Source organism: Musca vetustissima, unplaced genomic scaffold, assembly GCF_032173495.1.
Source record: "Musca vetustissima isolate MV318-11 ecotype Yass unplaced genomic scaffold, APGP_CSIRO_Mvet_v1 utg53715, whole genome shotgun sequence".
NCBI lineage: Eukaryota > Metazoa > Arthropoda > Insecta > Diptera > Muscidae > Musca > Musca vetustissima.
In genome coordinates, this window is record NW_026889038.1 from 30634 (window position 1) to 102722 (window position 72089).

Below are 72089 nucleotides of genomic sequence, written 5' to 3' on the forward strand. Positions count from 1 at the left end.
ATATTTAGGGGATGAAATGGACCAAAAACTAAATTTTTGTCTGATTTTCTGGTCGCTCTAGAGGCCGCAATTATGGCCCAAACACCGCGAATTTCTACATGGAGAAGGGGATTGGGCCAAAGAATAAGCATGCCTGTTTTGATAAAGATCGATCAATATTTAGCGGGTCAAATGGACCCTAACTTTTGTGTGAAAAATTACAAAATTTGTATTCTATAGCGCATATATTTACTCCTGAATGACATAGAGCCGAGAAGTTCATATTATTTCCAAGAGGAGTGGTTGACCTTTAAATTGATACCAATTATATTGTCGTATGTACTCGGATGTGGGAGTTACACGTAAATATTTACAGGTGCTTACGTACTCAGATATTATTTAGTAACACATTACCACACTGGAGGCGGAAATACAGCACGGTTCGCTTTGAAAATTTCCATGAGGATCCAGGAATGGTCAAGGATAACGCCTATAATTTTCGATGATGATCAGATAATAATATTGGGATGAGGTGGACCGAAAACTTAATTTTTTTGTGTTTTTTCTAGTCCATGTATAGTCCACAATTGAAAGTCGAACATCATAACACAATCCACCGTGAAGGGAATCTGGACAAGTAATTAGAAGGGATTTACTGAATATTAGTAATATTTGTTGACCTCTAGTCGGTCAAGAGGGTGTAAATATAGCGAAATATTTTCCATGCTCAGAATATATAACCACAGAAAGTTAGATTTTCGTGGAAGTTGTGTAGGGTATCATATGGTCGGCCCCGTCCGACTATACTGCTCCGCTCACTGGTTTAGTGCTAACCTTGCTTTCCAAAATACTACAGACACAGTAGTCCAACGAATTGGTATCCGGAGATTTTGCTGGTCATTGTGCGCTGGAAATGAAGCGCGCGGAACCTCATTTTTTAACCATTCTTGGGTGGCGGGTGCTGAGTGCAATGGTGCTGAGTCCTATTGGAATGTCCAAGGTTGGCGGACAACATGCTTGCCTGCCCAAGGCTTTAATACACCCTCTAGAATATTTTCGCGATAATATTCGGAATGTATTCTAATGCCACGGTCGATTAATACAATCGGAGAGGTATCATCGGCTGTTATGGCGGCCCACACCATCAGCATGGCCGACACATGGGTTCTGGTGGCCAACCGAAGACGCAAATTTACGATTTTTATGCCTTTTTAGGGCGTAGGATCATTCATGTAAATGTTTTTTTTTATTAATTTCTCTTTCGAGATGAGCTACATGATCGAAGTTGCAATGAATGGGAAAGCCAGAGAGATACTACATTCCCACCATTAAGTGACGCGTTTCGCCGTTGGTTAAGGCACATTGACCAGGCATATTGGTCAATGTGCCTTACAAATGCCGTTACTTGATAAGTTGTATTTATATCGAATATTGTTGCGAAAATGCATCTAGGAATTAAATTCAACCATGCGAAGATTCGGACATGTGGCATCGCACCAGAACATTCCTTTTCAGAGCAGATTTTTCTTATAGTGACGGACTATTTTTCCATACAGACTACAATATTGTTCTTCAATGGTATTGGAACTGCATATTGTGCAACCTTAGGAAGATAAGGAGGTGGCATGGAACGCTAAGACTCCGGACAATAATCAACATATGCCATTTCAGCTGACCTCTTTGGAAAACACGATCATTTTGTTTGTTTACAAACTGCTAGACAACGAATGTTTTTTTGCATCGGAGAAAATCAATTTCGGCCGTTTACCACTTTCGGCCAAGCGAAGCAACTCTTTAGCTCTTTTGAGTCTATTTTCTTTCTGTTGCGGTGTAAGTTGATGCACTTTTTGGAATTTCAATGGCTTTACCCCCAGCTCATTTTTCAATATTTGCCGAAAGGAATATTGCGATATGTTCAGCTCACGAGCCATTTTTTCGGCCACTGCGACGCGGGTTTCGATCAAGTCGCTTCTTTATTTTTCGAACAATTTCTGCTGATGTTGCTGTTCTCTTCTTCTCTCTTCTTTCTTCACGTCGGGCTACGCTACCAGGGCTCACGGTAACGAGCGATGGTACGAGACACAAAAGATTTATTCACATTTAAATGTTCCAACGATAGCCAGCCAAATATAAAGAAATCACACTATCACGCTTGAATTCCATCACGAATAACTTCTTTTCTGGAAAATTCCTACCAAAATGCTTTTGTATGCTTGCAATCAATATAATGTGCTGTCACTGGAATAATTTTAACAGCTGTCGGACGAGTGGCTTAGAAATGACAGCAGGGTGAGATGAAAAAACTGGTTGCAGTTTTATTCATCTCACCCTGTATGTCATTGTTCGTGTATAGATGTTATAGCTCGAAGTTCATTCGACGACGATAATCACCGTCAACACAGATCGACCCGTAGATCTTTCGGAGAATTTTTCTCTCAAACACTCCAAGAGTTGCCTCCTCTAGTTGTCGTTCATTCGACGATGATATTCACCGTCGACGCCGATCGCCCCGTAAATCTTTCGGAGTGTTTCTCTCTCAAACACTCCAATATCTGCCTCCTCTGCATGCGCAAATGCCCATTCCTCAGACCCATACATCAGTGTGTAGAGTGTGAGTTTGGTCTGGCGAGAGAGTTGGTCTTGTTTCTAAATTGCTTACTCAGACCATAGAAGTATCTGTTGGTCAAAACTATCCTTGTCCGAATTTCAATTAAATGAAATCTCATGTAAATGAAATCTCTGACTACCTCAAAGCTGTAGTTTTCAAGTTCCACAGTTGATTCGAGTCTACTGGACGTCTTGCGCGTTGATACCATCAGCTTGGTCTTTTCTTGTCAGACCATTTTGATAGAATCCTTTTAAATTTGTTCAAATGTTCGACCAATTATGTCGATATCTTCGGCTTAGGCGAGTAACATATGCTGTTTGATGTACAGAGTGCTATTTCTGTTTACCTTTGCCTCTCATATGACCTTTTCCAGCAAGATGTTAAAAAGGTAACACGACAAACTATCACCTTGTCTGAATCCTCGTTCGGTATTGAAGGGATCTGAAAGAACCTTTCCGACTTTAACTGTTGACCTTGTACCAGGTCAAGTTGTACCTGCGTAGTCGTATGAATTCTGCAGGAATGCCAAACGCAGACATGGCTTTAAACACCTCTGAATGGATAGGGCTATCTTATGCGGTTTTATATTCGATGAATAGATGAAATATGTCGATGTGTTTCTCGTAAGTCTTTTCCAGGATTTGGCGCAGAGTGAAAATCTAGTCAATGGTGGATTTGCCAGGTCTGAAGCCGCATTGGTATGGTACAATAATGCCATTGACCATTGGCTTCAATCGTTCACACAGCACACGGGATAGCACTTCGTATGTAATGGGAAGAATACAAATTCCTCTATAGTTGGCATATATCGCCTTGTCTTCTTTTTTGTGAACGAGACACAGGATGCTGAGGTTCCAATTATTGGGCATGCATTCCTCTAGCCAAATTATAGTAATCAGCTGGTACATGCTCCTGAACAGCATCTGGTCATTGGTCTTGAATAGTTCGGTTGGTTTTCCATCGGCACCAGCTTCATTATTATTTTTCAGCCGGCCAATTAATTGCTATTCTGACCTCATCTTTGTTAGGTGGTTTATAATCTATGCCGTTATCTCTTATTGGTTCTGGGGTATCTTCTTCACCGTTACTATTTGATACCAGAAGCTTTGCGTAATGCTCCTTCCAGATCTTCAGCACCTGCATCTGACACCAGTTTTCCTTCTTCAGCTCTACAGGAGGACGTGCCTGCACCAAACTCTTCGGTTTGGTGTTTTACTTGTTGGTAAAATTTTTGGACTTGATTCTGACTCCTGTACATCTCGATTGCTCACGCTCACGTTTTTCTTGTTCTTCTTTTTCTGAATGTACGTTTCTCCTGTCTTCTTTTCTCCAGATAATTCTCTCTCGCATTACGTGTTGTTACTGTCTGCAGGGTTGCCCTATACGCTGCGTTTTTCCCATCAGTAGCATTACGACACTCCTGATCGTACCATGGGTTTCTTGGTGGTGGTTTTTGGTACCCAAGTGTTGCTGTTGCTGCAGTTTGTAAGGAGTGGGCAATTCTTTGCCATTGTGCATATATACTATTATCGGGACAAAAAGTGTTTTCGTGAAGCAGGTGTGCAAGTTGAGTTTTGAGTTGTGTTTGCAGCTTTTCGACGTTGAGTTTTCGTGTTATATTAGATCACACCTTTGTTGCAACATTAAGACGAGTTCGAACCTTGGCTGCTACAAAGTAGTGGTTCGAATCGATATTCGCTCCTCGGATCGATCGAACGTCTAATACATTGGATAAATGCCTTCCGTCTATCACAACATGATCAATTTGATTTCTCGTTGCTTGATCAGGAGAAATCCAGGTGGTCTTGTGTATATCGAGATGCTTGAATCTGGTGCTGCTAACTACCATGTTTTTTGCTGCCGCGAAGTCAATCATCCTCATGCCGTTGTCGAAATTTTCTTCATGATGGCTAAATTTTCCGACGGTGGGGCCAAAGATATTCTCCCTTCTGATTTATGCATTAAAATCTCCTAGCAGAATTTTAATGTCATGGCCAGGGCAGCGGTGATATGCTGTTTCTAGGCGCTCGTAAAATATGTCCTTGATCTGCTCATCTTTGTCTTCGGTCGGAGCATGGCCGCAAAAAAGACTGAACTTCGCTTCTATGCGGATTATAGCAATTCGCTCATCTACTGGAGTGAATCTGGAGACGAGGTCTTATTCTCTTCCTTACCATAAATCCGCAGCCAAATTCATGTCTCGTTTCATTGCAGCTATAATACAGAGCGTAATCGTCTAGTTTACTTACGCCTGTCCCTTTCCATCGCATTTCCTGTAAGGCAATAATATCGGCGTTGTACTTCTTGAGAACATCCGCCAAAGCGAAAACTGCGCTTGTTCTGTACACATTCCAAGTGCAGATTCGCGGATCGTGGTCCTTTATACGGTTTGGTTTTCTTTTTCTTTGCCTTTTCATACTAGAGGGGGTTTTCCGAGTGTGGGCAACTAACCCGACGCCTCAACCCATGTTTTTATAGTTCCTATGGGTGAACTCGCGGCACATATTAGCTCACTATTTCAACGGGTGATGAAAATAGCTACCCTAGGTGGCACCGCGGGGAGGTAAGCGTCTACAATTGAGATGTAAGAGGGACCAAGATAAGCCTGGACTTCGCCATGTTAAAGCCAATCAGAGCCGTTGCTTGGTATCTATTATGCCCTACGCCACCCAGTTAATACGACTACTTAATTTAACACTAACATTTCTCTGAAAATCTGCTTTCCTACAGTAACTATTTCCAACTTCTCACCATGCATTCCATTGAATTGCAATACCTCATATCCTTTCCTCCCATCTGCTTGATGCAACAATAACTACCTTTATTTACCAACCCGATCACTCATGGGGAACTAAAATTTATGCATCATCAAAAATTATAAATTCAAGTTTTTGGCCTGTTAGGTTGGCCTCAATGTGTGGTCTCAGCAACTCAACTGGACATAGTCAGGGGGCTAGATGAATGGATAGATTAAAAACCTAACACCGTGTATATATGTGAATGCAACTACTTACCTCCCGCCCCCAGTATATATCGATAGCAACATCGAAAGGGGAACATTTTCAACCGAACTTTAAAAATACCCAGAATATTGTGGAGGACAACCAAACCAAAAAAATGTAAAGCAGCCCTGGGCAAAGCTTATACACGTGTGTAGTCGCTACAAAATAGCCATTTGCCAAAGATGAAAATTCCAAGCAAATATTGCTACAACTTTAGAGTTATGGACCAAAAACGACAAATATATATATATGGCGATGTGAGTCCTGGCATTTAGTTTGAACTGGTGAGCTGGGGAAAGAGTTCGGCTCATTTGCATATTTACATTTTCCTTTTCTGTGTAGCCAAACTATACAATGCTATGTAATGTAGCTTATTAATAGAAAATTTTGCGCTTCGTTAATCCCAACAACAGCTGTCATTTGCTTACCTTGCGCATGGTAAATTTAAACAGCGAAGAGAGCTAGGTAGGGGAAAACTTTTACCCGTCCGAACCATAACCTGTAAATGACAAACAATGCTAATTACTAGCAAACGTTTAATGTGGGAGGCCACATGAAGTTTGATTTGTGGTTGAGGCTAACGTAGGTAAAATTCGCCATAATGTCATCGTTTGGAACCCAGCAATGTGCAGACACATGAGTGATTTGACTTGTGTGTTTTCGTTAGACCATGGCCATGAGGTCAATGGAAGAATCAAACACACAAAATGTTGATTAAAATCCATTGAAGTGTAACAGCACCAAACGATTTTTTGTGGTTCAATTGGAGCTTAAAGTTTTTCGAAGTTGCTATTAATAAAGGACATTTTACAGACCTGATATAGGTCTTTAAAATTGCAGGCAAATCTAAGCCTCTATATGTTGGTTTTGTGTTGAGAGCTAATATCTTTAAATAACATTAATATGTTTTTTTTACAGAAAATATATTTAAAAAAAGTGATCGTATGAGTTTTACAAAAAATCCTAAGGGAAAAAATTATGTCTTCAGAATGAAACGAAGAAAAAAACAAACTAAAAATAATTAACTGATAGGCGATACTTTGTGGAGTAGGATAATTCCGGCACGAACTAGTTCATTGGAATTATTCCGAGAATGGGATTGTTGGAACTAGGCCGAGCTCGTTGGTTCATATAGTTCATTTAGTCCATCCTTTTATAAAGCTTGTCTCATTTTCTGATCTGGTGTATTCATTCGGATATTTTTCGTTCATTTGTCAAATGCCGATGCATTGTTAAATAAATGAATTATTTTCTATTCCCAGAATTGAATTATCGGAATAAGGCCGAGCTCGTTTGTTCATGTTCATTTAGTCTATCTATAGCTTGCCCCATTTTCTGATCTGGTTTCTAAATTCCAATATTCTATTTCGTAACCTCCAACATATCAAGGAGGAATTATCGGTATTATTTGATCGAAAAAAAAAAATTATGAAAGACAGATTCAAATGAACTATGAAGGAGTAGGAACTACATGGAACGAGTAAACTAGTTCCTTTCTAGAAAAAGAAAAAAAGTAAGCTTGTTCTGTGAACTGGAGTGTTAAACCCTACTCTTTTGCCACAAAATGTTAATGCCTGTGGTATACCCAAAAATACCTCCAAAATATGGCTTTAATTATTGGAAATTCAAAACAAAAATATTTAAACAAAATAACTTTGCTTCATTTGAAAATTAGATCGTTTGAGTTTTACAAAAAAAATCTATACCCCATTTCTAAATTTTCCGTTTAGAAATTTGAATATTACCAAAATTATCCAGTAGCCGAACTAAACGTCCATTTAGTCTCATAAGACCTACATCATCCAGAAAGGGGTTTAAGGATAAAATCGAACTTTTTGAATTTAATGGCCTATTGTTAGATAATAACATAGCCATAATACGATTTTTGAGCCAAAACAATAAGCCTTACTTTCACATTTTTTAGTTCGGATCTCGAAGGAGCTTATCCTTGATATGACTCGTAAAGCCTTATCTAACGACGAAAATGATCTAAAACATCAACGAAATTTTCGAAGTATGAAAAGTGACTTTTAATTGCACGAATTTCTACATCCGTATCAAGAGCGGACATGTCGCGCAACCTCCATTCAGAACTTTTTAAACGGAGTCAATGTGGTCCGTGCCAACAAATTTGAGTAAAAGCCAATTCAGCGGGCGTATGTCCGCGACTTCCCAACTCAGCACGATTATATTCGCAAGATACATGATGCCAAACATTTTGAGCAACGTTGTCCTGTATTCTGGAGACCCTATTCGCAACAAGAGTTGACCATGTGGAAGGAATTTTCTTCAATCAAGATAGAAAGATCGTAGAATCGGTCCGAAAGTATGTTTTCGAATATTGTATATCAATCTCAGCGGTAATGGCCTTCAAGAGTTCTGAGGCCAACTCTAGACCTAGAAGAGAAATAAAGTTGATAGGAGCTACATTACTTTTATATGGCAATAAGTGAGTAGAAATGCCACCATTGTAGGCAATAATACGAATGTATACCACCCCCGCATATGCCTACTCTGAGGCATCAAAAGAAAATATGAAGTTCTGCGGAGCGATCAGGAAAATGAACCCATCGAGGAATTTTAATATAATTGGCGTCCTGGTACGTCTCAACGAATTTCTGCCCAAAAACCTCCGTCGTAGACTGAAGAGAATCATTAAATCGATGTGATCTAACCAAATACGTTGCATTATAATTATTAGCTACAATTAAAATTGGGCCTAACCACCCAATAGGATCAAACAATTTGTCAGTAGTGGAAAGCGCATCCCGTTTAGTATAGGTGGATTTTTTTAGTTATTAGTTTTACATTTACATGAATGCCGAGTGGCTTTGAACTGCTGGCTTCAACAAAATCGAGAAGATTAGTGTCGAAGACATTCTAGTATAGAACGATCATTAGAAATTCATTTCCGCAACTCAAATTTAGCTGAAGATAGGACACGTATTAATTGGTCTCTAGAGAGATGTGCTGTCTCTAAATTCTGATACCAAGTTAGTACGTCGTCAATATACATGGATTTACGCCGGATATGTGCTGCAAGAGGAAATTTGTCATCTGCTAAGTGCAACAAAGTACGGATAGCCAGATATGGCGCACAGTTGACACCAAAAGTCACCGTCTTCAGATCAAAATCTTGAATTGGTTTGTCGGGAGAATCCCGGAAAAGAATACGCTAAAGTGGTGTGTGAGCTGAATCTACTAAAATTTGTCGATACTTTTGAGTAATATCACAATTGAATAAATATTTGAGCACTCTCCATCTCAGAATGAGTAGAATTAAATCCAATTGGAGAGTCGGACCGACATAGAGTACATCATACAAGCTATTACCATTTGAAGTTTTATTTGAGGCATTCAAAACCACCCTTGGCAAATAACAAACCGTAGAGTTTGCAGAAGGAACATTTACTGATCTCATATGATGTAAGTCTAAATATTCCCTCATCACACCATCATTAATATGCTTAATATTTGGTTTTTTGAGCAGAGAAGCCTCATTACGAATGAATTGTCGTAGATAATTTGCTCTGAAATGGCGGAGGTTAGGTTAGTCAAAGAACTCTGTTTTAATTGATAGAGTGACAATATATCTGCCATTGGAGTCCCTAGTAGTAGTTTTTTTTATAATTTTCCTCACAATATTTGTCAGCAGGATTCAATATAATGCGCTTTGGAACCTCTTCTAGTTCCCAAAATCGAAGAAGTGTCTTATTAAGATCATCTTCGGCAGGATATGCTACATTAATAGAAAATACTCTGATGTTGCTAGCAGAAATGGGACCAGTAATGATCCAGCCAAACACATTAGATTGCATTCCCTGTAAGAGAAATTTAAATATCAGCACCTATTAAACATTTCAACTGGTCGACAGTCAAATAATTGAGTGTCAACCAAGCGTAGATTTGGCAATATAGAAGATAATTCACGACTAACCATAAATGATGGAAGATTTCCAGAAATAATAGGAACTACCAACGCTGTAATTTCCATGAACGGTAAAGAATCTAAAGACGATACAATTCCAAAAACCACAATTTCTTAGACACAGTTTGATTAACACCAGAAATGGGTGGAAGTTGTACTGGCTTGGCTTGGGTGGAAAATTTTATCGTTTCTTAAAAATACATATTTTCAAAAATGTACTGTAGGAAATTTAAAATGAAATGTTTTGAGACAAAAACGAAGTTCTCTTCGCTAGCAAATTAGATCGTTTGAGTTTTACAAAAAATGGATGTTTGAAGAACATTTTTTTATTAGAGGGGTTTCTATAGAAGAATATTGTAATATTTTTTGAAGTATAAACTTTGATTTCTTAACAAGAACTTTCATTTTAAAGAATTAAATCAGCAGCAATTCTGTCGTTGGCCTCTGGATCATTTTCTCCTTGTGATTTGTTATTTTATAAAAAAAACATTTAATTGTTTTTTTTTTCAAATAATTTTTTTATTTAAGTATTCGTTTTTTTCATTTCAATTATTTTTGTTTTAACTTACATTTAAAAATTCACACATAATTTAATAAACGACTCAAACGACTCCATAATCAATTAAGATACAAATTTCAATAATCACTTGAGTCTATTCAAATAATAATATATAACTTATCCTAAAAATAATACAAATAATAATAACAAAAAATTATACAGTGCAGCTTAAACGAATAACAAAAAAATAAATATTTACAAAAAAAAAAAAAAAATAAAAAATAATAATAATAATAAATAGTATACAGTTTCAGCACATTTTTTTTACAATTAATTACAAGAAAATGAGTATCTAGGAAAGAAGGGAATTTTTTTTTACTTCTCATAGGATTTATCTATATTTACATAAGTTTTTTTTCCTTTTTCAAATTGCGTTCTAATTTATGCTACTTCTAAATCCGATTCATCACCATCACTATAATTGGGATCTGGTTTTATATGCAATTGCGTTACAAAATCTTCAGGGCTACACTTGAGATTGACAACACCATTTGGATTGGCGTTGTTCACAGTGGCAGGATTTTGCGTTACACCATTACATTGTTCCTCTTGCAGTTTGCGTATGCGCTCCTGTTCCTCGCGTTTTTGTTTACGCCATTTGGCACGGCGATTTTTAAACCATACCTAAAATGAAAAAGAAAGAAAAATAATTTTTTATTAGTATTGATTTTAATGATTGATTTTTTGAGTAAAAAAATAAAGTAAAAAAAATCAGCAAAAAAGGAAGTACCGAAAAATTAGATCGTTTGAGTTTTACAAAAAAAAAATGTACGAAGGCTTTGGTGCAGGCACATCTTCCTGTAGAGATGAAGAAGGGAACCTGGTGACAGATACATACAGCGTGTTGAGGATCTGAAAGGAGCATTTCGAAAAGCTTCTGGTATCAAACAGTAACGATGAAGAAGATACAACAGAACCAATAAGAGATGACGGTATAGAGTGTATACCAACCTAGCCAAGATGAGGTCAGAACAGCAATCAATCGGCTGAAGAGTAATAAAGCAGCAGGAGCCGATGGGTTACCAGCCGAAATATTCAAGACTGGCGGTCAGATGCTGGTAAGGAGCATGCACCAGCTGATTAGTACAATTTGGCTAGAGGTATGCATGCCAATGATTGGAACCTTAGCATCCTGTGCTCCGTGCACAGAAAAGGAGACAAGACTATAAGTGCCAACTATAGAGGAATTAGTCTTCTTCCCATCGCATTTAAAGTTCTATCCAGCGTGCTGCGTGAACGAGAGAAACCAATGATCAATTACATTATTGGGCCATACCAATGCGGCTTCATACCTGGCAAATCTACCATTGTCCAGATTTTTATTCTGCTCCAAATGCGGCTTCATAGTCGCAGCCCTATCCATTCAGAGATAAATAATGCCCTGTCTGCGTTCGACATTCCTGCAAAATTAATACGGCTATGCAGGATAAGTTAAAGTGGCCCAAGGTCAGTAGTTAAGTCGGAAAGGACCTATTGGAACCCTTCAATAACGAACGAGGATTTAGACAAGGTGATAGTTTGTCATGTGATCTTTTTAATATCCTGCTGAAAAACTTCATTGGAGATGCAAATGTGAACACAAATGGGACTCTTTACACCAAACAACACATGTTACTCGCCTACGCCGATGACAACGACATAATGGGTCGAAGATTGAGAGCAGTATTAGCCATCTTTGAACGACTTGACTGGCAGTAAATGGCGAAAAGACCAAGCTGATGGTATCAACGCGCAAGACGTCCAGTAGACTCGGACCTACTGTGGAACTTGAAAACTGCAGCTTCGAGAGGTAGTGAACGATTTTATATATTCCTTGGTACCACCATAAATAAAACTAATGACATCAGTTTTGAAATTCGTAGAACGATGGTATTGGCCAAAATATGCTACTATGGTCTAAATAAGCAGTTTAGAAACAAGACCACCTCCCGCCAGAACAAACATGAGCTATACCATCTGTTCTCGGACGTATTGAGCTGCAGCGTGTACGTTGGCTATGTCATGTTGTGAGAATGGATGAGGATTCCCCCACTCAAAAGCCATATAAAAACGAGCCAACAGAAGGGGAAGGCCAAGAATTTGATAGAAATTGGAGTAGATGTGCACAAGAGCGACGGAAAATCTTTAGAAATCTTTTTTAAGCTCGGCTTATAGAACAACCGCTAAGTAACAAGCCAGCTAAGTAAAGTAAGTAAGCATTAATTTTTTTTTCATTTCGGATAGGTTTTTCTGTCTCTATTTGCCGCATGTAAAATGTCACACATACATATTAAATGAGATTATAATAACACTAATACAAACAAAGTGCGCATATTATGCATCACCACACATACATACGTATTTTTAATACGTAATATTTTATTAAAGTATATATGTATGTATATATGTACTCATGTTTATATATATAAACATGAGTTTGTGGTTGTGTATATGTACGTTGATATGTTTGCTAATTTATAACCAATATAACGCGGATTTTGGGTCTTAATTATATAAATATTTTTCCGCATTTTTAATTATGAACAAACAGCAACAATAAATAATAAAATCGGAAATTTTCCATCATCATATTTGGTTTTTGTTATTATTACCCGAAACGTCAAAGTCGTTATTATAGTTTGGCCATTGTTCATAATAACATAACTAATGGGATATATATTTTAATATTAAATATTTAATTATATTAAATATTTTAATTAAATATCGAATATTTAGGGAGGAGGGTATTTAAAATTATATGGCCACTTTTTCCTTCTAGAGAATATTAGGCGTTTGGACCTTCTAAGAAAATGGTGCATCGAGGTAATATTTTATTAAATAATTTTTAAAAAATAATTTCTAAATTATTTTGGGTTTCAATATTTTGAGATTTCAATTTTGGTTTCACTTGAAATGCCCTATTCCTCCCTTTACAAAAAAAATATATATATATATATATATTACCCATGGAAAAAACGTGTGATAATTGACACTCCCAACATTCTAACACACACACACACACACTCACACCAATGTTCATGTATGCGTGTGTTTGTGCACTTTTGTGACTGTGTTCATAAAAAATTAAATTTTAATCAACATTTAGTTAACAAAACGCTAAATGCTGTAAAACAACAACACCAAAAGGCTTTTCAGCAAAAAAACACACACACATACACACAAAATTGAATCCTATGATTTTGAATTTTTGGTATTAGCTGCGTAGTTGTAACAAAAAAATTCTAATCCCATAAATTTTACACACATACTTGGAAAATATCGAGGTCTTTTTTTCGATGTTGGCTTAAAGGCAAATTTTAAAGGCCATCGTCAGCATTGGTTGACTGACAGACTGACGCCTTTGTTGTTTTAGAACCGTTAAATTGTTATAAAATTTGGTTTTGGTTCCAGGGGGTATTTCGGGGTTTTTTGCACACTTTTCATTATTGTTGCATGCATAGAATAAACATGGAACCATGCACACGCACACACATACAAACTCAGTGAGGCACACTCACGTGCAGAAGATTTGGAAAAATGTTACAAAAAATCAGAATCAGGCAAAAGGTTTGACATTTAAAGGGTCCTATCAAAAATGAGTAAATTTGGTCCGACTTTAAGGACGTCGTCAATATAGAGGTACCTGCCAAATATTGGTATATGGAGGAGCTTGGGCACGTTTTTAAGCGGAATTGGCTGTAATTTGGTATTTGGTAGAAAATCTCCCTACCAAAAATTATTAATATTGGTCAAGTCTTGATGGTAGCCCCCATGTGAAGGTACCTCCCGAATTTCGATATTTTTGGTTATTTGATCATGCTTTAAAATAGAATTGGCTGAAATTTAGTAATTTGGGTTCTCATCGTGTAGCAAATCTCCGTACCAAAAATGATCAATATTGGTCAGCTATTAAGGATAGCTCCCATATAACGGTATCCATGATTTTGCGGTACTATGCGGTGCTTGGGCACGTTTTTCAACTAAAATGGCGGTAATTTGTTATTTTGAGTTCTCATTTGGTGGAAAATTTCCATACCAAAAATGATCAATATTGGTCCACCTTTTAGGGAAGTCTTCGTGTATAGATAGCTCCCGAATTTCGATATTTTGGGAGCTTGGGCACGTATTTTACCCGAATTGACTTTAATTTGGTATTTTGAGTTTTTATTGAGAAGCAAATCTTCCTACCAAAAATTATCCATATTTATCTACAATTTAGGGTAGTCCCCACATAAGGGTATCATCCGATTTTCGGTATTTCGAGGAGCTTGGGCAAGTTTTTCAACCGAAATAGATGTAATTTGGTATTTTTGATTCTCATTGGATAGGGAATTTTCATATCAAAAATTATAAATTTTGATCCACAATTAAGGGTAGTTTCCATATACCGGCACCCTCGATTTTGCGGTACTTTGGGGAGCTTGAGCACATTTTTGAAATGAAGCGGCTGTTATTTGGTATTTTGAATTATTATTGGATATAAAATCTCCATACCAATAATTATCAATAATGACCTACTCTTTAAGGTAGTCCCAATATAACGGTACCCCCGATTTTGCGGGACTTTGGGGAGCTTGGGCACGTTTTTCAACCAATATGGCTGTAATTTGGCAATTTGAATTATTATTGGATATAAAATCTCCGTAACAAAAATTATCAATATTGCTCCACTTTTTAGGGTAGTCCCCACATAAGGGTACCCTCCGATTTTCGGTATTTAAGAGACTTTGGTGGACGTTTTTCAACGGAAATGGCTGTAAATTGGTATTTTGGATTATCATTGGGTAGGAAACCTCTGTACCAAAAATTATCTATATTGGTCAGCTATTAAGGGTAGCTCCCATATAACGGTACCCATGATTTTGCGGTACTATGGGGTGCTTGGGCACGTTTTTCAATGGAATTGGCTGTAAATTGGTATTTTGAATAATTATTGAATATAAAATCTCCGTACCAAAAATTATCAATAATGATCTACATATTAGGGGAGTCCCCACATAAGGGTATCATTCGATTTTCGGTATTTCGAGGAGCTTGGGCATGTTTTTCAACCAAAATGGCTGTAATGAGGTACATTGGGTTCTCATTGAGTAGGAAGTTTTCTTACCAAAAATTATCAACATTGGTCAATTTTTCAGGATAACCTCCATATAAGAGTTTCTCCCAAATTTCGATATTTTGCGGAGCTTGGGTACATTTTTCGACCGAAAAGGCTGTAATTTGGTATTTTGGGTTCTCATTAGATAAGGAATCAACATACAAAAAATTGTCAATATTCGTTGAAGTTTCGGGGTGGACCCCATATAAGGGATCCTTCCAAATATGGGAATTTTTGGGATTATAGACCTTTCTTATTCAAAAAAAAATACTCTAATTTTATATTTTGGTTATCATAATTTACCATGACGTAGTGCGCATGTAGAAGTTCCAATCGATTTTATGTATTTTGAAGTCCCACCTCATATTAGAGGCTACTAAAAGTTCGGTCCGACAGAACTTAATTAAATCTCCCTTTAAATTTCTTTTTATTTAAAATCATTCTAAAAAATATTCAAAATTGTCCAAAGTTTCTGTCACCTTGAAAAATCTATGAATTTTCCCGCAGAGTTTTTCTTTGTTTTCCCATTTTCTTTATTGGTACACAGGGTTTTGTAATAATTTTTTAAGTAAAAAATCCATCCCGATCTCTTTTTTTTTTTGTTGTTTACACATATGACAAGGTGCTGATGTGTGAGTTTGTGTGTGTGTTTGTTTGTTTCATATATATACATATGAATATATATAGCCAGATTGTGAAAATTGGTTTTTCAACATTTGACCTCTTCGTTTTTTTTCGATCTGTGTGTTCTGGTTGTGGCTACCCTCCGCCCTTGGGCAGATATTTTTGTTTACAATTTGGCAAAAATTACTCAATAAAGGTAGGCGGCAGTGTGTATGTGAGTGTTGTGCGTGCGTGTGAAAGAGGGTGGTTAAGAGAGAGGCTATGTGTGTCCAATTGTTTGCTTACATATTGTTGTTGTGGATGCTTTTTTTCCTTGTCAAGGATAACCCAGATGAGTGAGATTGGGTTATAAAGCTTATAAAACGCTGATGTATATTTGCTTTGGTTTGTTTTTTGGGTTATGCGTTTTCATGATGCTCAAAAGTCGTTGTTGTCGTCCTCGTCATCATCGTTGTCGTGCTTTTGTGTTCGTCTGTTGGTTGTTCGCCCAACCAACCAACCATTTTGGTGGCAGTATGAAATCCATAAAACAAACAACCCGGAAGCGGTTGATTTTTAATTAACGGTATGTTATGCTGAAGCCTATATAACAACAACAAGAACAACAAAAATATGAACAACAACCACATCAACTAGAGCAGTTATGAAAACCATATTTTGCATGGTTGTACGCAAAAAAAAAAAAAAATGCAGAACCAACCGTACCCAAACCCAGCCAAACTGGATCTTACCTAAAGAGGATTTCGTTATGGAATAAACAATGCAAAACTGATATGTTAAACACATACACACACACAAACACACTCGCATGTGTGTAAAATGGTGTGTGTGTGTGTTTGTCTGCTTGCATTGCATCAAAGTTGTTAAAACCATAAAGTTGTGTTGGTGGTGTTGCTTGTTTTTGGTAGTTGTAGGGCCGGTGATGCCTGATGATAGCTTCATTAATTAGTCAAATTACATTTGCCACAAAGGTGGGGCTTGGGAGAAAAATAAAAAAATACAAATTTCAAAAAAAGAAAGTTTTCGACAGTAGAAAAATTGGAAAAAAATTTTCAGCCTCTATATAAGACGTGAATTTTTTAAAATAATTTTTCTGGGCTCTATATAAGGTGTGTATTTTTATACCCTTCACCACGCTGTGGTACAGGCTATATGTCTTTGTGCATATGCTTGTAACAGGCAAAAGGAAACGAGACATACACATGATTCCTTTTGAGAATATGCATAGAATCACTTTCAGAGTCGATTTATGTATGTCCGTCCGTCTGTCATGTTAAATTGTAAACAAAGTACAGGTCGAATTTATGATTCAAATTGGATGAAATTTGGCAAATGTCAATTATTCGGTCCGAGGACGAACCCTATTAAAATTTGGAAAAATCGGTTCAGATTTAGATATAGCTCCCATGTATATTTTCGTCCGATTTAAGGTAAATGGTGTACCAAAGACCCTATATATCTTCCGATTTGCACGAAATTTGGCATACAGTACTGAATTAGGTATAGAATAATGTGTGTTAAGTTTCGTGAAAATCGGTTCAGATTTAAATATAGCTCCCATATATATTTTCATCCGATTTAACGTAAATGGTGTACCAAAGTCCCTATATATCTTTCGATTTGCTCGAAATTTGGCATAGCGTAATGAATTAGGTCTTGAATGATGTGTGTTAAATTTGGTGAAAATCGAGTCAGATTTAGATATAGCTCCCATATATATTTCCGTCCGATTTAATGTACATGGTGTACCAAAGTCCCTATATATCTTTCGATTTGCACGAAATTTGGCACAGCGTAATGAATTAAGTCTAGAATGATGTGAGTTGAGTTTCGTTAAAATCGGGTCAGATTTAGATGTAGCTCCCATACATATTTTTGTTCGATTTTATGTAACTGGTGCACCAAAGACCCAATATATCTTTCGATTTGCACGAAATTTGGCACAGCGTAATGAATTAAGTCTAGAATGATATATGTTAAGGTTCGTGAAAATCGAGTCAGATTTAGATATAGCTCTCATATATATTTTCGTCCGATTTAACGTAAATGGTGTACCAAAGACCCTATACATCTTCCGATTTGCACGAAATTTGGCATACAGTACTGAATTAGGTCTAGAATGATGTGTGTTAAATTTGGTGAAAATCGAGTCAGATTTAGATATAGCTCCCATGTATATTTTCGTCCGATTTAAGGTAAATGGTGTACCAAAGACCCTATATATCTTTCGATTTGCACGAAATTTGGCATACAGTACTGAATTAGGTCTAGAATGATGTGTGTTAAATTTGGTGAAAATCGAGTCAGATTTAGATATAGCTCCCATATATATTTCCGTCCGATTTAATGTAAATGGTGTACCAAAGTCCCTATATATCTTCCGATTTGCTCGAAATTTAGCATAGCGTAATGAATTAGGTCTTGAATGATATATGTTAAGGTTCGTGAAAATCGGTTCAGATTTAGATATAGCTGTCATATATATTTTCATCCGATTTAAGGTAAATGGTGCGGCAGAGTCCCTATATAGCTTCCGATTTGCACGAAATTTGGCATAGAGTACTGAATTAGGTATAGAATGATGTGTGTTAAGTTTCCTGGAAATCGGTTCAGATTTAGATATAGCTCCCATATATATTTTCGTCCGATTTAAGGTAAATGGTGTACCAATGTCCCTATATATCTTTCGATTTGCACGAAATTTGGCACAGCGTAATGAATTAGGTCTAGAATGATGTGTGTTAAGTTTCGTGAAAATCGGTTCAGATTTAAATATAGCTTCTATATCTGACCAAATAAAAAATTTAGTATCGGTTGCAGAATGACATGTTTATGGATCCAATATCATTTTACTGCTGCTTTAAAAATGCGACGTCTGTTAGAATTCATCTGTTGAATATACCCAAAGTGGTGAAGGGTATCATATAGTCGGCCCCGTCCGACTGGTTTTTTCTTGAAAATGTCTACATTTGCAATGTAAAAATTCCACCCTGTCAATTACAAAAAAAATATTTATTTTAAAATTCTGATCGTGTTATTTCACGTGCACTATTTAGTCTACTTATAAATTTATTAAATCAAAAGAAAACAAAATAATATTTATCTAGCAAAAGAAGAAGAAGAACAATATTTTTTGATTGTTTCAATTATGAAATTATCCAACATCCTCCCCTCCCTTGTGGTAGAATATTTATTTAACAATATTTCCTGCCAATATTATCTGCTTCATAAAACCACTTGTCAAAAAAGAAGTCCTGCTGGGCTTTTGACGACCACAAACGAAGTGAGGCAGACAAGTGTTGTGACACACCACAGGCAAGGAGGGTGGTGATGGCGTAAAAACAGGGGGTGTGTGGGATTGTTTAATCAAAATACTAATTTTTCGACAATAACCAAAGCATAGCCGCCGTAAGGCACTTAACACACGCACACACACACACACTTACATCAAATCAAGCAAGCAAGAATGTAATGAAAATATACGAGTATTTATGATGGATGAAGAGGTCTGTCGTTCAAGCCCACACACATACACAGAGAGAGTGAATAAACCACACACATACACTCACACGTGTTTTGATTACATATAAAATCTGCTGATTCCACATCATTGCCATTTAATTTTGATTTAATTTATCCAAACGAAAATAAACAAAGGTCGATATTTAATCCAAATTTTTCAACACACAGATGTCAAAGGAGGAGGAAAAGAATAATAAATATATCTCGAAAAAATATAAATTTAAGAAATGAAATTAAAAAAAGAAAATTTAGGAAAAAAAAGAAAATGCCGCTGAAATAATAATTTTTTTTCACTCGAAATTTTTAAGGACCCCTCTCATAATTTTAAGAAAAAAGCGCCTCATTTGATCTGTTCTGCCTTTTCAAGTGCTTTTTATCCTTTTCTACTTCTATACCATAATTGTTGCCAGTTGTCCTTTTGTCGGCCTACTTTCATTTTTTGGTTTTGTTATTTTATTTTCCAAAGCCCCCCTCTAAACATGTGCTAATAGCTACGTAATAAATCCTGCCATTAAAAGGATAACACTATCGTATGATTGTGCACCTTTAACAAAAAAAAAAAAAAAAAAAACAGCAACAACAACACCTATCTGAAATAAGAACCAGATTTTGTAGTGAAATGACTGCTATTCTTAAGGAATTTCTATGATTTTAAGAGAGGGGGTTTCCGTCACAATTGCCCTCTTTTATGTAGACCTCTTAATCCAAGCGGTGCTTTTTTTTTTGTTTTGGTAATTGTGGCTAAGTGGCAGCACAGTAGGCTGCGTGTGTGTGTTCCACCTTTTACTTCTATTGAAGTTGCAATTCATTGTTGTTGTTATTGTTGTGTTAATAGCCTAAACAATGGCAACGTTTAGTTTTTGTGGTTATAATGTGTGGCATTAACCTTTCTTCTCAGGACTTTGGGGCATGGCATGGCATGATGGTGATGGTGGTGTTGGTGGCAGTATCAAGTGTGAGTGTGTCCCTAGGTGTGTTTGAATTTTACAGGCTGATTATGATAGAGGTCATAGTAGTTTTGTGTGTAAACATTTGAGATGTCCAATAAAAACATCATTAAATTCGGACGGTCCGCAATTTTTATGAATGTACTAAAAGCTGACCAATATTAATAATTTTTTGTAGGAAGATTTGCTACCCTATGTTAATCCAAAATACCAAATTACAGCCATTTCCTTATATGAGGGCTACTCTAAAAAGTTGACCAATATTGATATATTTTTGTAGGGAGATTTTTTATCAAATAAGAACCGCAAATAACAAATTTCAGCCAGTTCGGATGAAAAACATGTCTAAAATCCTCAAAATACCGAAATTCGGAAGGTACCTTTACATGGGGCTTCACTCAAAAGTGAACCAAAATACCAAATTTCAGCCAATTTGGATAAAAAACGCGTCTAAAATCTTCAAAATACCGAAATTCGGAAGGTACCTTGACATAGGGGCTGAAACTTATTTCAATATTGATAAATTTTGGTAGGCTGATTAGCTACCCAATGATATCCTAAAATACCAAATTATTGTCAATTCGGACGGAAAAAATTGCCAAAAATCTTCAAAATATCGAAATTTGAAAGGTACCATTATATGGGGGGCTACCCTCCAAAGTGGACCAACATATATATAGCTTTTGGTAGGAAGATATTTTACGTAATGAGAAACCCAAATATCAAATTTAAGCCAATTCGGATGAAAAACTTGTAAAAAATTCTCAAAAAAGTGATATTTGGAATGTACCCTGGCCACCCGGAAACGTAGGTCAATATTCATAATTTTTAGTAGGCAGAATCGCTACCCTATGACAATACCAAATAACAGCAAATTTGGATAAAAAAAAAACGTACCGAAAATATCAAAATACCGAAATTCGGAAGGTACCCTGATGTTGGGTCGACCCTCAAAATATTGATAGTTTTTGGTAGGCAAATATTATATCTAATGAGAACACCAAATACCATATTTCAGCCAAATCGGATAAAAACACAAGACGAAAATCCCCAAAATACCGAAATTCGGAAGGCATCTGACATGGGGGCTACCCTGAAACATATGTAAATATTGCTAATTTTTGGTATTGCTAAATTTTGGTAGTAAAATACCGAAATTCGGAAGGTACCTGACATAGTACCTTCCGAATTGGGAAAAATGTTACCCAATAATAACCCAAAATAACGATTCACAAAACATTTTGATTGAAAAACACGCCCAAACTCTACAAAATGCCGTTACATGGAGACTAACCCAAAAAGTGAACCAAATCCCCCAAAACACGGAAATTTGGTTTTGTGGCGCCCAACTATATTTTTCAATATCAAAAGAGTTGAGTAATAGTTGTTTTTAAAGAGTATTTTTCCTGGACTCTCAGATCGATAGTCCGATGAATGTTGTTTGTTTCTTCTTTCATTGTGCTAAAATGGCGCCCAACGTAAGTCAAGGCTGTAATCTTTTTAAGAGTTTCCTAGCTATTAATAAAAAAAATTTTCATAATTTAATGGGAGAACATTTCTATACACCATTTGGGTTTATGGCGGCCAACTGCATTTAGGGTTATAACAAAACGTGGACCGATATATCACATTTTCAACATCACAACATTTTTTTTCAATACCTCTCTTTTAAGAGTATTTTTCCCATACTATCTTTCGATGTGATAAAATGGCGCCCAACGTGGTTGTACAACAATTATCATTTTAATAGTTTCCAAAGTATTAATACAAAAATGTTTCATACTTTGGTCGGAGAAGTATTCTACACACAATTTAGGCTAATGGCGCCCAACGTGTAGAATCTTAGACCTCTTTTTTACAGTTTTTTTATTTTTTTAATAATATTTTAATTAAGAGAAAACTGTAAAATGTTTAGTAATTTTATTTTTGTATGTTTATGCATATTTTTTCATATGGCGCCCAACGTGGGTCACACCAAAAACAACCTGTTTTGGAGTTTCCTAAATATAGATATTTCAGAAAATCCATTGATGCTTCTGATGAGAGAAGAATTCAATTCCTCATTAGGTTTATGGCACCCAATTTCTGGTCTGTCTTAGTTCTCTTTCTTACAAAGATGGAATACCCTGAATATTTTTCGAAATTTCAATAATTATGAAGACATTGACCATTAGTTTGTGTAGAAAGGAATGTGCGTGTGTGTGTTCATTCATTTAGTCGTCTCCGCCACTTGAACATTTGTACGGGGATTAGTTGTATTTGATCAGTTCGGCATGACCGCCAATATTTAAATCACACGAATCAGTGACTTGGGACAAACTGTTTTGTTTTTGTTTTCGTTTTTTTTTTTTTTTTTGGTTTATTGTTTACCAAAAAGGGCTCATAATTGTGAACAAAATATTATGGCCCTGTGTGGTCAAAAACAAAAACGAACCCATCCGAAATGAACAACAACACAAAATAATAATCATAATAAAAATATTTAAAATAATGTGTGGCATATTTGGCTTCATCACTTGGACAAATATTGATTAATAATGGTTGGTTGAGTATGTGTCTGAGTGTGTGTATGTGTGTGTGTGTGTGTGCCTACGGAACGTAGCAACAAATTATTTACTCAATGACCATAAAGAAGGCAAACAAATCTCAAAAAAATATATACATATATGGTTAATGCCAGCAGCTTATAAACCAATACCAGTGGCTAAGTGGTGCTTGTCTTTTACTCTTTTGTTTTTTTTTACTTTCTTGACTTGTTCTTGCTGGAACGTTTTCATTACAAAATGAAAAAAAAACTGTCAATAAGATTTACAGGATGTTATGTTTTCTTTTTTCGTTTTTTTTTGCTTTTCTGGCTTTTTCTTCTCATCTCTGTTTAATTTATGTTAATTGTCTACAAGCGTCTGTCTACAGCTACTGAATTTATTTTCTTGTTTGGCCTCAAGACGACCACTTGATGGTTTAAATAAAAATAACAACAAAAAAAAAAAAAAAACGATTTTAAGAGATCGATCTTTTCTATGGGTCTGTTATTTGTCTGTGTTTAGAAGAAGAAAATTTACATTTCATCAAAAGCAAACACTGAATGAATAACCTGAGTCAGTTTCACACACACGCAATGTTTTCAGAGGCAAAGCAGCCTTTAAAAGATTTTCTGTAATTATTGCCTCTTATGTTTTGTTACCAACATCGTATTTTGTTGGTACACTTATGCACCCCCTTAGTAATGATAGTAAATCTTCATTTTTTTCCTTCCAAAACTCAGATCAGATTTAAGTGGCCATCATCATAATAATAATAAATATTTATGATTAATATTCTGAAATTCCGATTTCGATGTTGAGAAAAAAAAGAACTCAATTTATTATCATAATAATAAGGGGGGAGGTGAGAGTTTGAAGCCCTAGATTTTTGTGTGTGTCCCCTAGGAATGTTGCCTCTCTAAATGAGTTTGCATAAATTTTCTACACATGTCTCATTTTTTTCGAATATTTTGATTTGATTTCAAAGGTTCCAAAAGATTAAATGGTCAACAGTTAAATCAACAATTGTCTTCTCCCACACACAGAGAGGTCCCCACAAAATACTCTGATAATTAGTTATTCAAAAAAAATTTTTTAATGGAATATTCCACGCATTCTGCTTGGGCCAGGGGTGGGGAAGAGCAGCAACAACAAATATTTTACAAAATTTTCAAGCTTTTTCCATTAATAATTCATAAGTAGAAATGGCGCCCAACGTTGGGTTCCGGGAAAATATAATATTACACATATTTTGGTCAGGAGGAGCAGACACAAAAATATTTTACGAATTCAAGCATATTTTACAAAATTATCAAATATTCATAAAAAAGAACTGGCGCCCAACGTGGGGATCCTGGAAAATATTATTCCACATATTCTGATAGGGTCAGGGGAGGAGCAGAAACAACAATACTTTAGTTTAATTCAAACATATTTTACAAAATGATTTCATCAACAGTCCATAAATGCAAATGGCGCCCAAGGTGGGGCTCCTGGGAAAAATTATTCTACACATTCTGGTAGGGTCGGGGAAGGAGCAGAAAAAAATATTTTACTTTAATTCAAACATATTTTACAAATTTATTTCATCAAAAAATCCATAAATAATCCACATGATCACCTGGTTTCTCTCATTATAACATTTATCATTAAGTTTTCGCTTTTTTCCCTGCTAATAACTCAATAAATATGGAAAAAATAGATTTTTTATTTCGGCAAAGATATAATGGCGCCCAAACTGGGGTGCCAGAAAAAAAGAAAATATTTTTCTGAGGCAAAAGTTTTGCAAAGATATATTTTTTTATATATATTTTTTAGCATCTACCTTTTAATTATTATCTCAAAATCCTATGTAACGCAATGGCGCCCAATGTGGGGCCTTTAAAAAAATCAGAAAGTCCATAAAATATATTTTTGTTTTAAAAATCCACGCCTATCCAGATAATACCTACAAAATATGTAAAAAACTCCAAGGTAATTTCAGATACCCTAAAAATATTTTTAAAAAAATCCACGCCTATCCAGAAAATCCCTAAAAAAATATTTTTAAAAAAATCCACGCCTATCCAGAAAATCTCTAAAAAATATCCAGAAAATCCCTAAAAAATATTTTTAAAAAAAATCCACGCCTATCCAGAAAATCTCTAAAAAATATCCAGAAAATCCCTAAAAAATATTTTTAAAAAAATCCACGCCTATCCAGAAAATCTCTTAAAAGTATCCATAAAAACCCTAAAAAAATATTTTTAAAAAAATCCACGCCTATCCAGAAAATCTCTAAAAAATATCCAGAAAATCCCTAAAAAAATATTTTTAAAAAAATCCACGCCTATCCAGAAAATCCCTAAAAAAATTATTTTTTAAAAAATCCACGCCTATCCAGAAAATCCCTAAAAAAATATTTTTAAAAAAATCCACGCCTATCCAGAAAATCCCTAAAAAAATATTTTTACAAAAATCCACGCCTATCCAGAAAAAAAAATCCACGCCTATCCAGAAAATCCCTAAAAAAATATTTTTAAAAAAATCCACGCCTATCCAGAAAATCCCTAAAAAAATATTTTTAAAAAAATCCACGCCTATCCAGAAAATCCCTAAAAAAATATTTTTAAAAAAATCCACGCCTATCCAGAAAATCCCTAAAAAATATTAAAAAAAAAAATCCACGCCTATCCAGAAAATTCCTTAAATCCACGCCTATCCAGAAAATCCCTAAAAAATATTTTTAAAAAAATCCACGCCTATCCAGAAAATCCCTAAAAAAATATTTTTAAAAAAATCCACACCTATCCAGAAAATCCTTAAAAAAATATTTAAAAAAAAAAATCCACGCCTATACAGAAGTTTGCTAAAAAATATTTAAATAAAAAATCCACGCCTATCCAGAAGTTTGCTAAAAAATATTTTTAAAAAAAACCACGCCTAAGAAAATTATATACGTCGATAGAAAAAATATTTTTAAAAAAAACCCACGCCTATTCAGAAAATCTCAAAAAAATATTTTTAAAAAAATCCACGCCTATCAAGAAAATCTCTGAAAAATATTTTTAAAAAATCCACGTCTACCCAGAAGATCGCTAAAAAATATTTTTAAAAAAAATCTACGCATATTGTTGATCAGTGCAAAATAAAAAATCCACAATGATAAAATGGCGCCCAAAATGGATCGCTCTCTAAAAAATATTTTTAAAAAATCCACGCCTATCCAGAAAATCTCTAAAAAAATATTACAAAAACCCACGCCTACCCAGAAAATCTCTAAAAAATATTTTTAAAAAATCCACGCCTATCCAGAAAATCTCTAAAAAAATATTAAAAAAACCCACGCCTATCCAGAAAATCTCTAAAAAAATATATTTAAAAAATCCACGCCTATCCAGAAAATCTCTAAAAATATTTTTAAAAAAATCCACGCCTATCTAGAAAATCCGTAGAAAATATTTTAAAAAAATCCACGCCTATCCAGAAAATCCCTAAAAAATATTTTTTTAAAAAATCCACGCCTATCCAGAAAATCCCTATAAAATATTTTTAAAAAATCCACGCCTATTGTTGATCACTAAAAAATAAAAAAAAACCACAATGATAAAATGGCGCCCAACATGGATCGCAAAATTGTTTGTTATTAGTTAAAATGTTGCTGACAATTCATACTAGATATATTTTATGGCATATATCTTAGATTTCTTATCGTCTTTTATCTTTTTTTATAGGATTTTGAGAACAAAATCATATATATCACAATGGCGCCCAACGTGGGGCCTTTACAGAAATATCACATGCCACAATCACTCCTTTCGCTATATTTTTTTATTTAATTGTTTAATTATTTTCCTGTCACGAATAAGTATTTATATTAGACGAATATATATTAAATGGCGCCCAACAAACAAAAAATTGGCGGAAAAAATTAAAAAGCATTTAATAAAGAAAATCTTAACAAAAAAAATATAATTACAATTTTTTCCAAATACAGGACAAAATTTTTGTGCTTGGGCAAAATGGCGCCCAACTGTTTTTTTATATTTTATTTAAAAGTCTTCGTATTACTTGCAATGTATGTTGCATATTTTTAGGATGAGCAAATAAATAACATATGATTCCTTTCACATTTGTCCCTATTTATGATTTTATATAGACAAAATATTTGTTTATTTAATTTTTTGTTGTTGTAGAAAGTTTGTTAACAAAATTTCACAACGTTTTCGTTTCAGAAGAGTGTGTGAATATATAATTAGCTGGATTGAATTGAACTTTCAATACATTTCAAATGTTTTGCACTCACTTAAAAAAAAATACTTGAGTCTGATTGCTTTTCCTCTAAAAGCAAAGTGCTTAACATAGTTTTGGAAAAAAAACGGGGTTTGACTATGTGAAATAAAAAAAAAAATAATTGTGAACTGGAAATGAAAATTCGACCAAATTCACCAAAAATGACGTTCCTTAGGCCTGTAGTTACCCCAGCTCTCATTTTTATTTAATGCTGACAGATTTTAAAAGTGTCACCGGTATGAAAATCCTCAGGAAATCTGCACACCAAAGGTGTGGTGCAGATTTTGTAGCACCCTTCACCCCTCAACACCCACATTCGAACGAACACATAGCCCAGGGCCAAGATTAAGGGACACAATTAAACACCTCTACTTAGTCCATCATCATTATCAAAGCAAGAAGTAAAGCCTTTCCCCGGCCATCATTCTCCTAATAAGACTCTAATTACTTAGCCTTAGCCAAAGTATATTTATGTTAAGAGAAATTAGCTTTAAGCTGTAAAATAAATTACCACCTAATGTGTAATAATAATAATCAACATCCGCTCTCTCTCCCTCTCCCTCATTCTCTTACCGATTTTTGCTCTTTGGAAATTCACCCGAAGGCAAATTTTTGGCATTGAGAGACCCTGGCCAAGTAGATGGGTAACCAAATACAAATGTGGTGACATTTGACATTTATAATAATGATGATTATTTGTGTGTGTGTGTGTGTGTTTGTTTGTTTATTAAACCTTAGAAGTGTTTGCAACCCTTCCCTTTCTCCTTTCTCGCCTCCTCTCCTCCACATCCTCTAATTCAAAACATATGCCACATGAGGACAATTAATTTGAAATTTGTGTGTGCTATCAACACCACATCTGTTTGACAATAAATCCTTACAAATTCAACACTTATCGAAGAGGGGTTGGGGGGGGGAGGGGAGCGGAAGATAGTTGTCAGGGGAGGGGGGTATTTAATTTAGCAATAAATGTTAACAAATTGATTTGTCAACGAGTAGCAATTGTATGTTTGTTTTTGTTTGTGTTGACAATCAACGGCAATTTTCGGTAATGGATTTTGGAAAAAATAACCTCACCCCACCACTCTTCCGAATCAAATACCCACTCAGCATTTTTGAGATGCTTTTAAGGGATTTTTGATGTTGTTGTTATTGTGTGTTTCAATGACTGCTAAGTTGTATTTAAATACCTTTGGCCAATGCTTTCAGTTCTGGTGGTCTCTTATCACCATCATCATTGTCCTTAGCCTCAAACTTTAGGGGTGGTAAAGCCCCCGGGGCAAATGATTCCCAGGCAACTGAGGCATAAAGTATTAGGTTTTGGGATTTTTTTTTGTTTTGTTTCGCTTTTGTAAAACAAAACCTCTGAACGTCGTCATTTGTTTACATTGTCAATAAAAATGATATCTCTCTCTGGCCGGGGAAGCTTGTGACCGAACCAGCCGAACCATTATCTCAATCTCATGGTATTTGCTTAGCCGAACCATATCCTTAAATTCAACAAATTAACATTCACCACAAGATAAATCTTTGGTATCACCAACAAACTTCGTTTTATTTTTATTTTTTGGTTAAATAGGAAACCCCATAAAAATCCACTAAACAAATAACTACGATTCTCACATACAGGGCATGAGCAGCACTCTCATGGCTTCCCACGAAAATTTAACCAAAACTTCTACCAAAAAAATTTGTTCTTCTATAATTAACCAACTTCTCACTAACTTACCTCAACTCTTTCCTCCTTCAAATCCACCTTCAGTGCCAATTGTTCCCTCAGCACCACATCGGGATAATGGGTCTTTTCGAAAGTCGCCTCCAATTGTTCCAATTGTTCTTCGGTGAAAATTGTACGATGACGACGCTTTCGTTTTGGTGGTGGTCCATGACCCAAATGGGCAGCCATATGATGGTGATGATGATGGGGGTGATGATGCGCGCTGTGATGTAAATGATGATGGGCCGTGGCGTGATGATTGTGGGCCGACAATCCAGCTGCCGCCGCATTATGACCCGTAACATGGGCCTGCATTTGAGCGGCCGCGACATGGGCCACGGCAGCTGCATGCATATAATTTGGATAGAAATTGGGATAGGCAACTGGAAAGAGAGAGAGGAAAAATTTAGATTTTTTTAATTTAAAAAAAACGACCAAATTTTTTGGGAATAAAAACCCAAAAAATGAGATATTGTTAAAACATTCGAATAAAATAAAAAAAATGTTAGAACATATTCATTTGTGAAAAATCGAAATTAAAAAAGTAATTGAATAAAAAATTTTCTTTAAATAAAAAAACAAGAAATTCCGGAAAGAATATTGGGCTTAAAACCCACCAAAAAAATGGAAAATTTTTTAAAAATAAAAAAATAGAAGTTTTTAATTTGTAAAATTAATAACCGACCGAAATTGAAAGAAGTCGAAATATTTTTTTTATTAAAAAAATTCTATAAATTAAAAAAAAATATTGGGCCAAAACCCCCAAAAAATGGGAAATTGTTAAAAAATTAGAATAAATTAAATAAATAGAAAAAATATTTATTTGTGAAATTTTAAAATCAATCAAATATGCAGGAAGTCGAATAAAAAATATTTTTTTATAAAAAAAATCAAGAAATTAACAAAAAAAAAAAAAAAACACCAAAATTTTTTGGAACTATAAAACCAAAAACTAAATATGAGAAATTAATAAAAACTAAGAATGAAAATAAAAAAGTTAGAAAACTGTAAAATTAAATACAAAAAAAAAATCCGAACAAATTTAAAAAAAAAAAAAAAATGACCAAAAATGTTTGGATCGGATATGAAATTAATTTTCTTTGTCGGATATTTGCAGGAAGACGACTAAAAAATATTACAAATGAAATTAATTTTCTTTGTCGGATATTTGCAGGAAGACGACTAAAAAATATTACAAAAAAATAAAAAAAAAAACGACCAAAAGTATGAGAAATTAATAAAAATTAAGAATGAAAATAAAAAGTTTGAAATTTGTAAAATTAAATACAAAAAAATCCAAAAAAAATTAAAAAAAAATCGACCAAACATTTTTGGATCGGATATGAAATTAAATTTTTTCGGATCCGAAAAGACAAAAACATTAGAAAACATTGAGAAAATAATGATTATAAAAATAAAGAGATAAGGATAAAAAATTATTCGACCAATTAAAAAAAATCGACCAAAATTTAAAACAACAGGAAATCTGATCAATTTTTTTTGATGAACACAAAAAAAATTAGCTTAAAAAAATGTAATATAAAAATAAATAATTTGGTCCAATTTTTCACCAAATTTTTTTTTTGAATTTTTTGCAAAATGAACCAAATTTATGGAAGATTTAAGTAAAAATTAAAAAAAAAATTATTTGTAAAATTTAAATAAAATATCGAGCAATTTTTTATAAAAAAATGAACAAAATTGAAAAAGCAAATTTTTTGGGCATTTAATTGCAGGCAAAACTAAAAAAAAATCGTTATGAAATAAGAGTAAGTAAAAAAATAAATTTGCAAAATTCAAAAAATCCAACCAAAATTTAAAAAAGAAAATCCGACCTTTTTTTTTTTTTTGATGGGATATGAAAAGACATAAACACTTGTCTGAGAAAATAATAATTATAAAAATAAAGAAATAATGATAAAAATGTTTTCGACCAATTTTTTTAAATAAAAAATCTACCAAAATTTTAAGAACTGAAAATCCGACCAAATTTTTTTTTGGACATTAATTGCAGGCAAAACATAAAAAACCATTATGTATGTAATAAAGAATACGTACAAAATAAAAAAAATTTGTTGAAAAATCCGACCAAAATTTCAAAAAAAAAAAAAAAAAAAATGAACAAAAAATGGTAGAATATGAAAAGACAAAAATATTGCAGTGAGATAATAAAAATTATAAAAATAAAGAAATAATGATAAAAAATATTCGACCAAATTTGAGAAAATTCGACCAAAAATTTGAAATTAAAAATCCGACCAAATTTTTTTTTGGGCATTTCATGTCATGTAAAATAAAAACAAAATATGAATGATAATCAAATAAGTAAAAGATAAAAAAAAAAATAATTTAATTTTTTTTAATCCGACCAAAATTAAAAAAAAAATTCGACCAAAAATTTCTTTGTTGGGATATGAAAAAAAAACAGAAATATAATAATAATAATTATATAAATAAAAAACGTATGATAACAAATAATTTCATTTTTTTTAAATTCGACCAAAATTAAAAAAATGAAAATCCGACCAAATTTTTTGGGCATTTAATAGCAGGCGAAACATAAAAAACCATTAAATTCATAATGGTATAAAATAAGTAAAAAATACAAAAATCTGAATTTGTAAAATTAAAAAAAACGAACAAAATTAAAAAAAAATCCGACCAACATTTTTTGCCCAAATTTTTTTATATATGGCGTGGATTTTTAAAAAAATATTTTTTGTGATTCATGTAAGGTTTGGATTATTTAAAAATAAATTTTTTTTATCACCCATTAGTCATATTTAAAATTTTGTTGCGATTCAGTTATCGCCCAGCAGTTTTTTTTAACAAATTCCTCGGAATATATTCCTTTCAATTGTCCTCCACATACCTAATCTAACCACCATGACCTATTTGCATTAAGCTCTTATGTTCTCGCTCTAAAATACCATAAATACTTGGGAAGATTAACAAAACAGAACACACAGCAAATAAATGCAAGCCTATGGCGACCACTGATGCTGCCGCTGCTGCTGATACGTTCGCTTTTGATTCCATAAAAAATATTTCCATCTTTCATGGATGAATTAACCTGCATTATGCTTAAAAACCGAAGCTTTTTATACTATTTAATACACACACACAACCCCGTCGCTGTAACCGCAAGGAAAAAATGTAAAATCGAATGTTTTCACCACCTCACCGAAGAGTGTGACAGGGAGGAAAATTTTGCAACAACAACAAAAAATATCCATCGAACCTAACTCACCTGAAAATGTGTGTGAGCGAGTGAGTGTCTATTCCATTATGGTTTAAAATTACTCACCCACCGACCCCAAGCAGTCAGTCAGTCATTCAGGGGATTTAAGGGTATAAAAGGAGAACAAAAAGAAAAAAAAAACAATCCACAGAAATTGACTTGAAGGGCTATTCGCAACAAAAAAATATGGAAAACATTATTTCTAAAACATTTAAATATGCTTAGCGCAATAGAAAATGCTTTCACTTAGAAGATTGTGATTTTTTCTTCTTTGCATTGTAATATTAAAAGCTGCAGTAGCTGACTACTGACGGCTGTCACATCAAACGAAGTGGGGGACCCACAATTTAATGCCTCAGGTGTTGTGCCACGCATAGACGGAAGAGGTGAAGTGTAACATTTTATCGACAAAGTGTTGTTGCTGCTGCTGTCGGAGGAATACATCGGCAAATCATCTTTTCCGCTTTATTGCTTTCGGATTCCTTCTTTCCGCTAATCGCTTCAACCATCGATTTAAGCTCAAAGCCCGGTTGTGCCATAAAATAATATAAGCCGTTTTCAGAATTCTTTTCTATTTACAATATTTTAAATAAAATGTAAATCTTATACTTAAGGCGAAATTAAATGTATTGAAGGGGGGACAGGGGGATTTAAGAAGGAAAATTTAATGCAAAAAATCATGGCACGTTTTTTTGTTCATAAAAAATCTATTCCGAAAGGTATTGTTTTAACTACATCCGGGCCTAGTCCTACAAAGTAGCTATTTTTTTTTAATTTGGCTTTGGTGGTAGTTCCACAAAGTAACTACTTTTTTATGAAATTCGGCTTGGATGGTGGCGATTTCAAATTAAAATGAAATAGTCGCCGATTTCTGCTATATTAGTCAATTTTTTATAGAACATTTTTAAAGAATCGGATTTCTTGAAATCTGTCTCCCAAAATTTTCTTAATTATGAAATTTTTTATAGAATATATTTTTGAAGGATTTTCTTTTTAATATTTCCTGGGGATAATGAATTTTGTAAAAAATATATTTTATGCGGAATATCACAGCTATGGATTTGAATATCACAGCTAAAATTTTGTTTAAAAAATTTTCTAGGAATTATCACAACTTTGGATTTGTTTTTAAGGAATATCACAGCCTCGGACTTTGAAAAAATATGTCCTGCTTTGAATTTTTCCAAAAAATATTTTCCGAGAACTATCACTGACATTAAAAAAAAGTCGGAGAACTATCACAGCTATTTTTTCAAGACTATCACAGCTGAGGTTTTCATTGAAAAAATCGGAGAACTATCACAGCTATTTCTTCAAGAATATCACAGCTGAAGTTTTCTTTTTGGGGTTTGTTTTTAAGGAATATCACAGCCTCGAATTTAGAAAAAATATATGTCCTGTTTTGAATTTTTCCAAAAAATAGTTTCCTAGAACTATCACTGAAATTTGGCAAAAAATCGGAGAACTATCACAGCTATTTTTTTTTCTAGACTACCACAGCTGAGGTTTTCATTGAAGAAAATGGGAGAACTATCACAGCTATTTTTTCAAGACTATCACAGCTGAGATTTTCATTGAAATAGAATCGGAGAACTATCACAGCTTTTTTTTCAAGACTATCACAGCTGAGGTTTTCTGTTTTTGAAAAGACCTATCACATTTATTATTATAGAGGTTTGAAAACTATTTTAGGAGACTATTACAGCTTTCCTGAACTATCACAGCCATTTAAAAAAATCTGAGAACTGAGATGAAATATCACAGACTAAAAAATATTTCTAATAAAATTGAGAACTATTTCAGGGGACTATTATAGCTTTCAAGAACTATCACAGCCATTTAAAAAATTCTGAGAACTATCACAGTTATTTAAAAAAATCTGAGAATTATTTCAGGGTTCTATTCAGCTATAAATTAACCATAAATATTTTCAAGGAATTGTCACAGCTATGCCTAAAAAATAAGAATTATCACAGCTATACATTTAAAAAAATATGTTTTTAAAAATTCAGAAAACTATCACAGACATTCAAACAAATTCTGAGAACTATCACAATCAGTTAAAAAATCGGAGGACTATTCTATGGCCCTTTTACAGCTATGCATTTTTGAAAAAAAACCTTTTTAGGGAACTATTTTTATTTTTGAGAACTATATTTAATAAAATAGTTTTTAAGACCGATCACAACCATGAATTTAAATAAAATATATTTTCTACTATACATTTCAATTTTTTTTCCAAAAACCTATTTCTGAGAACTATCACATATATTAAAAAAAAACTATCAAAGACATTTAAAAACGTTGTCTATTTCAACTGAGAGCTATTTCAGTGGACTATCACAGCTTCCAAGAACTAGCACAGTCATTTAAACTAATTCTGAGAATTATATCACAGCTAAGGGTTATTATAAAATGTATTTGAGGACTATCACAGATATTTAAAAAAATCTCAGAACTATCACAGATATTTAAAAAAAACCTCAGAACTATCACAGATATTTAAAAAATCTTAAATCTATCACAGACATCTAAAAAACGCTTTCTATGAAAACTGAGAACTATTTCAGGGACAATAAAGAGCTCCCAAGAACTATCACAGCCATTAAAAAAATTCTGAAACTTATTTCGGGGTTCTGTCACAACTACGCACTTTTTTTTTTTAATATTTATGAGGACTATCACAGCTAAATTTTTTTAGGACTTTCACAAAAAAAAAATGGGATTTGGAAATAATATCTGACAGCTACTACAAGCTACGGACTTTTTTAAAAAAAATATTTTCTGAGAACTGTCACAGCTATGGATTTTTTTCCAAAAATATTTTTGAATGATTATTATCTTAAATTATAGTTGAAAAAATATTTGGTGTTTTTTTTTTGTACTTTAGTGACTTGGTGTCTATTTATTAATCTTATTTCATAAATTCGCATTATAGAACCTGCAAACGTTTCCATGAGCTGTCATTTAAATTTGACATGTATCTACAATAAAATTAATTTTTCCTATGCCACATTTTCCCCCATTTTTCCCTTTATTGATTGACGGATGACCTTGTCGATAATTTTCATTACTTGAGACCCAAACCTTATTTCCCCCCATTTAAAATTTGTTAATCTCCTTAACAAACACAATGAAAAACTATCACATTACCCGAACGAAACTTACCCAAAAAATCTGAAGGTGAGGCCGCCGCAAAACCCGTTGCCGCCGCTGCAGCTAAATGGCTTAGATGAAGGCCGGGATGTTGTAACATGGCGGGTACACGTTGTGGCCTCAGGGGGCTAGAGGCCGCCGAACTTGAATTTGAACTTGGTGAGGTGGGTGAATCGGTGGAACGTTTAATGATATGATTGTTGTTGTTATTCAAATTTGCATTGTTGTTGTTATTATTATTGCTGTTGTTGTTGCCATTATTTGGATTTTGAGATCTTGAACCCAAAATGCTATCAATGCTAAATATGGAGGCAGCGGCAGCTGTTTGTACAACTGAGGCGGCGGCATTATCACGGGTCAGCCGTTGCGACTGTAAATGCGGGGGAGAATGATCATCGTCCAAGATGATAGTGGCGCCCGATTGTGAACCATCATCTGAGGAGGGGGTTTGAGATTGGGTAATATGGTGGTGGTGTTGCTGCTGCTGGAAAACCGATTGCAAACGCTGGCCCAAATATCCACATTGTTGAGAATTCAATAGCATGGCAGTGGTCAAATAGGCAGCATTGGGTGTGGTGTTGGCCGATGTAACGGCGGAGATGACATCGTTGGGTGATCGCGTGCGATTTGTAGATTGTTGTTGTTGCAACAATTGCAACTGCTGCAAATGGGCCTGCTGCTGTTGTTGTTGTGTGGCCATATTATGCGGCGAAATTTGATGTTGCTGCTGTTCGTGCTGCGGACTGGCCGAGGGGCAACGTTTAATTGTTAATCCAGTTGGTGGGGAATGGGTTTCAACCATATTGTTGCTGTATAGATGGTGAGGTTGGACTGCCTGCGACGGTGACGCCGGTGGTGTGGTCGATGGCGTACAACGTTCGTTGTCACCCGTCCTTACCAAGGTAATTTTAAATTTGGTAGAACCACTACCGCTGGGGTTATTTAATTTAGGCTCCAGTTTACCAACAAGTTGGTCTGGAGCTGGCCACAATGAGGACAGAATTTTGATAAATTTTTTGTACTGACTTTTTATTGAACTTTTTTTGTTTACACTTTGTTTCGAATTTTTTTAATTGTGTTTATTTTTTTTATTTAATTTTTTTATTTTGTTATTTTATAACACTTGTTGTTGTTATTATTATTTAATTTATTTTGATTATCTTTAATCCTCTTTAATGATTTAAAATTTTTTTCCTCCTCTCTCTCTAGTTTTAATTTTTTCTTCACACTTTATTATGTTATTAAAATATTTGTTAATTTGTCACTGAGCTAAAAAAAAATATCTCTACTCGTGTGGTTGCTTGTACGCTAGTCGGTTGGTTGGTCTCTTGTTGCTTGTTAGAAATCCGAAAATGATATGCTGTACTGACAGTTGACACGCTAATAAACAACTTAACAACTTGCAAAACCCGATTTTCCAACTAACCCTCATCTAAATGCAGAACAAAGGAGAAGTATAGCAGTTGAATGAAACCAACCAGGCAGCCGTTCATTAATCCCTGTTACTCTCTGTGTGTGTGTGTTTGATGTGAGGAATGGCCACATAAACCACGCCTCTTCCTATGTGTTTTTGTTGTTATGCTGCTCCGTTGCTTTGCCATATTGAAATTCCCTCATACACACAACGTATAATGAAATTCTCTCGCTCTCTCTCTCTCACACTGCCACCCATTTACCGTAAACAAATCCCTTTCTGTGTGTGCCCTTTGTATTCTATCTCTCTCACATTGCCTTCGCTGTGGTAACTGTTAAGAGAGTTATCACAACTGCTATTCTCATGTTGACGACGAGAGTACAGAAGTAAATAGAGCCGAGAGTGTGTGTTCGTGTGTCGTTGTTGTTATTCGGTTGTGCTTGGCCATTTGAGTGTGTGTTCGTGTGTCGTTGTTGTTATTCGGTTGTGCTTGGCCTTTTGTGTGAGGGGTATGTGTGTTGATGTGTTGTTGTGTTGTTGTTGTTTTGTTGTGCTTGGGCTTGTGTGTGGGGTATGCTGTGATTGGCTGATGAGTTATTCTCCCCGTTTATGTTGTGTTTGTTGTTGTTCATGTTGTTGGTACTGTTACCATTGATAATTCCATTCACTCACTGCTAGAGCATGCATTTGAGGGTATTAGATGGCCAAACAACAACAACAGCAAACGAAAAAAAGATGTCACAAACTAAATGAGATGGGTGGTATGATGTCTGCTCATTAAGGGAATGCATTGGATTTGTTGACATTAAAATTGCGCATCCCAGAGTACTCTCCACACACAGCCAAGAAAAAAAAAGAAATAATCGCCATTCATAGAGAATATTGGGTTGTTGTTGCTCTCTCGTAATGGTATGTGAGTGTGTGTTACTGTGTGTGCTGCTATGTGAAAGGATTTTCATTGTGGAATTACAATATTTTACAATGGGTAGGCGTTATATTTTTTTAATAGTTTTTCGGCTTAATGTGGACCGTACTCCCTCGCTGGCCCCTTTGCCATGTTTAACACCCACAAAGAGCCCAACACACATTTATTATCTTGCCCTTGAGTACGTAAAAACCCCTAATGGATATTCTCATTATTATCTCTGCGTTGTGTAAAGCGATGCAGTAGTTGTTGCTTTTAAGAGAGTAAGCTGCCTGGCTGGCTTGCTGTTATATTTTTCACACTTCACAAAGCCTTAAATGCTTTTTTGTTTTGTTTTTTTCTCTGAGTGTTTGTTAGCATCCAAGCAGTGGCAGCAACGGCGATTATCTTATTTAGACAAAGTTAACGTTATTATTTTGTATCTCTGTCAGACTTCTTGGGAAAAGTGGTATAGACCTCCTACCCCACTACATATTTCATGGCACACAGAGCAAAAAACTTAATATAGACATTAAATAAGTATTTTACCAAGAGATGTGTAAGAGGAGGAGATTGGGGGCGAACTTTACCACTCACAATTCAAGATGGCTTAAAATCATTAACATAATATCCATAGCTTTGAATGTGTTGGTATGTGTGTTCGTGGTTGATTTTATATACATGCACACTATATGCATGTATGTATATGTGTGTAATTTTTTATTATTTCTCTCATGATGATGATGATGCAAGTAAGTAAATCATTTTTATCTTTAAGCAGATAATGACTAAATTAATGCTTTTATATTTTTGCCTTCAACGTTAACTTCTTCCCTTGTCTGTTCTGTTTCCGTTTTCTGTGTGTGTGTGTTTTTTTTATTGTAAAGAGAATATTTATATCAGCTGTGCCCAAAATAGGTCCCATGGGCTGTCGGTGTGTGTCAAATTGCTCACACATACAATCATAAAAGAGAAAATTTTGAAAATAAAAATTATTTTCAAAATTGTCATTCATTCCTTTTTGTTTTTATACACTAATCGAAAAAAATGGGGATATTTCTGGCAAACATTAGTTCGGAACAGGTCAAAATAAGTGAGCAATATTATACCGGAAGGGCAAAACAGAAACAAATATATCTTTATATTGGAAAATGTATCATCAACAACCATACTTGCATTAAATATTAAATTTTTTTCTTCCTAAAAATTTGAAAATAATATTTTAACAAAATTTCTCCCAGTATATGACATAGAAACAGAACTTTTGAAAATTTTGTATTTGAAACATATACAATCACAAAACTTGAATGTATTAGTGTGGACAGCCCTGATTTATATGCATAAAATAGTAAGGTATTATTATAATACTTTTTCTTCTAAAGTATTATAATAAATATCTGGCTGCTAGGTAGATGAGGGAGTTAATGAAGTGTGTGTAAGTAATTTTTTTGTGACATTTGGAATAAATTATGGAATGTTTGTTTTAGAAATGGAAATGAACAAAAGTGCATCAGGCATATGAAAAAGGCACTCAAAATGCGGCGTTTTCTAGAAATGGTCATATTTTTGATACTAAAAAATCGGATAAGTTAACTTTGGTATTTTTCAAGAAAAAAAAAAAAAATAATAATGAATTGAATTGAGGATTTTTCAAATGGGCCAACCCAAGATGTGGATTTTTTAAAGAATATTCTTTTTTTCATTCACACAAGGCGTGGATTTGTTAAAGAATATTTTCTCAAAACAACCATTCACACAAGGCCTGCAGTTTTATACCCTACACAACTATGTTGTCAGGGCATTATAGCTTTGTGCAGCCCCAAAAGTTTGTAACGCCGCGAAATATTGGCCCTAGACCCACCTTTAAGTATACCGATCGTCATATCTCGACTAGTTGAGTCCATCTAGACATGTGTGTCCCTCCGTCCGTCTGTCCATTATAATTTGTAAACACGATACAGGCTACAGTTATGGACCAATCTTCAAGAAATTTTGCATGTAGGAAGGGTTCGTCCCAATGAAGACCCCTATTGTTTTTGGTAAAGATCAGTTAATATTTAGGGGATGAAATGGACCAAATACTTAATTTTTGTCAATTTTCTGGTCGCTCCAGAGGCCGCAATTATGGCCCAAACACCGCCAATTTTTTGATTGAAGAAGGGAATCGGGCCAGAGAATAAGCATGCATTCTTTGATAAAGATCGTTCAATATTTAGCGGGTCAAATGGACCCTGACTTTTGTGTGAAAAATTAAAAAAAAATTTATTGTAGCGTATATATTTACTCCTGAAGGACATAGAGCCGAGAAGTTGATAGTATATCCAAGAGGAGTGGTTGGCCTTTAAATTGATACCAATTATATTGTCGTATGTTCTCGGATGTGGGAATTACACGTATTCAGATATTATTTAATAAACCATTACCACATTACAGCGCGGAAATATAGCGCTGATCGCTTTGAAATGTTCCATGAGGTTCCAGTTATTGTCTATAATTTTCGTTCATGATCAGATAACAATTTTTGGATGAAGTGGACCGAAAATTTATTTTTTTTTTTTTTTTTGATTCTACAATTATTATACGAACATCACAACCCAACCCATGGTGAAGGGAATCTGTATAAGTAATTAGAAGCGTTGGGTTAGTAATATTTGGAAAATATTTCAGTGTATGGAAGAGGTGCTATTGACCTCTAATCGGACAAGAGTGTGCAACTATCACGAAATATTACCCAAGCTCGGAATAAACATCTGCAGAATGATAGAGTTCTGTGGTAGTTGTGTCGGGTATAGTATGTTCGGCCCCGTCCGACTATACTGCACCGCTCACTGGTTTAAAGAATATTTTTTCAAAAGAAACCATTCACACATGGCGTGGATTTTTTAAAGATTATTTTTCAATCACACTCCTATACCCAATTAATTATACGCCACAATTTTTTTCATGCGTTACTAATTTTTTGCAAAATAAATCTGTAAAATAACTTCAAGAAGTTCTATTTACTTTTGGTTACAATGTGTGTTTAATGTTTATATAAAAAATGCATATGTGAGTGGAGTTGGTGGAGAGCATGTGCCGGAGATTTTCAAATATTTAAATCAAAACATAAACAACATCATTTGCAGTTTTAGGAGCAGCCACAGCAGCAGCTGTTGTTTTCAACAGCCTAGCTGTGGAAGCAGGCCTTCGTCCTCTATCAACGAATTAGTGAGCATAAATATTAAAGCAGAAAATATCCTTACGAAATTTTTGGCATTGTTTAATTATAAAATATGCATGGATATGAAGGATAAGACGAAAAGGAAATGCACGCACACAGACAATGAAGCATAGATGAATGCTTTAAAATAGATGTGTGTATGTATGTAGAAATATGTGCATATATGAAGGAGGATTTTTGGTGGTAGACAGTTTAGAAATATTGCTGACGATCAATATTCACATGCAGAGGAAATTTTAAATATTTTCGTTTTGAAGTAAGGGAATGGACGAATAGATACAAATATTGGGCCAACATAGAATTTAAATCTGGTCAATATGCCGAAGGTGTTGCTAATTTATTTAGGATGGCGATTTTTAAATGTATTAAAAATTCAATTATGCTATTGCAGAATGTACCCAAATCTTTTGATGGCTCTATAGTAATAACGCTCTATAGTAATAAGTAATAACGTCGTTATGTTATATTTAAAATTTCTTTTATAGTTTGGGACCTTCATTGCAAATTGTCTGCTAGTAGATTGTTTATTTAATTAGACATAACAATGAATCCATATCGAATTGGTTTCTCGACTCATTCCAATTTTTGTAAATATATGTTTTTCACCCATCATCGAACCGGAATTTCGAATTACAGCCACATTGAAGGGCAAAATGCGTTTTTGATCATTTATTTGAGAGCCATATCTATTTCTGAACTGATTTTCACGAAACTTTACACACATCATTCTAGACTTTATTCAGTACGCTATACCAAATCATTCTAGACTTTATTCAGTACGCTATACCAAATTTCGTGGAAATCGAAAGATATATAGGGACTTTGGTACACCCTTTACATTAAATCTGACGAAAATATACGGGAGCTATATCTAAATCTGGACCGATTTTCTGGAAACTTATGGAAAGATGTATAGGGACTTTGGTACACCATTTACGTTAAATCGGACGAAAATATATATGGGAGCTATATCTAAATCTGAACCGATTCCTTGGGTCAAAGCTATGCCAAATTTCATCCAATTCGGATTATAAATGCGACCTGTAATTTGTTTACCATTTAATATGAACAGACAGAGGGACAGACGGACATGCATAAATCGACTTAAAAAGTGATTCTATGCATATTCTCAAAAGGAACCATGTGTCTATCTCGTTTCCTTTTGTCTGTTACAAACATATGCACAATGACATAATACCCTGTACCACAGTGTGTGAAAGGGTATAAAAAGGGGGTATATGGGGACGACCCCAAAAAGGTGGCGAATATTAAATATTTTTGGTAGGGAGATTTGTTACTACAAAATACCAGATTGCAGCGAATTCGGTTGAAAACGCGCTCAAGAACCCCAAAAATACCGAAAATTGGGGGTACCCTTATATGGGGGCTATGCGAAAAGTGGTCCTATATTTATAATTTTTTTGTGGAGAGATTTGGTACCTATTAACAACTCAAAATACTTAACTACAGCCAATTCGGTGGAAAAATAATATCAAAACTCCCAAAATACTGAAAATTAGGAGGTACCGTTATATGGAGGCTATTCGGAATCTTGAGTCAATATTGATAATTTTTTGTAGGGGCATTTTATACACAACCCTAAATATATACAGAACCCTAAATATAAAAATAACTGCTAATTTGGTTCCAAAACTTGCCCACAGTCCCCAAAATACCAATTATTGGGGAGTTTCAGGGGTAAGTAAATCGACTAATCGATTTTTTTTTATTGAAAAATCTAAAAGTCGATCGAAAAGTCTAAAAACCGACATTTTGGTCAAAGGAGAAAATCTAAAAATCGACTTTTGCTCTCGACTACGTATACCTAGAGAGTACCGACATACGCGGACTGTACCAAATTGTGGACTGATAAATCCCATTTGCAGTACCAGAAATCCTAGGAGTAGTAGCAATGTATTTCCGAAAAGCTCTATATAAATATTACAAGTCAAATCCTCCACTTAATTTTTCACTAGCCTCAATATCAGAAATAAATTAACATGAACACTATTTTACCGGAAGCAAGGCTGATACTAATAAACATACATTTTAAAGTCCTCTTCTAAATCTGTAACCAATTTCCTACTTAGGAGTAAAAACCATTTCCTCTAAATTGCACTAAACCTTGGATAAAAGCTGAGATTTAAATCTAGTCCAGCGATTTCGCTCTCACATGCCCAGGTGACTGAAAGCCGAATAAGGCAAGGGCGTGTAAATTGGTGGATTTAGAACAAAATCATTCGAGGCGACCAAAGGCAATAGGCGCGTGTTTTCGCAAAGGGTTTTTAAATCGCACAAGTGTGCGTCTCTGTTGAGAGGACAGGATTTAATAAGCTTTTAAAAAGTAGCGGAATCTTCGTAAGGATCTATGAAAAACATGAATCAATATTGAATAAAATTTAAATTACAGTCACTTCGATGTGGAAATGCGACTGAAATCTTCAAAATGTTATGCAAACACAAAAAAAAAAAAAAAACCGAATGTTAAAGTACAGCACTTCGGTGGGTAATATGCGGCTATAATAATAAAAACTAGTAAGGAAAGTAGTAAAATCGGACGGGGCCGACTATATGAAACCCTTCACCACTTTGTGTATATACAACAGATGAACCCTAACAGCCGTTGATGGACCATTAACACGAAAATGGTCCATAGACATGCCTTCTGCAATCTATACTAAATTTTTCATTTAGTCAGATATAGGGTTGCTTCTTACAATGGGACAAAATTATGTAAATCAATTTAAAGAAAATATATCAAAATCGATATCAATGCTATATTAACTACTGCTTATATTGACTACAGTTCATTGTACATAATTGTGTGGCAATCGGAAAAAATGTGGGTCTTTAGTGCACCATTTACATTAAATCGGACGAAAATATATATGAGAGCTATATCTAAATCAGAACTGATTTTCAGGAAACATAACACACATCATTCTAGACCCAATTCATTACACTGTGCCAAATTTCGTGGAAATCGAGAGATATAGAGGGATATTGGTACACCATTTACATTAAATCGGATGAAAATATATATGGGAGCTATATCTAAATCTGGACCGATTTTTCCCAATTTCAATTAGTTTCGTCCTTGGGCCAAATAAGTGAAATGTGCCAAATTTCATCCAATTCGGATCATAAATGCGACCTGTACTTTGTTTACAATTTAACATCGAAAGACAGAAAACGGACGGACGGACATGCATAAATCGACTCAGAAAGTGATTCTATGCACATTTTCAAAAGGAACCATGTGTCTATCTCGTTTCCTTTCGCCTGTTACAAACATATGCACAAAGAAATAATACCCTGTACCACAGTGTGGTGAAGGGTATAAATACCGAAAAACGGATGGGAGCTATTCAAAATATATTTTTCGTCTTCCAAAAAACTGACATGTCAAGGAAGGAAGAAAGAGCAGAGGTTCGCCAAGATGGTGAACTCTTCATTCTATTACAAAAAAGGCTTCTAAGGATTCACCTAAATGACGAACTGTTCATTTTATTACAAAAAAGGCCCTGCGCACTATGTGATGCCATTGTTTTCTTGCCATTTGTCAGCTAATTGAAAACCTGTGAAAAGTAATGAGAACCTCCTGCTCTTCAAGTAGAGACACAAACACAAAACAAAATAAACCATGGAGGCTAGTATACACGGCTTTACACGTTTACTTCCTTGCTTGATCTATCAAATCTACTGCAACTTAAATATGGACTAAATTTAATCCTGGATTAAATAACTCGGCTTAAATATACAAATAATATACAATACAAAATTAGAATGGAATGGAAATGTGAAACCACTATACAAACGGAATCTTAGGATGAAACCCTTTTGCATTTCTTCACAGTTGTGAAAGTGGTCTGGCCTTAAAATGTGCTCTAGTCTTGATCCATATTTTTATCCATGGCTTAAGAGAACTGAACACCGTCATAAAGTGGTTGCTTTCAATTTATTTTAATTGAAATCCATTTACCAGTAATTACTACACCCACCCTTTCGAAAGCAAACGAACTTCATGGACTGGTTTTATTTTAAGCTGTGCTCATCTATAGATTTATATTAGTCTCTACTAAATCTGGTTCACTTTCAGTGTGTAAGGTTTGCGAAGTCTGTGAAAGACTCTCAAAAGGCATATGCAAGGGTTTTCTATCGTGTGGAATGGGTTCTCTGTGAATGACTGGGTGGGTCTCATTACCCTTTAAAAGATTTTCGAATATTGTCAATATTCATATGTAAAGCTGCGTACATAAGCCTGGATCAAATGTAGACCATTTTTGATCCGCAGAAGAGTTTTCATTTATTTTAAAAATACTCTGCTGAAAAGTATGCCTCATGGGAAAAGTCTTATACCTTTTTACAATGTGGTGGATTTAAATGATGAGCGGGTGTATCTCATTACTTTTCATGGGATTTCAATTAACTAAGTAATGTACGGCGGACAAAAGTAACCTGTAGAGAACGTATTTCTACTTCTTCTGAAATATAACGTGCATCTTGATAAAAACTTGAGTACTGTTTCGGAAGAATCCTTTACTAACATCTTTCTTTACAAATATTTTTGAATACTCCTGAGCATGGTGTTGATCAGTAGTTTGATTTTAATCTTAGGCTAATCTTACTGGTTTTACATGTTAAAATAGAACAAATAGCCCATATACCACTCTAAGTCCACCATGCCACCATCACTGAAAGTGGCACACAGGGTGTGGGCTTTGTCGCCGACTAATTTAGAAACTAATTGAAATCCACAAAAAGGCAAAAGAGCCCATTTTGTGGTTGTGGCTGGAAAGGGTCAATTTATAAATTAATTAAAATCCAAGCAAAGGTACTAGGTAAAAAAATTATCCACAATTTTATATCATTATGACTCTATTTTGAACATATACGGAAATCGAGAAATGCCCACCATGAGGTGGGTGATATTCACAATACCTAAATATATGGGAGATATATATAAATCTGAACCAATTTCGACAAAAATGCATACACATCATGCTAGGCTCAATTCAATACGGCAAACAATTGGAAACATTTTGGTTCTTTTGTTTGGAAAAAAATTATTTTAAATATCTGCGTTAGAAAAAATATTTAAAAAAATCTACACCCTGACAATTGTTTGGGAAAAAATATTTTTAAAATCATTCGAAAAAAAAATCTTAGAAAAAATCTACGCCTTGATTGACGTTCGGAAAAAAATTATTTAAAAATTTTACGTCAAGATAGTCGTTTGGAAAAATTTATTTAGAAAATTTGCGCCTTGATAGACGTTTGAAAAAATCTACACCTCGGTAGTCGTTTGAAAAGAAGTATTAGAAAAAATCTACACCTCGGAAATCCTTTGGAAAAATTATTTATTATTGTGACTAGAAAGGATCAATTTATGCACTAATTAAAATCCAAGCAAAGGTACTAGGACTCTGCAAAATCTGGGTATGCGAAGTCTGTGAAAGAGTCCACAATGGTATATCATACGTCCTCCCTGAGGTGGACGATATTCGCAATACCTAAATCTATAGAGATTTTTTTGTGGACCTATGTAATTTTGGTAGGAAGATTTGAAGTCCAATGAACACTTAAAATATCGAACTATAACCGATTTCGATTGATCCTTCAATGTTGGCTGACGTAAAAAGTAGACCAATATTGATAAAATTTGCTACGAAAATTTGCTACCAAATGAGAACAATAAATTCAAATTCACAGCCAATTTGAAAACCAGTAAGCGGAGCAGTATAGTCGGACGCGGCCGACCATACGATACCCTACACAACTACCGCGGAATTCCAACATTCTGCAAATGTTTATTCCGAGCCTGGGCAATATTTCGTGATATTTGCACCCGCTTGCCCGATTAGAGGTCAACAGCACCTCTTCCTTACACTGACATATATTCCGAATATTTCTAATATTCAGTACAGCCCTTCTAATTACTTGTCCAGATTCCATTCACCGTGGATTGTGTTGTGATGTTCGGCTTATAATTGTGGCCTATAGATCGACTTGAAAAAAAAATTAAAAAAAAAAGTTTTCGGCCCACTTCATCCCGAATTATTATATGATCAGCACCGAAAAATATAGGCGTTCAGCGGGTCTATGTCCTTCAGGGGCAAATATATACGCCATAGAATACATCTTTTGTAATTTTTCACACAAAAGTCAGGGTGCATTTGACCCGCTAAATATTGACCAATCTTTATCAAAACATGCATGCTTATTATTTAGCCCATGCAAAAATTCGCGATCTTCCGGCCATAATTGCGACCTTTGGGGCGACCGGAAAAACGGACAAAAATTAAGTATTTGGTCCATCCAAAAACAATAGGGGTCTTTATTGGCCAGAACCCATTCTACATGCAAAATTTCGTGAACATTGGTCCATAACTGTAGCCTGTATCGTGGTTACAAATTATAATGGACGAACGGACGGACGGACGGACACACATGTCTAGAATGACTCAGCTAGACGAGATATGACGATCGGTATACTTGAAGGTGGCTCTAGGATCAATATTTTGTGGCGTTACAAACTTTTGGGGCTGGACAAAGCTATTGAACAATATTCATAATTTTTGCCGCTAAAAATTTGTATTCACTGAGAACCCAAAATATCAAATTACAGCCAACGCAATTGAAAAAAAAAAATTCTGTCTAAAATCTTCAAAATACCAAATATTGTTTGGCACACGTAATATGGAGGCTATACCCAACCGTGAACTCTGCTCTATATCCCAATTTCATTACCAAACATCTTAAGAATAGTAGCAATGTATTTGTAAAATTTCAGAACTCTATTGTGATTTCAATCCTCAACGTCTCAATATCAGATATAAATCTAACAGGAACCCTACCTTCATTACCGGAATCAAGGCATCGACTCCAAATCCAAATTCGGTATATTACTTCCCATTTCAAATACATTTCCTCTATATTTCTTTAAGCCATGGATCAAAGCTGAGATTTAAACCTAGTCGAAGACTTTCGCTCTTACATGCCAAGGTGACCGAAAGTCGTCGAATAAGGCAAGGGCGTGTAATATTCGTGGATTTAAAACAAAATCTGCCGAGGCGACCAAAGGCAACAGGCGTGTGTGTGGGTTTGCGAAGGATTTAAAATCGCTGATTTGAGTGTAAGTTGTTGTATTTGTTTGGTTATGGTCTTCTTTGAGCGTGCAGGATCATTTTACCTTTCCTAAAAATATTTCAGTAATATTTAATTAGTGTAAACCACTTGAAACTCTATCTTTCCATCGCCCGTAATGTCTTCTGATTTCCTGTGTTCTTGTGGAGAAGACACAGGGATCATCAGAGGACAACTTTTCGTCCGGGTCACTTACGCAGTCATTAACCCTTTCAGTGTCAAAAAAATTTTTTGTCGGAATAAAACTCTAAAATTTTGTACTTAAAATCATATAAAGGCATAGAGTTTAGATAAAAAAAAAAAACAATTTTCACTTTTAACCCTCGGACAGTTTCGCTTGTTTTCAGCAAAAACAAAAACATAAATTTTAACGGTACATAGGATAACCGAAAAATCGCAAAGAAATAGAGAATTTTTAAATGTCGAATATATTCGAAAAAACACTGGAAGGGTTAAGTCCGAAGATCTTTAATCTATCATTGTTTTGTGTTTTAGATTTATTAAAACAGCAGCAGGAGGAGGATGAATATATAATCCTTAAATATATATTTTTTAAGTTTTCGATTTAAAAGTTGGAATGAAATGCTCCAGGTCTCATATATACCCTGTGAAATTTCTCACAAAATAAAAACCAGTAAAAAATAGACCAAAGTCCGACTATATGACACCCTATACCACTATGGGTATAATATTTTTGGTTATATTGGTACATTGGTTATCGTGTCAACGCCCCGATAGGCGGTTGGAAAAAATTATTTAAAAAATTTACGCGTTGATAGTCGTTCTGCACCATTTTAAATCAATGCAAATTCCTAGAAGAACGAGCAAGGGTTCGCCAAGATGACATACTTTTCTTTCTAAAACAAAAAAAGGTTTCTAAGGGTTCGACTCGACTAAATTGTTCATGTTCTTACAAAAAAGGTTCCGGGCACTATGACACGCTGTTGTTTTCTTGCCATTTTTCAGCTAATTGAAAACTTGTGAAATGTTTTGAGAACCTCCTGGTCTTCAAGTAGAGCCACAAAACAAAATAAACCAATGAGACGGTTCTCTACACATTTACTTCCATTGTTTCTTAGACTTACTCCAACTAACTAAAATGTAGACTAAATTTGATCCTGGATTAAATAGCTAGGCTTAACCAAAAATAATACACAGAAAACTAAAATGGAAATGCGAAATATTTTAGGATGAAACCCTTCTTCATTCCTTCACAGTTGTGAAAGTGGTCTGGACTTAAAATGTGCTCCAGTCTTGATGCACATTTTTATCCATGGCTTAACTGAACTGAGCTCTGCCATAAAGTGGTTGCTTTCAATTTATTTTAATTGAAATCCATTTACCATTAATTACACCACCCACCCTTTCGAAAGCAAACGAACTTCAAGGACTGGTTTTAAGCCATGCATCATATATAGATTTATATTAGTCCCTACTAAATCTGGGTCACTTTCAGTGATCAGGGTATGCGAAGTCTGTAAAAGAGTTTCAAAAGGCATGTGTAAGGGATTTCTATTGTTTTGACTGGGTTCTCTGTGAATGACTGGGTGGGTCTCATTACCCTTTAAAAGATTTTCGAATATTGTCAATATTCATATGCTAAGTTGAGTCCCTAAGCCTGGATCAAAATTAGTCCACATATGATCCGCAGAAGAGTTTTTTATTTATTTTCAATATTCTCTGCTGAAAATTATGTCTCATGGAAAGGATTAAAATAATTTTTACTATGTGGTGGATTTACATGATGAGCGGGAGGATCTCATTACTTTTCATAGGATTTCAATTAGCTGGGTAATGTATCGAAGACAAAATTAATCTATAGAGAATTCTTTCTACTCCTTTAAAAGGACAACAGACATCTTCGTTAAAAATAAAAATGAATATTTCAAAAGGACATTCTACTTTCTTTACAAGTATTTTTTTGGTCGATACTTTGTAGGTGGTGCTGATTTTAATCTGAACCTAATCTTGCAGATTTTAAATATGAAATAGAACACACCACAGTGTAAGTGGCACACAGAGTGTGGGCTTTGTCGCCGACTAATTTAGAAACTAATTGAAAGCCATTAAAAGGCAAAAAGAGCCCATTTTGTTGTTATCGCTGCAAAAAGGACTTTGAATAGGAAGGAAGTATAAATGGAAGTGAAATGAAGCCTGGGATTTTAGGAACAAGTAAAAACGTCGTTATGTTGGACCAGAACGAAATTTTAATATACATACGTTAGACATTCTAAAATCATTCGGGACTTTTATATAGAGGCTATATCATAATAAATTTGCTACAGAAGAAAATAAAATACCAAACTATAGAAACTCAGGTTGGGCAAATTGGTCTAGGCCCTTGAACATATCGAAAATGAAGTATGAACTATTAATGGAATCGATGGAGAAATATTGACGTACATTGAAAATGTCCTTTGAAGAAGGTGTTTGTCCAAAAAGGTCCCGGAATGCAAAATTACAATCACTTCGTAATGTAAATCCACGCCTTGTGTGAATGGTGGTTTGAAAAAATATTCTTTAAAAAATCCACGCCTTGTGTGAATGGTCCATTGAAAAAAATATTCTTTAAAAAATCCACGCCTTGTGTGAATGGTGGTTTGAAAAAATATTCTTTAAAAAATCCACGCCTTGTGTGAATGGTGGTTTGAAAAAATATTCTTTAAAAAATCCACGCCTTGTGTGAATGGTGGTTTGAAAAAATATTCTTTAAAAAATCCACGCCTTGTGTGAATGGTGGTTTGAAAAAATATTCTTTAAAAAATCCACGCCTTGTGTGAATGGTGGTTTGAAAAAATATTCTTTAAAAAATCCACGCCTTGTGTGAATGGTGGTTTGAAAAAATATTCTTTAAAAAATCCACGCCTTGTGTGAATGGTCCATTGAAAAAATATTCTTTAAAAAATCCACGCCTTGTGTGAATGGTGGTTTGAAAAAATATTCTTTAAAAAATCCACGCCTTGTGTGAATGGTGGTTTGAAAAAATATTCTTTAAAAAATCCACGCCTTGTGTGAATGGTGGTTTGAAAAAATATTCTTTAAAAAATCCACGCCTTGTGTGAATGGTGGTTTGAAAAAATATTCTTTAAAAAATCCACGCCTTGTGTGAATGGTGGTTTGAAAAAATATTCTTTAAAAAATCCACGCCTTGTGTGAATGGTGGTTTGAAAAAATATTCTTTAAAAAATCCACGCCTTGTGTGAATGGTGGTTTGAAAAAATATTCTTTAAAAAATCCACGCCTTGTGTGAATGGTGGTTTGAAAAAATATTCTTTAAAAAATCCACGCCTTGTGTGAATGGTGGTTTGAAAAAATATTCTTTAAAAAATCCACGCCTTGTGTGAATGGTGGTTTGAAAAAATATTCTTTAAAAAATCCACGCCTTGTGTGAATGGTGGTTTGAAAAAATATTCTTTAAAAAATCCACGCCTTGTGTGAATGGTGGTTTGAAAAAATATTCTTTAAAAAATCCACGCCTTGTGTGAATGGTGGTTTGAAAAAATATTCTTTAAAAAATCCACGCCTTGTGTGAATGGTGGTTTGAAAAAATATTCTTTAAAAAATCCACGCCTTGTGTGAATGGTGGTTTGAAAAAATATTCTTTAAAAAATCCACGCCTTGTGTGAATGGTGGTTTGAAAAAATATTCTTTAAAAAATCCACGCCTTGTGTGAATGGTGGTTTGAAAAAATATTCTTTAAAAAATCCACGCCTTGTGTGAATGGTGGTTTGAAAAAATATTCTTTAAAAAATCCACGCCTTGTGTGAATGGTGGTTTGAAAAAAATATTCTTTAAAAAATCCACGCCTTGTTTGGATGGTGGTTTGAAAAAATATTCTTTAAAAAATCCACGCCTTGTTTGGATGGTGGTTTGAAAAAATATTCTTTAAAAAATCCACGCCTTGTTTGGATGGTGGTTTGAAAAAATATTCTTTAAAAAATCCACGCCTTGTGTGAATGGTCCATTGAAAAAATATTCTTTAAAAAATCCACGCCTTGTGTGGATGGTCTTTGGAAAAAATATTTTTGAAAAAATCCACGCCTGTTCGTCTATTGAAAAAATATTCTTTAAAAAATCCACGCCTTGTGTGGATGGTCCTTTGAAAAAATATTCTCTAAAAAATCCACCCCTTGTTTTGGTCTTTGAAAAATTATTCTTCAAAAAATCCACGCCTTTTGCATCCTAATGTTAATTAAAACATTTTGAATTTGTCCCACATTCGATTCTCTGCTCTGAATCCTTTATTAATAAGCTTTTAGTAAAATTAAACATATGAGTGTGTGTGTTTAAAAAACACTTTGCCCTAACAACCAGCCAACAATTCGAATTAACCCGCGAATATTGACAACGACAGCAACAAAAAAAAAAACCGTCATCAAAAGAACAACGAAACAAAATCTACAGTTAATTAAGTGAAATTATTATTATTTAAGTCATTTTTCGAACAATTTAACCCATTAATTAACTTTTGTTGTGGTTGTTGTTCTGTTCTGTTCTGCTCCGCATTCGTTTGTTGGTTGGTTCTGTTTGCCCACAAATATAAATATTTAATTTTTTTGCTATTGTTCTTTTCGAGAGAGCAAGAGTTGATTTTTTGCAATTATTATTTTTTATTTTTTTGTTGATGTTCTTTTTGCGACCATATTTTGTTTTCCATTGCCGCCAGCTGTAATGCCATTTTATTTCCCCCTTTATTCCAAAAGAGCTTCTCCTGGCCTGCCACTACTTTCTTCCAAAGGGTACAGCTTCTGTTTGGGTTCTATATTGGTGAGAGATATAATTATGATTATTATGAGAAGTGTATCCATGTATGTATGTATGGCAAAATCCATCCATATTTTTTTGGGAACAAACACAAACACACTTAAAGAGAGCAGGGAAACACAAAGACATACACCAATATTAACATCATCAGCATCACCATCAAGCCGTAAATGAATGGTGGATGTAAATGCCGAGCCATAATTTTTAATGGATGCTTGGCTAGATGATGATGAGGCTGATGATGATTTGTTTATTGGTTGGTTTACATAGCCTAGCTGACTGCCGTTTGGCCTAGCTGACTGAGTGACTGCCATTCAGCCAGCCAGCCGGGATTTTGATTTGTAATATGATTGTGTATTTGTTGTATTTGTTGTTAACTTAAACTCAAACAAATCAAAATTTCATGGTAAATAAATAAATCAAACAAGGTTTAATTTGCTGGAAAGTGTGTATTTTGTGCATTGGTTGTTGTTGTTGCTGCTGCTACTGCTGTTGTTTGTGTTGTCATTGTGGCAGTTGTGGCGATGGTAGCGGTGGTTGAATTTATTGTTGTCATTTCCCATTTCCATTATGTAAATACGATTTGTAGTCAGTCAAATTTTATGGTCATGTATTCAGAATTTGGTATAAATTTATTTAGTTAACGTACGGAATTGGAATATGATTTTGGATTAAGATATTCGAAGATTATTTTTTTTTGTATTTTGGGTTCCGAATTTTTTTTTAACGGCACCTTTACAAGGCGTGGACTTTTGAAAGAATATTTTTTCAAGTATTCATACAAGGCGTGGATTTTTTAAAGAATATTTTTTGGAGACCTTTACAAGGCGTGGATTTTTTAAAGAATATTTTTTGGAGGCCTTTACAAGGCGTGGATTTTTTAAAGAATATTTTTTCAAGACCTTTACAAGGCGTGGATTTTTTAAAGAATATTTTTTGGAGACCTTTACAAGGCGTGGATTTTTTAAAGAATATTTTTTGGAGACCTTTACAAGGCGTGGATTTTTTAAAGAATATTTTTTGGAGACCTTTACAAGGCGTGGATTTTTTAAAGAATATTTTTTGGAGACCTTTACAAGGCGTGGATTTTTTAAAGAATATTTTTTGGAGACCTTTACAAGGCGTGGATTTTTTAAAGAATATTTTTGGAGACCTTTACAAGGCGTGGATTTTTTAAAGAATATTTTTTGGAGACCTTTACAAGGCGTGGATTTTTTAAAGAATATTTTTTGGAGACCTTTACAAGGCGTGGATTTTTTAAAGAATATTTTTTGGAGACCTTTACAAGGCGTGGATTTTTTAAAGAATATTTTTTGGAGACCTTTACAAGGCGTGGATTTTTTAAAGAATATTTTTTGGAGACCTTTACAAGGCGTGGATTTTTTTAAAGATCCTTACAAGACAAGAGGCGTGGATTTTTTAAAGAATATTTTTTGGAGGCCTTTACAAGGCGTGGATTTTTTAAAGAATATTTTTTGGAGACCTTTACAAGGCGTGGATTTTTTAAAGAATATTTTTTGGAGACCTTTACAAGGCGTGGATTTTTTAAAGAATATTTTTTGGAGACCTTTACAAGGCGTGGATTTTTTAAAGAATATTTTTTGGAGACCTTTACAAGGCGTGGATTTTTTAAAGAATATTTTTTGGAGACCTTTACAAGGCGTGGATTTTTTAAAGAATATTTTTTGGAGACCTTTACAAGGCGTGGATTTTTTAAAGAATATTTTTTGGAGACCTTTACAAGGCGTGGATTTTTTAAAGAATATTTTTTGGAGACCTTTACAAGGCGTGGATTTTTTAAAGAATATTTTTTGGAGACCTTTACAAGGCGTGGATTTTTTAAAGAATATTTTTTGGAGACCTTTACAAGGCCTGGATTTTTTAAAGAATATTTTTTGGAGACCTTTACAAGGCGTGGATTTTTTAAAGAATATTTTTTGGAGACCTTTACAAGGCGTGGATTTTTTAAAGAATATTTTTTGGAGACCTTTACAAGGCGTGGATTTTTTAAAGAATATTTTTTGGAGACCTTTACAAGGCGTGGATTTTTTAAAGAATATTTTTTGGAGACCTTTACAAGGCGTTGATTTTTTAAAGAATATTTTTTGGAGACCTTTACAAGGCGTGGATTTTTTAAAGAATATTTTTTGGAGACCTTTACAAGGCGTGGATTTTTTAAAGAATATTTTTTGGAGACCTTTACAAGGCGTGGATTTTTTAAAGAATATTTTTTGGAGACCTTTACAAGGCGTGGATTTTTTAAAGAATATTTTTTGGAGACCTTTACAAGGCGTGGATTTTTTAAAGAATATTTTTTGGAGACCTTTACAAGGCGTGGATTTTTTAAAGAATATTTTTTGGAGACCTTTACAAGGCGTGGATTTTTTAAAGAATATTTTTTGGAGACCTTTACAAGGCGTGGATTTTTTAAAGAATATTTTTTGGAGACCTTTACAAGGCGTGGATTTTTTAAAGAATATTTTTTGGAGACCTTTACAAGGCGTGGATTTTTTAAAGAATATTTTTTGGAGACCTTTACAAGGCGTGGATTTTTTAAAGAATATTTTTTGGAGACCTTTACAAGGCGTGGATTTTTTAAAGAATATTTTTTGGAGACCTTTACAAGGCGTGGATTTTTTAAAGAATATTTTTTATTTTTCCCATTCATAGTTCATATCTCATTTTCGAAATGTTCAAGGGCCTAGCCCAATTTTCCCAACCTGAGTTTCTGTAGTTTGGCACACCCTGTGTGCCACTTTCAGTGATGTGTTATATTTTAAATTTAAAACCTGTAGGATTATGTTCAGATTAGAATGTGAACCAGCTACAAGAATCGACCAAAAATACTTGTAAAGAAAGTAGGAAGTCCTTTTGAAATATTAATTTGCATGTTTAAAGAAGGTATCTGTTATTCTTCTAAAGGAGTAAAAAGAGTTCTCTATAGGTTACTTTTGTCTTCGATACATTACCTAGCTAATTGAAATCCTATGAAAAGTAATGAGATCCTCCCGCTCATCATGTAAATCAACCACATAGTAAAAATTTGTAAGTCACTTCCACGAGACATAGTTTTCAGCTGAGTATTTTTAAAATAATTGAAAACCATTCTGTGGATCATATATATACTAATTTTGATCCAGGCTTATGCACCGAGCTTAACATATGAATATTGACAATATTCGGAAATCTTTTAAAGGGTAATGAGACCCACCCAGTCATTCACAGAGAACCCATTCCACACAATAGAAAACCCTTGCATATGCCTTTCGGAACTCTTTCACAGACTTCGTTACCTTACCCTCGGAAAGTGACCCAGATTTAGAAGGGACTAATAATAATCTACATATGGCTTAAAACAAGTCCTTGAGTTCGTTTGCTTTCGAAAGGGTGGGTGTAGTAATTACTGGTAAATGGATTTCAATTAAAATAAATTGAAAGCAACCACTTTATGACAGGGCTCAGTTCAGTTAAGCCATGGATAAAAATATGGATCAAGACTAGAGCACATTTTAAGTCCAGACCACATTCACAACTGAGAAGGAATTCAAACGGGTTTCAAAGGTTCAGTTTTTAAAAATGCTACTCATTTCCACTCTAGTTTTCTGTGTATTATTTTTGGTTAAGCCGAGCTATTTAATCCAGGATCCAATTTAGTCTACCTTTTAGTTAGTCGGAGTAAGAATCTAAGGAACAATGGAAGTGAAGGTGTAGAGAACAGCTTCCTTGGTTTATGTTGTTTTCAGTTTGTGGATCTACATGCAGTGCAGGAGGTTCTCATTACTTTTCACAGGTTTTCAATTAACTGACAAATGGCAAGAAAACAATAGCAACCCATAGTGCACAGAACCTTTTTTTGTAATAAAATTAAAAATATGTCGTGTTGGCGAACCCTTGCTCTTTCGTCCAGCAAGTTGTGATACTAAGCATTGATTTAAAATGGTGTAGTTTTGAGGAAGATTTTTCTCCTTCCTTTTGTTGTTTTCCAAACGATTATCAAGACGTAGATTTTTTTAATAATTCTTTCAAGGGTTTCTAAAAAGGCAGATTTTTAAAATAATTCTTCCAAACGACGTTTTTCCAAGTCATAGATTTTTTAAATAATTGTTTCCGAACGATTATCAAGGCGTAGATTTTTTTAATATTTTTTTTTCTAAACGTATTTTAAGGAGTAGGTTTTTAAAATAATTTTTTCCAAACATAGATTTTTTAAATAATTTGTCCAAACCAAATACCAAAATGATTCCAATTGAAACAAAATTTTGCATAGCGTATTGAATTAAGCCTACAATCATGTGGAAATCGGCGCAGATTTAGATGTAGCTCCCATATATATTTTGTCCGACTTTTGGTAAATGGTTGACACTAGAACCCTATTATCGTTGGATTGTCACGAAATTTTGCATTGCATATTAAATCGCGTAAACGATGCACCAAACTCTCAATGTTTGTTAGATTTCATGAAATTTTGCACAGCATACGGAATTTAGTGTAGAATAATGTATGTTAAGTTTTATTGAAATCGGCTAAGATTCATATATAGCTCTCATTGACACGAAATTTAGCATAGAGTACCAAATTGAGCCTAAAATCACATTTTATAAATTTTATTTAAATCAGTTTACATTTCGAAATAGTTCCCAGATATATTTTCTACCGATTTCATATAAATATAGTTCCGATTGGATCGAAATTGAGTACTGTCTATCGAATTGAGTCTATAAGAAGATTTATTTTTTGTTCTAATCGATTTCAGATTACGGGCTGTGCTGCAATGCACTTTGAATGGGCCACATTTGCATATAATTTTAAGCGATTTCATATGAATGGTACACCAAAGTCCCGAAGGCTAAACGATTGTTATGAAATTTGCATATATATTGCAGAATGTCATGTATATGATTTGTTTGAAATCGGTTCATATATAGTAATATTGAGATTACATATCATCTGTTCATTTCATTTCATCTGTTACTGTACCTTTGCCTGGTTGACAGGATAATTATTGCAAAAAAATATTTAAGTAGTAAATTTTTCCTCCTCCCGCCGCTACTGCTCTTACTTACTTACTTTTAGTCCTCAGGTGATTAATTGTGTCTTCTCCACGAGAACACATGAAATCAGAAGACTTTACGGGAGATGGAAAGATGGAGTTTGAAGTGGCTACCACTAATTAAATATAATTGATTTCTTTTAAAAAAGGTAATTGATCCTGCCCGCTCAACGAAGACCATAACCCAAAAAAATACAACAACTCACACTCAAATCAGTGATTTTAAATCCTTCGCAAACCCACACACACGCCTATTGCCTTTGTTCGCCTCGCAAGATTTTGTTTTAAATCCACGAATATTACACGCCCTTGCCTAATTCGCCTTTTGGTCACCTCGACGTGCGAGAGCGAAAGCCTTCGACTAGACTTAAATCTCAGCTTTGATCCATGGCTTAGAGAAATATATTTTAAATAGGAAGTAATGTACAGATTTGAAATTAGTTTTCTAAAATGTAAATTTATAAGTGTCTGATGCCTTGGTTCCGGTAATGTAGGTATGGTTCGTTTTTTAATTGATATTGAGACTAGAGAACATTAGTTGAGGATTGAAATCACAATAAAGCTCTGAAATTTTACACATGCATTGCTACTATTCTTAGGATGTTCGACAATGAAACTGGAATATAGAGCAGAGTCCACGGTTGGGTATAGCCCTCATAAAAGGTTTACCAAACAATATTTGTTTTTTTTTGCGATTTTAGACACGTGTTGTTTTTTTCAGTCCAGATGGCTGTAAATTGATGTTTTGGCTTTTTATTGAATTGAAGTTTTCCCGACAAAAATTGTGAATATTGTTGCAGTTTTTAGGATGACACCCAATAATCGAATCCTAAAATATTGGAAAAGCACAAGTGGCTAGAGCACTCCAGCATTTAAATGTGAATAAATCTTTTGTGCGTCGTACCATCGCTCCTTAACGTGATACTGGTACCGTAGCCCGACGTCTAGGAAGTGGACGAAAGAAAACCGCAACATCAGCAGAAATGGTTCGAAAAGTAAAGAAGCGACTTGATCGAAACCCGCGTCGCAGTGGCCAAAAAATGGCTCGTGAACCGGACATATCTCAATATCCCATTCGGCAAATATTGAAAAATGAGCTAGGGGTAAAGCCATTGAAATTCCAAAAAATGCAAGAACTTACACCGCAACAGAAAGAAAATAGACTCAAAAGAGCTAAAGAGTTGCTTCGCTTGGCCGAAAGTGGTTAACTGCCGAATTTGGGTTTCTCCGATAAGAAAACATTGTGTTTACTTGCGAAAGAGGTCAGCTGAAAATGTGCACCTTCGCTTGGCCACCACAACTCAAGCGCCGGCCATGGTGATGGTATGGGCCGCCATAACAGCCAATGGTCGCTCTCAGCTCGTATTAATCGGCCGTGGCATCAGAATAAATGCCGAATATTATGGCAAAAATATTCTGGGGGGTATATTAAAGCCTTGGGCACGCAAACATTTTGACCGCAGACCTTGGACTTTCCAACAGGACTCAGCACCATCGCACTCAGCTAGCGCCACCCAAGAATGGTTACAAAATGAGGTTCATCGCTTCATTTCTAGCGCACAATGGCCACCAAAATCTACGGATACCAATGCGTTGGACTATTGTGTCTGGAGTATTTTGGAAAGCAACTAAAAGCACTAAAAAATACCAAAGTGTTGATCACCTCAAGCAATCACTTCGGCGGGAATGGGCCCAAATACCGCAGAGCAACATTCGGGCAGCGTGAGACGGTTTCATTGGCCGTTTGATGGCCATACTTACTTATTCTAAAATTTGATGCTTTGTCGGAATTTTTGCTTTTATTCAATAAAATTAAAAAACCAGTGAGCGGAGCAGTATAGTCGGACGGGGCCGACCATGCGATACCCTACACAACTACCACGAACTCTAACTTTTTGAGGATGTTTATTCCGAGTCTGAGTAATATTTCGTGATATTTGCCCCCTCTTGTCCGATTAGAGGTTAACAACACCTCTTCCTTACTTTTTTCGAATATTCAGTACAGTCCTTCTAATTACTTGTCCAGATTACCTTCACGGTGGGTTGTGTTGTGATTTTCGGATTATACTCTACTCGAAAACACACAAAAAATTATGTTTTCGGACCATTTCATCCCAAAATTTTAATCTGATCATCACCGAAAATTGTAGGCGTTGTTCTTGACCATAACTGGAACTTCGTGAAAAATTTCAAAGCCATCAGCGCGATATTTCTCCCTCTAATGTGGTAATGGGTTACTAAATAATATCTGAATACGTAAGCACCTGTAAATATTTGACTGTAACTCCCACATCTGAGTAGATATATCAATATATTTGGTATCAATTTAAAGGCCCACCACTCCTCTTGGATATGCTATAAACTCCTGGGGTCTACATCCCCCAGGAGTAAATATATATGTCATAGAATTCAAATTTTGTAATTTTTCACACAAAAGTCAGGGTCCATTTGACCCGCTAAATATTGACCGATCTTTATCAAAACATGCATGCTTATTCTCTGGCCCGATCCCCTTCTCCATGCAAAAATTCGCGGTGTTTGGGCCATAATTGCGGCCTCTGGAGCGACCAGAAAAACCGACAAAAATTTAGTATTTGGTCCATTTCATCCCCTAAATATTAACCGATCTTTTCCAAAAACAATAGGGGTCTTCATTGGCCAGAACCCATCCTACATGCAAAATTTCGTGAAGATTGGTACATAACTGTGGCCTGTATCGTGTTTACAAATTATAATGGACAGACGGACGGACGGACGGACACACATGTCTAGATCGACTCAGCTAGTCGAGATATGACGATCGGTATACTTAAAGGTGGGTCTAGGACCAATATTTCGCGGCGTTACAAACATTTGGGGCTGCACACAGCTATAATACCCTGACAACATAGTTGTGTAGGGTATAAAAATGTAAAAATTATGGCGTTTGACTTTGTTGCAGTTTTTTATCTCACCCTGTAAGCCGAGATTTTGTAATTAAGGTTTTTATTTGGGTAGCAAATTTCCTTACCAAAATGAGGGAATATTGCTTTACTTCTTAGGTCAGAAAACATTGAATGATACCTCCCAAAATTTCGGTAATTTGGGGATTAAGGTCGAAATCGCTAATAGTTTGATATTTAATGTTTTCATTCGACTTCAAATCTCCCTACCATAATGACATAGGTCCACATATAAGTCCCTATCGATTTTGGTATTGTGAATATCATCTACCTCATGGTGGACATTTCTCGATTTCTATATATCTTCAAAATGGTGTCCTTATGATATAAAATTGAGGATGATACCTAGTGCCTTTGCTTGCATTTTAATCAATGCATAAATTTGTCCTTTCCCGCCACAACCTCAAAGTAGGCTCTTTTGCCTTTTGGTGGTTTTCAATTAGTGTCTAAATTAGTCGGCGAGAAAGCCATCACCCTGTGTGCCACTTTCAGTGATGATGGCACGGTGGACTTAGTATAAGGCTATTTGTTCTATTTTAAAATGTAAAACGAGTAAGATTAGGCTCAGATTAAAATCAGACTACTGATCCACACCATCTTCAGGAGTATTCAAAAATATTTGTAAAGAACCCTGTTGGTAAAGGATTCTTCCGAAACAGTACTCAAGTTTTTACCAAGATGCACGTTATATTTCAAAAGAAGTAAAAATACGTTCTCTACAGGTTACTTTTGTCCACCGTACATTACTTAGTTAATTGAAATCGCATGAAAAGTAATGAGATCCTTCCGCTCATCATGTAAATCCAACACATAGTTAAAATTTTTAAGACTTTTCCATGAGACAAACTCTTCAAAAGAGTATTTTTAAAATAAATGAAAACTCTTCTACGGATCAAAACTGGACTAATTTTGAGCCAGGCTTTGGGACTCAGATTAACATATGAATATTGACAATATTCGGAAATCTTTTAAAGGGTAATGAGACCCACCCAGTCATTCACAGAGAATCCAGTCAACACAATAGAAAACCCCTGCATATGCCTTTCGGAACTCTTTCACAGACTTCGCATACTTTACCCACTCACTGAAAGTGACCCTGATTTAGTAAGGACTAATATTAATCTATATATGAGGTATGGCTTAAAACAAAACCAGTCCATGAAGTTCGCTTGCTTTTGAAAAGGTGGGTGTAATTAATGGTAAATGGATTTCAATTAAAATAAATTGAAAGCAACCACTTTATGACAAGCTTCAGTTTTGTTAAGCCATGGATAAAAATATGGATCAAGACCGGATCAAATTGTTAGTCCTGGTCACTTTCACAACTATGAGAAATGAGGAAGGGTTTCAAACAAGGTTCCGTTTATAAAAATGTTTCCATTTTCTATTCTAGTTCTTTGTGTATTATTTTTTGGTTAAGCCGAGCTATTTAATCCGGGATCAAATTTAGTCTAATTCTTAGTTAGTTGGAGTAAGACTATAAGGAACAAAGGAAGTGAAGGTGTAGAGAACAGCCTCCTTTTGTGTGTTCTGTTTGTGTCTCAACTTGAAGAGCAGGAGGTTCTCATTACTTTTCACAGGTTTTCAATTAGCTGAAAAATGGCACAAAAACAAAAGCATCCCATAGTGCGCAGAGCCTTTTTTCTAATAAAATGAACAGTTCGCCATTTATGTGAACCCTTAGAAGACTCTTTGTAATAGAATGAATAGTTCGCCATTTTGGCGAACCTTTGCTCTTTCTGGCTTCCAGCAAGTTGAGATACTGAGCCTAGATTAAAAGTAGTGTGGTTTTTGTTAAGTTTTTTTTTCTGTTTGATGCTGGTGTAAATGTAAAAATGAGCAAATGTTATCTGTCCTCCTTTCAAGACGTTTACCTTAAAGGTACAATTTCATGTGACACACAAAGTGTGTCGGCTTTTGTCGGAGACTTATTTTTTAAACTAATTGAAAGTCATTAAAAGGCATTGACGAAAATGTATATGGGAGTTATATTCAAATTTGGACCAATTTCCAATAAATATAACAGATGTCACTCTAGACCCATTTCAGTATGCCGTACACAAAAATATGTCAAACGGACTAACTTTGAACCTTTGGTGCAGCATTTACATCAAATCGGATGGAAATATATATGGTAGATATAAATATTAACTGATTTCATCAACAAAATTCCACACCTATTATTTTGCACTCAATTCGGTACTCTGTGCAAAATTTCAATGCAAAAAAGAAATTGAAAGTGACAATTTTTTTTTTAAATGGAGCATTGGGATGGAACCCTTCATCATACTTTGCCAGTTGTGAAAGTGGTCTGGACTTAAAAATAGAATTCGTCTTGATCTACATGTTTATCTATGGCATAACTGAACTGAAGCCTTATGACAGGCTTTCAATTTATTTTAATTGAAATCCATTTACCATTAATTACACCCACCCTTTCAAAACATTTGAATTTCATGGACTGGATCAATATTGGTCCCTACTAAATCTGGATCACTTTCAATAGGCAAGGTATGCGATGTCTGTAAAAGAGTTCCGAACGACATATGCAAGGTTTTTCTATTGTGTGCAAAGGCAAAACATCCTAGGGATAGTCTTCGAAAACCCGCATGCTAATGAATATGGATTTTTAAAATACAAATATAATTCCGCATTAAAAATTCCTTAGAAAATGTCAAGACCTTTAAGAGATTTTATTTCATTGTAAAGTGTCTGCTAAAAGGTTATTTATACTCCGAGAAAATTAATAACGCAATAACAGATACTTAGGTTGCGAAAGATTGAAATCAAAATCCTAACTCTTAAATTCACGCCTTGGTTGATGGTCCTTGAAAAAATATATCCACGCCTGTTGGTACTTTGAAATGGTCCTTTGAAGAAATCCACGCCTTGAAATGGTCCTTTGAAGAAATCCACGCCTTGAAATGGTCCTTTGAAGAAATCCACGCCTTGAAATGGTCCTTTGAAGAAATCCACGCCTTGAAATGGTCCTTTGAAGAAATCCACGCCTTGAAATGGTCCTTTGAAGAAATCCACGCCTTGAAATGGTCCTTTGAAGAAATCCACGCCTTGAAATGGTCCTTTGAAGAAATCCACGCCTTGAAATGGTCCTTTGAAGAAATCCACGCCTTGAAATGGTCCTTTGAAGAAATCCACGCCTTGAAATGGTCCTTTGAAGAAATCCACGCCTTGAAATGGTCCTTTGAAGAAATCCACGCCTTGAAATGGTCCTTTGAAGAAATCCACGCCTTGAAATGGTCCTTTGAAGAAATCCACGCCTTGAAATGGTCCTTTGAAGAAATCCACGCCTTGAAATGGTCCTTTGAAGAAATCCACGCCTTGAAATGGTCCTTTGAAGAAATCCACGCCTTGAAATGGTCCTTTGAAGAAATCCACGCCTTGAAATGGTCCTTTGAAGAAATCCACGCCTTGAAATGGTCCTTTGAAGAAATCCACGCCTTGAAATGGTCCTTTGAAGAAATCCACGCCTTGAAATGGTCCTTTGAAGAAATCCACGCCTTGAAATGGTCCTTTGAAGAAATCCACGCCTTGAAATGGTCCTTTGAAGAAATCCACGCCTTGAAATGGTCCTTTGAAGAAATCCACGCCTTGAAATGGTCCTTTGAAGAAATCCACGCCTTGAAATGGTCCTTTGAAGAAATCCACGCCTTGAAATGGTCCTTTGAAGAAATCCACGCCTTGAAATGGTCCTTTGAAGAAATCCACGCCTTGAAATGGTCCTTTGAAGAAATCCACGCCTTGAAATGGTCCTTTGAAGAAATCCACGCCTTGAAATGGTCCTTTGAAGAAATCCACGCCTTGAAATGGTCCTTTGAAGAAATCCACGCCTTGAAATGGTCCTTTGAAGAAATCCACGCCTGTTGGTACTTTAAAAAAATATTCTTTAAAAAATCCACGCCTTGTGTGGATGGTCCTCTTCAAAAATATTCTTTAAAAAATCCACGCCTTGTGTGGATGGTCCTCTTCAAAAATATTCTTTAAAAAATCCACGCCTTGTGTGGATGGTCCTCTTCAAAAATATTCTTTAAAAAATCCACGCCTTGTGTGGATGGTCCTCTTCAAAAATATTCTTTAAAAAATCCACGCCTTGTGTGGATGGTCCTCTTCAAAAATATTCTTTAAAAAATCCACGCCTTGTGTGAATGGTCCTTGAAAAAATATTCTTAAAAAAAATCCACGCCTTATTTGAATGGTGCTATAAAAAATATTTTTTTCTTGAAATCCACGCCTGTTTTGCTCCTTTAAAAAAAGATTTTCAAAATTCTCCATGCCTGATCTTGTCATAAAATAAACTTATTTTCAAAAAATCCGCACTGTGATTCCAGTACTTAAATTGTTTTCACACGTAACCCCTCAGATGCGATCAGTGTTCACATACAAAATACCTACATATACATACATATGTATATGAAACCGATTAAATGTTAATCTGGTATATACAAACATACGATCTGTATGTATGTATGTGAATATCAATATCCTTACCGTTATAAGGACATGGATATGGTATAAAAAACGCCTTTGGATTAATGTCAGATGCAGATCAGCAGTTTTGTGTTTACCACCACAATTTACGCCTCAGTGATATGAACACAAAAACAAAAAATCATCATGATAAACAATTTAAGGGGATACACACGAACGCACACAGGCACTCACACACTCTCACACTCATCCAAAAAGTCCTTTTCATTAAAATATTGAGCGTATTATTATGATGTTCGGCCAGACGTCGTACAATCGTCGCAAAACAGTGATAAGTAACTGGGATAACATGGTTATTGTTGTGCTGTTGTTGTTGTCGTTGCCTACAGATTAACATGATCCTTTGATCCTTGCATGTACCGTTCGGTCGTAGCCATCGGTTCATTGGTTTGGTACGTTCTCAGCATCAATTCATATACCGTTGATTTGATTGTTCGGTGGAGTGAGTGAGCATATATGTGTGTGTGTGCGTGCTAAGGACAATGGTTGTCGTCGACGATGTCGCCGTCTGTTGTTTACATGTATTTTTTTGTTCAATATTGAGGATAAAAATATCAATGTCATCCTTAGCGCGTTGTCCTTGTTCGAAAGGTATGAAGTAGACATTTTTTTACGGCAAACCGGATTGGTTTGTTACGAATATGATGATGTGTGCGTGTGTGTGTTCTAGCTTCATTGACATTTTGTGACAACAACAACCACAACAGCAAAAGGTGCAACAACAATAGAGGGTTGTTTTTTTTTATTTCAATTATTGCTTTTTGATAAATGCTTAACGATTTATTATTTGAATCGGCATTTTCTCTACTCTTCTGGCATTCAGCTGCAGAGACAAAAAAAAAAACAAAACGAGTTTTTAATGAAAATAAAATTGTCACATTAGTATTTAATATCGTAATAATACAAAACAGTAATAAATGTCTTTATTATCCTTTATAGGCTGCTACAATAAGGAGCATTTCCAGAAAAATATGACCTTTCTTCTTTAAAAAATCCACGCCTTGTGTGGTTGGTCCTTTGAAAAAATATTCTTTAAAAAATCCACGCCTTGTGTGGTTGGTCCTTTGAAAAAATATTCTTTAAAAAATCCACGCCTTGTGTGGTTGGTCCTTTGAAAAAATATTCTTTAAAAAATCCACGCCTTGTGTGGTTGGTCCTTTGAAAAAATATTCTTTAAAAAATCCACGCCTTGTGTGGTTGGTCCTTTGAAAAAATATTCTTTAAAAAATCCACGCCTTGTGTGGTTGGTCCTTTGAAAAAATATTCTTTAAAAAATCCACGCCTTGTGTGGTTGGTCCTTTGAAAAAATATTCTTTAAAAAATCCACGCCTTGTGTGGTTGGTCCTTTGAAAAAATATTCTTTAAAAAATCCACGCCTTGTGTGGTTGGTCCTTTGAAAAAATATTCTTTAAAAAATCCACGCCTTGTGTGGTTGGTCCTTTGAAAAAATATTCTTTAAAAAATCCACGCCTTGTGTGGTTGGTCCTTTGAAAAAATATTCTTTAAAAAATCCACGCCTTGTGTGGTTGGTCCTTTGAAAAAATATTCTTTAAAAAATCCACGCCTTGTGTGGTTGGTCCTTTGAAAAAATATTCTTTAAAAAATCCACGCCTTGTGTGGTTGGTCCTTTGAAAAAATATTCTTTAAAAAATCCACGCCTTGTGTGGTTGGTCCTTTGAAAAAATATTCTTTAAAAAATCCACGCCTTGTGTGGTTGGTCCTTTGAAAAAATATTCTTTAAAAAATCCACGCCTTGTGTGGTTGGTCCTTTGAAAAAATATTCTTTAAAAAATCCACGCCTTGTGTGGTTGGTCCTTTGAAAAAATATTCTTTAAAAAATCCACGCCTTGTGTGGTTGGTCCTTTGAAAAAATATTCTTTAAAAAATCCACGCCTTGTGTGGTTGGTCCTTTGAAAAAATATTCTTTAAAAAATCCACGCCTTGTGTGGTTGGTCCTTTGAAAAAATTTTATTTAAAAATTCCACGCCTTGTGTGGTTGGTCATTTGAAAAAATATTCTTTAAAAAATCCACGCCTTGTGTGGTTGGTCCTTTGAAAAAATATTCTTTAAAAAATCCACGCCTTGTGTGGTTGGTCCTTTGAAAAAATATTCTTTAAAAAATCCACGCCTTGTGTGGTTGGTCCTTTGAAAAAATATTCTTTAAAAAATCCACGCCTTGTGTGGTTGGTCCTTTGAAAAAATATTCTTTAAAAAATCCACGCCTTGTGTGGTTGGTCCTTTGAAAAAATATTCTTTAAAAAATCCACGCCTTGTGTGGTTGGTCCTTTGAAAAAATATTCTTTAAAAAATCCACGCCTTGTGTGGTTGGTCCTTTGAAAAAATATTCTTTAAAAAATCCACGCCTTGTGTGGTTGGTCCTTTGAAAAAATATTCTTTAAAAAATCTACGCCTTGTGTGGTTGGTCCTTTGAAAAAATATTCTTTGAAAAATCCACGCCTTGTGTGGTTGGTCCTTTGAAAAAATATTCTTTAAAAAATCCACGCCTTGTGTGGTTGGTCCTTTGAAAAAATATTCTTTAAAAAATCCACGCCTTGTGTGGTTGGTCCTTTGAAAAAATATTCTTTAAAAAATCCACGCCTTGTGTGGTTGGTCCTTTGAAAAAATATTCTTTAAAAAATCCACGCCTTGTGTGGTTGGTCCTTTGAAAAAATATTCTTTAAAAAATCCACGCCTTGTGTGGTTGGTCCTTTGAAAAAATATTCTTTAAAAAATCCACGCCTTGTGTGGTTGGTCCTTTGAAAAAATATTCTTTAAAAAATCCACGCCTTGTGTGGTTGGTCCTTTGAAAAAATATTCTTTAAAAAATCTACGCCTTGTGTGGTTGGTCCTTTGAAAAAATATTCTTTAAAAAATCCACGCCTTGTGTGGTTGGTCCTTTGAAAAAATATTCTTTAAAAAATCCACGCCTTGTGTTGAGTCCTTGAAAAAATATTCTTTAAAAAATCCACACCTTGTGTGAATGGTCCTTTGAAAAAAATATTCCTTAAAAAATCCACGCCTTGTGTGGTTGGTCCTTTGAATAAATATTCTTTAAAAAATCAACGCCTTGTGTTGAGTCCTTGAAAAAATATTCTTTAAAAAATCCACGCCTTGTGTTGAGTCCTTGAAAAAATATTCTTTAAAAAATCCACGCCTTGTGTTGAGTCCTTGAAAAAATATTCTTTAAAAAATCCACGCCTTGTGTTGAGTCCTTGAAAAAATATTCTAAAAAATTCACGCCTTGTGTTGAGTCCTTGAAAAAATATTCTTTAAAAAATCCACACCTTGTGTGAATGGTCCTTTGAAAAAAATATTCCTTAAAAAATCCACGCCTTGTGTGGTTGGTCCTTTGAATAAATATTCTTTAAAAAATCAACGCCTTGTGTTGAGTCCTTGAAAAAATATTCTTTAAAAAATCCACGCCTTGTGTTGAGTCCTTGAAAAAATATTCTTTAAAAAATCCACGCCTTGTGTTGAGTCCTTGAAAAAATATTCTTTAAAAAATCCACGCCTTGTGTTGAGTCCTTGAAAAAATATTCTAAAAAATTCACGCCTTGTGTTGAGTCCTTGAAAAAATATTCTGAAAAATCCACGCCTTGTGTGGATGGATGGCTTGAAAAAATATTCTTTAAAAAATCCACGCCTTGTGTGGATGGATGGCTTGAAAAAATATTCTTTAAAAAATCCACGCCTTGTGTGGATGGATGGCTTGAAAAATATTCTTTAAAAAATCCACGACTTCTTTTAGTCCTTGAAAAAATATTCTTTAAAAAATCCAAGCCTTGGTTGTATGCTTGAAAAAATTTTCTTTAAAAATCCAAGATCTTAAACTATATATTTTTTAAATTGTTTTAATCTCTCCATTTGGAACACTTCAGCTTTCCACCCATGCAAAATTGATAGGGGAAATCTGTGTGTGTAAGTGTGTACCGAGTGTATGCGGATCTTTGTGATTTTTGTGTTCACAGAAATTAGTCAATAATTAATAATGTGTGCAAAGGACTAAAGTCGCTAATAGAATTTTCAGCTCACACAAACACACACACTCACTTAGTCGACTCTAGACAAATACACAGCACATATGAGGCAGGGGGACGGATGGACGAAAACAAATTCATTCATCAATCCTCATATGCACACAGAAAAATACTCCCAGGGAGTGTTTGAATTAAAGTGTTTGCTTTTTAGTTTCCACAACAACAAAAAATCCCAATAACAACATCGAGGGACCAAAACCAACACAGAAAACTTATGACGAGACTTGAACTTGATTGGTGGCGACAACGACACTCTGTGTATCCTGAATTCTTCCATTTTCTTAGCCTCAGGACAACATTTTCTATTGATTTGCCATTGTCGAAGTTGTTACTGTTTTTTGTGTTCGTTCCAAGCTCATTGGGAAAATTGTGAACAAATTGAAGGCAAAATCAAATAAAAAAAATCTTCTCAAATATGCGAAAGTGAGTGGTTAACGAGAGAATGTCAAAGAAAACGGCGCTCTGGTGAAAGGAAAACAATGAAAAATAGCAATTTCTGTATTTTCCCTAGGTCAATATCATTTGATTTGCTTTTTAAACTTCTTAGATTGGTGTAACCAATGTCCCGTCCTGTGTAACTTTAACGCATCGTTTTGTATTTCGACCGCAGTTGTGGGTAAGGGGAAACGGGAGTGAAGTGAGTGTGTGTGCCTGTGTGTATTTGGATTTCATTCCCGGTCTTGTAACTGAAGACTTTATTGACCAGGTTTTGTATGTTTTTTTATTCCCAATTGAACAGTGGTTTCTTTGGAATAAAATATTTTAAAATGCCAGGACCAATACCCTTGAAAAATAATCCTTAAAAAACCACGTCTTGTATCGACCCTTGAAAAAATATTCTTTAAAAAATCCACGCCTTATATTCCTTGAAAAAAATTATTTTTTAACAAATCCACGCCTTATTAAGGTCCTTGACTAATATTTTTTAAAAAATCCACGTCTTGTTTAGGTCCTTGAAAAAGTTTAGAAATATATCCTTTAACCATGAGACGCTCAAACCACTGTCTGTTTCGATTATTTCCATCCATTCTCTTCCCTGATTGCAAAAGGAAATTATTTTTTTCTTCGGCTACTCTATTCGTTTCATTCGCTGTTTGTATTCGCCCTGCTTTAATTCGCCAAGAGTTTCGCATTCACATTTTTGCAAACTTTGTTTTTTTTCTGTTCCCAATCCGAAGAGTTTTTGTTTTAGTTCGGAGATTGAATTTTAAATAAAAATTAAATTAACTTTTTCTACAGAGGAGCCGGTTAACTGCGAACCAGCGTCGTATTGTTTGTAAATGGATTTTTCTGTTGTAAGTGGAAAAGTTTTTTGGAATTTGGATTTTTTTTGCAAAAAAGTGTTTGTGGCCAAAAAGTTAAGCTAAGAGTACTACTAACATTGCTAGTATTTGTGTAAACAATTTACACAGGGGAATGGGAGATATTTACCAGGAGGCCACTAACACAAAATGTGATTTCTTTAAAAAACTGGTGAAGCACCAATACAAGGCGTGGATTTTTTAGAGAATATTTTTTGAGGTATCACAGGTTTAAGGACCAACATAAGGCGTGTATTTTTATAAAAATATTTTTAAAGGACTAACACAATGCGTGGATTTTTTAAAGAATTTTTTTTCAAGCCATCCATCCACACAAGGCGTCGATTTTTTAAAGAATATTTTTTCAAGCCATCCATCCACACAAGGCGTGGATTTTTTAAAGAATATTTTTTCAAGCCATCCATCCACACAAGGCGTGGATTTTTTAAAGAATATTTTTTCAAGCCATCCATCCACACAAGGCGTGGATTTTTTAAAGAATATTTTTTCAACGACCATTCAAGGCGTGGATTTTTTAAAGAATATTTTTTCAAGCCATCCATCCACACAAGGCGTGGATTTTTTAAAGAATATTTTTTCAAGCCATCCATCCACACAAGGCGTGGATTTTTTAAAGAATATTTTTTCAAGCCATCCATCCACACAAGGCGTGGATTTTTTAAAGAATATTTTTTCAAGCCATCCATCCACACAAGGCGTGGATTTTTTAAAGAATATTTTTTCAAGCCATCCATCCACACAAGGCGTGGATTTTTTAAAGAATATTTTTTCAAGCCATCCATCCACACAAGGTGTGGACTTTTTAAGGAATATTTTTTCAAGCCATCCATCCACACAAGGTGTGGACTTTTTAAGGAATATTTTTTCAAGCCATCCATCCACACAAGGTGTGGACTTTTTAAGGAATATTTTTTCAAGCCATCCATCCACACAAGGCGTAGAAATATTCTTTAGAAAATCCACGCCTTGTGTAGGTCTCTAAAAATATTATTTAAATAATCTGCGCCTTATTTGGTCCTTGAAAAATATCCTGGACACTTCAGCACCATGCCAAGTTGGATATACATGTTTTTTTACTATTCAGGATATTGTATAGATGTAAGTGTAAATTTTTGGTAGCTGCTGTTCATGCTCCTGTTTCATCTTCTTCTTTATGTTTTTATGGTTTTAACCATGTCATAAGCTTTTTAGTATTGTACACAGACATGTTCATATGACGAGTGTGATGAATGTTCGAGTGGTTGGTATTGTTGGCATTGTTTTTGTTGACAACAACAATGAACACTAAAGTTATTGTTTTATGTGCTTGACAAAAGTTCTTATGGATGGAATTTTTTTGGGGTTTCTATGTTAAACTTTTTGTTGTACATATATGACAAACACACACACACACCCATATATACCCAACAATATGACATACAATCTCTATGTGTGTGTATATACTATATTTTTAATTTTTGGTAGTTTTTGTTGCTGTAGTCAAGATTTGTCACAGTTCATAGGGAATTTGTGTGGCCTGGATAAGTGTAACCAGAACCAATCTAACTGTAACTCGGATAAGCTGTGTATGTACGCTGCAAGTTATTAGTTTAAGATAAACTAAAGCGGGGGGAGGGGGATCTGACAGCCA

General features: G+C 34.7%; 1 protein-coding gene across 1 annotated transcript; it reads right to left on the reverse strand.

Annotated features, from left to right (window-relative positions):
• Positions 1-10457: 10457 nt before the first annotated feature.
• On the reverse strand, positions 10458-35956 carry LOC133336780 (homeobox protein goosecoid). Its single transcript, XM_061545061.1, has 4 exons — positions 35842-35956; positions 35167-35712; positions 28770-29140; positions 10458-10700 (listed from the first exon to the last, which is right to left on the reverse strand). The coding sequence occupies exons 1-4, from the start codon at positions 35954-35956 to the stop codon at positions 10458-10460; spliced, it is 1275 nt and encodes a 424-aa protein (XP_061401045.1).
• Between the last annotated feature and the right edge of the window lie 36133 nt (positions 35957-72089).

Bases quoted from the DNA above. Each gene is read 5' to 3' on its own strand.
- LOC133336780 (XM_061545061.1), bottom strand. From the start codon at position 35,956: ATGGTTGAAACCCATTCCCCACCAACTGGATTAACAATTAAACGTTGC. The intron at 35,713-35,841 runs AACAACAGCAGC...CCAATGCTGCCT, and splicing joins GCATAATATGGCCACACAAC to ATTTGACCACTGCCATGCTA. The intron at 10,701-28,769 runs GTAAGTTAGTGA...TTTTCATTTTAG, and splicing joins TGAAGGAGGAAAGAGTTGAG to GTATGGTTTAAAAATCGCCG.